Raw genomic sequence first — 72,089 nt, 5'->3', positions numbered from 1 at the left:
TGAACAGTGTCTGGGAGGCTGTGGTTGCTGCTGCACGCAATGTTGATGGTGAACAGATCAAAACACTGATAGAATCCATGGATGGCAGGCTTTTGAGTGTCCTTGCAAAGAAAGGTGGCTATATTGGTCGCTGATTTGTTTTTGAATGTCAGAAATGTATATTTGTGAATGTGGAGATGTTATATTGGTTTCACTGGTAAAAATAAATAATTGAAATGGGTATATATTTGTTTTTTGTTAAGTTGCCAGCACAGTAATAGTCACCTGCAAACACAGATATCCCCCTAAAATAGCTAAAACTAAAAACAAACTGAAAACTACTTCCAAAAACATTCAGCTTTGATATTAATGAGTTTTTTGGGTTCATTGAGAACATGGTTGTTGTTCAATAATAAAATTATTCTTCAAAAATACAACTTGCCTAATAATTCTGCACTTCCTGTACATCAAACAAATCAAAGCCAATATGATCCAATATTTTCAGCTGGAGAAAATCATTTGAAACATTTTCAAATGATTAGCTTCCAAAAATGAGTGAAACAGTAAGAACGTGATAAAATCACATTAAGAAAGAGAAATCAAACATTTAGATTCATTTTAATGAGCTCAGACTTGCTTAAAATGCAGAGGAGCTGGTTGTGAACTGAGCTTCAGAGAAACACAACATACTGTTATTCACTGAATTCAATGAATTGGTGGCGGCGGTGTCGGGCAGGACCGGATCAGCGCTGCCAGATCTTTCATTCTCTGCAGGTGGTGCTCTGTCTGGTCCTGCAGCTCTTTCTGCTGGCGGTGCCACACTGCCACCTGCTCCCGCTGCATGGTTGCCACCTCAGCTATCATTTGCCCCAGCTCCTCTCTCTTGTGGCCCAGTCCGGGGTCTGCTGTGCCTCCCGTCCTGGGTTTCGGCACCACTGTGAATGACCACGGCAGACCCGGTGACACATTTATGCTTTTCAGCATTCTTTATTAATACTCAGGGTTGATGTGCATACACACAGAGAGCTGCGGATCTCAAACTCAACAAAACCAACAACAACAATCACAGGACCCAGTGTAAAACTTAAGTCGGTGGGGCATGTCTGCGGATGCCGTGTAGATGTGTCCGCCTTCCCTGCATGGCGCCGCAGGCCATGCCCCACCACAGAGTCATTTATTATTTTTAATCATCATGTATGTGTGAAAAGGCATTTGACCAACCAGATCACTCCATTTGGCAACAAGTGTGCTATAGGTAAAAATGTGCACCAGTAATAAATATGCAGATAATAAAATAATCCTATTTTACTACAGGCACACATCTATGTGTTGCTCTGGGTCAATCATCTCTCCGAAATTAGCGGGTCAAAAATCAGCTGTTGCACCCTAATATGACATTAATCTAGTCAGTAATTAGTCTGCCACAGCATCAGTCTATTTCTCTGTGGAAAGAGAAATAGATGACAGAAACAATTGTCTCTCATCTTCTGTGAGATGCAGGACAATAAAGTCTAAATGCCCTCGATATTCTTTCCAAGAGAGGCATCTTCTTCCTACCTCCTTACACCTTTACTTTTCTCTTTCCTTTACTCCTTTGTTGTCTCCTTTGTCCCCCCCCCCCCCTTTCTCCTTTTTTACTTCCTATTCTTGCCTATCCTCCCTCCCTGGTCAACCACTGATCAGAGCTCATTGATCAAAGACCACTAATCAATGGCTATGAGTACCATTGACAGATAGTTGGGGAATGGCTGCAATCACAGCATTGTAAGATGGTGAAACATGTACCCATAGGCCCCCTCCCTGATTCAGAGATGGTCTTACCCTTCCTTTCGTTTTGACTCCCCGCTTAAACCAGCATTTCTCCCAGGATGTGTACTCAATGATATACTCATCACTGAAAGAGTGTCCACTGGCCTGTAGGTGTAAGTTTAGTGGTTGTTGATCAATGGTCATGAGAATTTGTATATTAATGATCAAGGAACTGACCTCCCAGCCCATTGTTCCTTCATTGGTGCGAGTTTCAGTCATTATTAAAATATACTGTTTATAAGATTGGGGAAACCTGCAGTCAGCCGAGACTGAAGAACTCACTTGGATGAGTGACAAAATGTTTCTCCCACTGAAAACGCTATGTTGTATTTGCCCAGTCTAGTTTAGTAATGTATCATTTCCTTGAGTCAGCAAATAAAGCTGCATTTTGAGTTCATTCCCGTGTGTTGTGAGTCTTGCATTTAGATTAAGTCATCGGATTCAACCTATACCAACTCTATACTGCCTCGCACAGTGGCTCTCAAACTTTTCAGTGAGTACCACCTCATAAAATGTGTGGCTTTTGAAGTATCACCCTTATGACCGACTATTAAGTACAGTAGTATACGCCTATTTAACACCATATTCAGTTTACACAAGACCATTTCATTTCTTATATGAATGTTATTTATTTTAACTGTCATAATAGTGGTAAATAGTCTGTATTTGTATAGCGCTTTACTTGGTCCTAAGGACCCCAAAGCGCTTTACACTATACACAATCATTTACCCATTCATACACACAGTCACACACTGGTGATGGCAAGCTACAGTGCATTGACAGAGGCCTATGACCACCACCAGTAAGCAACAGGTGCCCAAGGACACAACGACCGAGACTGTCGGAGCCGGGACTCGAACCGGCAACCTTCCGATTGCAAGATGAACGCCCAACTCTTGAGCCACGATCGCCCCAAGTGATAATAATAACAACTGTGCTGCATTAAAACATTCACTAGGCCGGATATCCGACCTTTAAGTGATGACCCAGACCCTGCTTCAGGGTCAAAACTGCTTTTATTAAGGCTGTTGTGTTTTTAACATGGTTTAATGCTTTGTATCTTGTGCTAATTAATCTGAACAAGCCCCTAAAAAAGTCAGTGATCACTGTCGGCCTCTCTCAGGTCTGGTCTGAGAGTGTTACAAGCTACATGCGTATATATCTCTGATATATGTCACACACACAGTTTCAATCAAAACACTCTGCTTAGTTTCACTTTCTGTCTGCACACTTCCCGTTCTCTGCAAAAGCATGCAGTTTCCTGTCAGTACTTCTGGCGTAGAAACAATAAGCACTAAATAAGCACTAACAATATATTAATTTCTTGACAAGTGGAAAAAAGTTAGCGTTCATCCTCCAGCTTCACTGCGTTGATATTATGCTAACATAGCTGTGTAGTTAGCCACCACGTAGGGTTTTTTTTCCTATGGATGTTTACTATTTTTATTATGTACAGCACATTGGTTCAACCTTTGTTGTTTTTAAATGGGCTTATAAATAAATTTGATTTTTTTGACATCATTATATACTAGAGGTGGGAATCACCATACATTCCACGATACGATATTATCACAATACTTAACACACGATACGATATTATTGCAATTTTTAAAAATATTTTGCGATATTCAGATTCTGTACATAAAGGTAAACTTTATCAATATTCATTTTATCTAATATCAAAGTCTCGCACTCAGTCTTTCTCTCATTTCAGTCAGTTTTATTGTTGACAAACTGAACGGTTTGTATTACAGTCTAGTCCAACTTAACTGAATGCAACCATCTGGTACAATTATAGCTATTCTGAACTATGCAATTTGTAAAAACTATGCAGCCCCTTCAGCAACAGAAGAGCTTGAAAGTAAATTAAAACAAAATATAATTTTACATTAAATAAAAAAGTTTTAAACTTAATTAAAATAAAACATGTCTTAAATTAAAATAATTAAACTGTCATGTTTATTGCTGGCCAAAAAAAAAGTTAAACACATTTGGACAGTGAAGCAATGTCAGGATTCTTGCTCAGAAAAAGGAGCTGATCAACATGCTCTGAAGTCAGAGCACAAAAACTTTTTTTGTAACAAAATATCGATTTCTGCTGTCCCTGTATCGATACATTATTAGCAAACAAAATATCACAATACTACACAGTATCGATTTTTTCCCCCACCCCTATTATATACCAGCCAGCCCAACTTCAGTAACCCTACAAACGTCACTGCTGTCTAGTTTTCTGTCTTCATTTATGTTGGAAGTGATAGCAGAGCTGTGCATTTTAATTTTTCAGAAATATCTCAATCAGAACATGGTATACTATTTAATCTTAAAAGTTTTTTTTGAGACTTCCCGTGTACCACTAGAGGTAGGCCACAAACCACCAAGGAGCATGTACCACAGTTTGAAAGCCACTGGTCTAGTATAAAGATAATAGTATACTGTCAGTATAAGGGTTGGAAATCAGCCAAGGCAGCTCTTGAAAAATCTGTTTACATCTTGTTGAAATCAGTTGTGTAATTCCACACAAAGAGCAGTAAACCTCAGAGCACAAGTAACAGGTCAGTTGATCACATCATGTACACTATGAAACTGTACTGTAGCTCACCTTAGAAATTATTGAACAGGAAGTTTTACTCACATCTGTAAATCTAAAATTTTCCATCAAAACAGGATTTGGTCCTGAAATCAAACAATTAAACATGTTCTAATGTCAAATTCCACAAAATTCTTCACCAGGGCCCTTTGTGATGATTTAAACTAAAAACTAAAACACTACCATGTACAGGCATTTATGAGAACATTATAACCAAACTGTTATAATAATGGATTGCATTTATATAGCGCTTTTCGAGACCCTCAAAGTGCTTTAAAATTCCACTATTCATTCACTCTCACATTCACACACTGGTGAAGGCAGCTACAGTTGTAGCCACAGCTGCCCTGGGGCAGACTGACAGAAGCGAGGCTGCCATATCACCATCGGCCCCTCTGGCCATCACCAGTAGGCGGTAGGTGAAGTGTCTTGCCCAAGGACACAACGACCATACCATATCTCTCTGTGAAAAACACAAGACTAGTTAATTTTTTTAATGCAGCCTCTTGTATTTATTAGATAAATCACATACATTGTGATGTCTTAATACAATCATTAGAATAGTATTAAAACTCCATTCAGACTGTTATCAACTAGTAACACAATATTAGTGTTTATCCTGTCTTCAGGTGCGTCTCTGATAATATTTGAGAATTTCATGTTATATAATGGCAGCAGGTCACAAGGAGGGAGAAGATGCACCAAGAGCTGAAAAGGATTTGTTTGAGCAGCAAGTTATTCAGTTGAAAAAAGGAAGGAAGAAGCATAAGCTTATTTAATCCTAGGCCACCAGTGTTGGGCAAGTTACTTTGAAAAAGTAATTAATTAGAGTTACTAGTTACTTCTTCAAAAAAGTAACTGAGTTAGTAACTGAATTACAATATTCTAAAAGTAACTAATTACTTGAAAAGTAACTATTGCGTTACTTTAAAAAAATGTTTAACCCTCTGGGGTCCAGGGTATAATTGGCCTTTTTTTAAAATTTATTTATTTATTTATTTTGTGTCCCGTTTGGATCTTTAGCCATCAGAATTGTTGTCTTAAGGCCAAGAAAGATGCCAAGCGGATTTATTTTACCAAGTGGATCATCATGGCCTTGCCATATTGGTCCATTTGATTGACCTTTATTATAATTATGAATTTATTTTATTTTCGGTTGCTACAAACGGGACAGACATGACTGGGGGATAGGACAGGGAGAAAGAATGAAAGAAAGAGAGGGAGAGAAAGAAAACCAAAGGGGAGAAGAGACGGTGAGAAAGGGGGGAAGAAAAACAAACAAACAAACAAACAAAACACTTGGACCACCTGTTTGGAGAAAAAAAACAGAAGAGAAAGGTATGAGCAACATAATAAAAAAAAACAGCACCATCACAATAAACTAGCTAGCAGTAGATAACAGTAGATACTAAATATTAAATGCTATTGTGCAGCACGCAAGATAGACAGCGCACAATGTGCTTTGAGCCAGCAGCCAAGAAAGGTGTAGTCCGCGTCTGTGAACACCTCTGTGTACGCCTTTGTGCATACCTGTGTGGATCAGCATGCTTGTATTCCAAAGGTTTCTCCATGTAACGATCTGCTAGGGAGTGTGGGGAGCCATAGCCTCGTCCCCCAGGGCATGAAGCAGGTATGGAGGAGATCCAGGCCCCAGATATCCAGAGGCCCCAGAGTACATGGACCCGAGGAAGACCACCAAAGGGGGGGGAACCGTGCCACCCTCCTGGGAAGAGCTGAGTAGAGCCCCAAAGGAGAGGTCACCCTGCAGCTACGGAGCAGAGACCAGAGGGGGTTGCAGTGGCGTGCCCGCGGGCTCTGCCGGCAGCCAGTTGTGCCAGAGAGGACCGAGCTTCAGGCCCAGAGGCCAGAGGCCTGAGGGCATCCCACCCCCTGGAAGGAGCCCAGCCGGGCTACAGGCGCCTGGCCCCGCCAATCGGCCACCAGGGGTGAGCCGGTACATACATGAGCGCCCAGCCCCAGACGACAAGGACCACCAACACACCAACGTCTGAGGGCATCAACCACCGGCAGGGAGTGTGGTGAGGGGAGATAGGCCTCCGTACTTTAGAGGGCCTGAGGTGTACCCAGAGAGGTTGAGTCTAAGACCCAACCTGACATATAGACACAGACGAACAGGCACACGCGGACACAAACGTGCATTCCCAGCCCATATGCACAACCAAATACTCGGCACTCACCCAACGTGTAGACAGACACAAATAGACACTGCACAGACAGTTATACTCCCCAACCATACTCTATATCCCAGGTCCAGGTACCCCTGCCCTCAGAGGGGCAAGCTGCACCTAGACCCAGGAGATGTAACCCTTCTCTCTGGGGTGGAGGCAAGCGGACCACCTCCTTATCTGCAGTAGCAGGGAGGCCCCGCATCCCAGACCCCAGTCTGACGGCGAGCACCTCCTCCCAGCCCCCCAGCCCTGACGGCTAACAGAACCAGGTTGAGTGAAGACCTCAAACCTCCCTACGCCCGCTCATATGTAGTGTTGCTGTGTGCTGTTCTAAAGTGCATTTAAAACTCAGGAGAGCATGGTACTTGCTTCCTCTCAGAGAGCAGCACGGCTCCTCCCGAAAACCCTTAGTGTCTAAATGCATTTAAAATTGAGGGTAGGGCACCAGCGCCAGAGGTGGGTTGGAGTACATCCCCCACACTCTGGAACCCTCCAGGACCAGGGGGCCCAGGCCCATCCAGACCGGGGCCCAAAGCAGACTACTTTTGATTTTCCCTCCACATTTTACCTTTAAAAACTATTTACTTTGCTTGTTTGGTATCATCCTTTTCAGCACAACCTCACGTGTCTGAATTTACAGTTATGTTTTCATTTTGACATACTGTATTAACACAATTGATCTAAAATCAGACAAAAAACATAAAATCAGAGTAGAAAAAGTTATATTTTTTTACTGTAACAACCACAAACATGTTTAATGAAACATATTTCATAACTTTAAATGCAAATATAAATTGTCAATTTTAAAATCCTATGCACAAGTTTTGCAAACAACAAAGTTATTTGCATTCATTTACCTTTTATCTTGATTTTTTAAATAACCATTTCAAACTATTTACAGAACAATCAGCTGTTCTGCATTCAATAAGATGCCACACAAATTATTTGTGCCACTCCAAAAAAATTATCTCTGTCCACTATAAAGGAGAGCATCACAGCCTGATACCTGCAGGTCTGACAGCAGCAGGTGTATTACTCCTTTTTCTACCTTTTTCTACTTGGAGACAGCAGACGCCTCATTGTTCTGACACACAACACAAAACTATCCACAACACTACACACTAACTACACAAGACAAAACATTAACTACACACTCCAAACACGCTAAATGTCACAAATCTATCACATCTCAAAACTCGCTCTCTCTCTTTTTCTGCTGTGTTTCTTTCTCTCTCTCTCTCTCTCTCTCTCTCTCTCTCTCTCTCTCTCTCGCCGTCACTCCTAAAACGTCCTCTGTTTTGTTTTGTTTTTTGGGGGGGGGGGTTGCTCATAAGCAGAGAGTGCTTGCTAGCACTGTCCTTAGACAGTAAACATAAGGAAACTATTGAGGAAAAAACGCCACGTATATATTGTTTATCATGATTCTGGTTTTACGTGGCCTATCAACACAATTTATAAACTGGTATATATCACCTTGCTGCTTTGTCTTGAAGTGGTCATGTGACTGGCTTACCACGACTACTTTATTGTTCCTCAGTCAAACAGCAGCACTCATGCGATTGTTTTGCCCCCTTAGCTCCAGGTGTTGTGCTCGACAGTGATCGTGATTACCGTCCGCGGGAGCGCACGCAGCTGCTTAAAGCTGTAGCGTCCAGATTACTTACGTAGTCAGCTACTTCCATGCAACTGATATAAGATGCATGCATCTGTTTGTTGAAAAAGAGTAATGGACCGCTTTTTCTTGTTAGTAACTGTAACGGCGTTGTAACGATAGGAATAGTAATTAGTTAGATTACTCGTTACTGAAAAAGTAACGCCATTAGTAATTTTTTATTAATCCTTTATTTATCCAGGTAAAAAAAGCTCATTTCCAAGAGAGACCTGGCGTTACTAATGCTGTTAGTAACGCTGTTACTTGTAATGCTGTTATTCCCATCACTGCAGGCCACACATCAAATCTGTTATATGTTTGAAATCTGCTTTTATATTTGATCTTTACTCTCAAATCCTTAAACAGCAGTGAGTCTGCAGCTGAGAGAATAAAAAGTCAAACTATCAGGAGCAAGTTATGTTCAGAGTTTCAGTTTTAAATCAGCTTGAAGTGCCACCTTTTTACTGATTCTTTGATTTCCAGGATGTTTTCAGTGTGATATCGATTAGCAATTCTCTGCTGGGGCAATACGTTTGATATGTGCAGCTTGTTACTAAACCACTGAATAAAGCTCAAATTTAACATTTTTCTCTCCCTGTTTTATAGGGATTTATCCAAAATATGTGCTGGTCATAGTTATTGATATTCTCGTTGTCACAGTAGACACAGGATAATTGTGTTTTCAGCATCAGTTTTGTTCCTCTCACAGGTCTAGGTTGGGTAAGTAAAAACTGGGCTCTGCTTTTGGGAAAAACCTTCACCGTTTCTCCATTGGCCTACATACCTGTGGCTAATTCTTCTGACTTACCCTGCCAGTAATTAAGAGCCAACTCAGGAGTGCATTCTTTGTCAGATCTCTGCTTAGCAAAGATCTCTCCACAAGTTATCTAGTGTAGAGTTTTCTTGTGTGCCAAACGCTGTTTCTCCTCTTCTTCCAGTCTGTTGCCCAGTTACAAATCACTGTCATTATTATTGTCAAAGCTGGTTCATTCTCGGAAATCTTCCCCCAAAACTGCTTCCGCTCCACCAACTGCCTGGTCTCCCTCCTATGATGTGCAGGAAGCAAACCAGTTTACCTCTTCTGGATATCAGGTGGAATATTATTCTACTGTCTCTGTGTTACTATTCACACTCAGTATTATTGCTTTTGCATCACTTATGGTTTATCATTTATCATTTATGGTTACAGAAGAATCCTGCATTCCAGGCTTAATCATATTCATGTTAAACTGAGCAATAATAAGAGGTCTGCAGATACATGCACTACACACTCCCCACACATTCCACTGTAATGCTGTCAAAGCTGAGGCCGACTAAAGACAACCCCATATTTGGTTTTGGACAACAATTGAATACACTTACACAGAGTACACACATTCAAGTCCACACTACACGCACCTACATAGTCATGTAGAACACGCATACACTTATGGAGAACTGTGAGGGCGTCTCAGGACATGCTCTCTGTTTGACATACACACACTCACAATAGACACGAATAGATATACACACCACACACACTGGTTTTCTCTAAGTGCTGGACTGAGTGGAAACATCTGGAGGCCATATAAGGGGAACTTCCTGAGTTCTGAGAACTGACTGATACTTATCATGTGACTTGACGGCATCATTGCAATAAAAGCCTTGTGACATGGGTTTTCGGGGGAGATCAGCTCTGAAAGGTTTATGATGCTCATCTTCCCCACATATATATGTGTATAATAAAAACCACTATTTTGACATCTACTGAGGACCATGCAGTCGTTTGTTTCCTCCTCAAAAACTCGAACCTTGACATGGACAAGATAACCTTCCAACGGCAAGTAAGCCCGAGATACAACTGAAACACAACAATCAGTTTCACTCATGTTTTCTCTCTCTCAGTGGACCACCCTCCTGGGGCTCAGTTTCCACTCTCACAAACGGCCATTTCTGCAGCAAATAGCAGACTGCTTCTGGAAGAGACTGCTGCACTGTGAGACTGCTTCTGGAAGTCTCACAGTGCCAATTCCCTGTGTTTTGAAATCTGAGCATTGTACAATAAAGTTATTGAAAGAAATCTCCGTCTGTGGATCGGGTTTCCTTCGAGGCGTGAGCACCTATCAGCAGAGATTGTCCATAACCTATAGAACTCAAAGAAATATTCTCAAGTAACAGTCAAATATGCCATTCAGCGTGTTAGTTACGACGTCGGGAGCAGCTGGGAGAACAAAACGACACAGAAACTGTATGGGATGCTTTCCCAAAATCAACTCAAAGGTTTATTCATCTTACAACAGTATATATAGAGGAAAAAGGTTCATGTGTCAACAGATTCTCAGTTCAAACCGGTACAGACCAAATAAGGGAACGTCTTCCTGCCTTGTGAGCAAAGAAGTATCCTTTGTGTAGTTTATCAGTTCAGCTACAATTTATGATCATCCCAGCAAAATACACTCCTAGACATAGAATACAGAGTTCTTTCATTAGTGAATTCTGAAACGAACCACCTGGCCTTTAACAAGCTCCTTTCTAAGAGATAAGGAAGGGAGGATGGGAGTAAGGAAGTGGTCTCTGTGGTATTTTCGACCTTGAGGTACCAACCTGTGATTCTTACACATTAATTCTTAGGTTACAGAGAAAGAGAAAAACAACTAGTAAATGGGCCTTATTGAGTAACAGTTTTCCTGTATAATATCACTATAAAACAATATCCTGTAAATGCTAACCGTAGTGCTAAAATATCACAACAGTTCCCTCCTTTTATCATGAAATGATAACATAATATAAAGACAAATCATAAATGTGAAATAACCTAAATATATAAAAAAATATATAAGGAAAAACACAGTTCTTCAGTCGTCTCCTGGCCTGGTCCCAGGTTCGAGAGACATTGAATAAGCGTCGTATGATGACAATGGGCATTTCATTTTCTCCATTATCAGGATGGAATGAGTCTAGCTTTATCAGATTAGACATCATGTGGTACTCTCGGCTTTCTGTTCCTGCTGGATGTTCGAGTACCTTGTTGTGGCTCTTTCAGGCGTTGTGTGTTAATCAGTGATTGCGTGTGTGTAGGTGTATTAGATCCAGGCGCTGGCTGGATCTAATACTTGATCGTCTGCTTGATCCGGCACCTGAGATGGTCTGGTTGGGCTGGTCTTAACCCTGCTGGCATGAATCCACTGAGGTTGTCCGTCTGTGAGGATGCTGGTTCTCGTCACTGCCAGTACAGTCTGGGGGCTGGAAAACGCGGCCTCCCCGAGTGTCCTTGGTTTTAGCGACTTCACCAACACCGCGTCTCCTGGTCTCCACTGATGAGTTGGAGCTGTGGAGGGGAGAGGCTGGGAGAGACAAACTTTCTGATAGTTATTATTCAGTGTTTCTACCAGATTGTGAACATAGTCGGACAATGCAGTGTCTATGTCCCCTTCCAATAGCGGTGCCCCTCTGGAAGCTGACCATGGTGTTGGAAATGGTCTTCCCATGATTATTTCAAATGGAGATAATTTGGTTGCTGCGGATGGAGTCATTCTAATTTCACAGAGGACTTGAGGAAGTAATTTGACCCAGGTCATTCCTGTTTCTATCATTGCTTTAGTCAGGCGATTTTTTTATGGTCCTATTCATTCTTTCTACAACTCCTGAACTCTGAGGGTGGTATGGCACATGATATTTCCAGTCTATTCCTAGAGTTTTAGCACACTTTTGAATTACTTCTGATGTGAATGAAGGTCCTCTATCACTGTTAATTTGGTGAGGTATCCCGAATCTGGGTATTATTTCATTGCTCAACTTTTGACAGACTACTTCTGCAGTTTCTTTTGATGTTGGATAAGCTTCTACCCATTTACTAAATTGATCCACTATTACCAGTAAGTACTTGATGCTTCCTTGTGCTGGCATGTGTGTAAAATCAATTTGTAATGTATGAAATGGAAAATCTGGTTGTGGTAAATGCTGATGTTTTGCTTTTGGTCTCCCTACATTAGTTCGTGCACATGTTAGGCAGGTTGCTAATATGCTTTTTACTGCATGCAATGTTTTTTCAATTACAAATCTTGATTTTATTGCATCTATTACCCCTCTTTGTCCGACATGACTCACACCGTGAAAATGTCGGACAAGGACTGGCAGCAGGGAAGATGGGAGGGCAATCAAACCTTCAAGATTTTTGTATAAGCCATCTCTGTCATCTAAGGTACAGTCATTATTCTCCCAATAGGTGTAATCAGATGCAGAGGCCTGCTCTTGTATGAATTTTAAATCAACATTTGTGTCTAAATAGTCTGGGAGTGTAACAAGTGGCAGCTGTAGGGGCACAGATAATACTTCCTGTGGAGGTGGGAGCTGTGACGCAGCTGCAGCCTTGGCTGTCACGTCTGCCAGGGCATTACCTGTTGCTTCGTCTGTGTCAGCTGTACTGTGTCCTCTCGTTTTCACAACTGCAACGGCCGATGGTAGCTGTATAGCCTGCAAAAGTCTTTGCACAAGATCAGAATTAGCGATCGGTTTTCCGTCAGCCGATCTAAATCCTCTTTGTCTCCACAATGTGCCAAAGTCGTGTACGACGCCAAACGCATAGCGGCTGTCCGTGTAAATTGTCACACGCTTATCCACATGTAGCTCACAGGCGCGTATTAAAGCCATGAGCTCTGCTTTTTGTGCTGAGTGAAATGGTAATGAGTGAGCCTCTAGTATGATGTCAGGCAAGGTCACCACTGAATAGCCACAAAGAAATGAGTTGTCATTCGGCCTTGAACAGGACCCGTCCACATAAACCGTGGCTGAGTCTGGGATAGGTGTTTGCTCTAGATCTGGACGTGGTGCTGTGGATTCCTGTATGCGTGTCATGCAGTCATGAACGTCAAGCCCGTCTGAGCCATCCTGTCGGTCAGAAGAACACAGCATACGGATCAATAAATGTGCTGGCGAATTGGGTGTGCTGTTTGCTTTTATAGTGAGATTTGCTGTTGAAGTCAGTGTAGCTTCATAACCTGAGCGACGTTGTGCGGTCATATGTTGTGTAGTTATGTTTGCTAGAATGGTCGTGACCTGGTAATTGGTGTGTAGAATAGTGTCATGTGAGAGTGTGAACTTCTCGCAGTCCCTTATCATGATAGAGCAAGCTGCTACTGCCCTCAGGCAGGCCGGCATCCCCTGAACAACCACAGGCAGCACCTTTGAATAGAAGGCTACTGGGCGGTAGCCACTGCCATGCTCTTGGGCCAGTACACCTGTGCAGGTTGTGCCGTTCTCTGTGACGTACAGATGGAATGGTAAGTGGTAGTCAGGCAGACCCAAACAAGGAGCGGAAGTCAGCGCTCCCTTTAATGCATTGAAAGAGGCAGTCATTTCTGTGGACCACAGTATTCGAGGAGGCTTGTCTTTTTTACAACAGTCACACAGAATGTGGTCATGAAAAGAACAGTCTGGTATCCACTGTCTGCAATAGTTCACCATGCCTAGGAAAGACAGCATTTCCTTCTGTGTAGTGGGCTTAGGGACGGAGGTCACAGCTTTGACCCTGTCTGCAGTCATGAAACGTTTTCCGTGAGACAGTGTAAATCCCAAATATTGAACAGAAGTCTGACAGTACTGCATTTTCTTTGCTGATGCTTTGTGGCCAGTCTGTTGGAGGTGCTGGAGAAGCATGTGTGTAGCAGTTTGACATAGTTCCTCACTCGGAGCACAGAGGAGGAGGTCATCCAGTACAGCCCTCCGGAGGAGTGAAGCTGTCCAGGGTAGCACGGACCACCATTGAGAAAGCAGCAGGGCTGTCTACCATGCCTTGGGGCAGGCGAGTCCAAGTGTACTGCTTATGTCTATGTGTGAATGCAAATATCGGCTGTGTGTCTTCATGCACAGGCACTGAGAAAAAAAGCGGAACACAGGTCCACCACGGTAAAATGTGTAGCTGTGGATGGAATGGATGTCAATATGCTGGGAACGTCTGAGAGGTGGCAGAGGCATAATGACTGCATTAATTTGCCTTAAGTCTTGTATGAAACGCCATACGCCAGGTTTGTTAGGCTTTGGCACAGGATTGACAGGAGTGTTATATGGAGATACTGTGGGCTTTATTACTCCTGTAATCAATAAATCTCCTATGATGACATCAAGGGCTGCGGCTTTTTCGGCGGAAATGGGATATTGCTTGACATATACTGGCTTGTTGTTTTTCAGCTGTGCGTGATAAGGTGTACAGTCAATAAATCCTACATCATTCTAACCCTTTGACCATAATGTCATATTCTGGTATTCAGCTGGCAACGTAACTGCAGAAATAGTACAGTGGATAGGGTAGGTTAGATCAATGTGTTGACATGGTGTAGTTATGTCATAACCTATGTCTGAGTTATGTGACAAAACCACTGTTTGACCTTCACTGGTGTGAGCAGTTATCATGTTGTTGAACAGTTTGAGAGAGACAAAAGTGTGGCTCCCAGTCATGGGATTACCTGGTAGTGGCGTCTGTACACGTGTTTGACACAGTGTGTGACGTGGAGTACCGGACAAAAAGATGTTGATTTCATTCTCTGCTGAGGCGTCCAGCTGACACAGAGGCTGTTCCTTCTCCATGATGTCGGTGCATAAGGCAGAGAACACATAACTGTTATCAGTATCAGCAAACATTTCACCCTTTGTGTTAAATGAAATACACAAATTCATTTTTGCCATTAAATCTCTGCCTAATAAATTCACAGGCGAGTTTGGAATAATTACAAATGGATGATATGTGATTTCATCTGGTTTTGGGCCCCAACGTGTCTTTAGAGAATGAGTTTTAGGGCATTGCACTATAGTTCCATTAATTCCCATAGTGTTGATACACACAGAGGAAACAGGCCCATTATAGAATTTTCCAGACAGTGAACTTTTAGTGGCTCCACTATCCACTAAAAATGGGTATTTCTTACCATCTATTTCTACTTCTAATATGGGCAAGTGCTCTGTGTTATGGGACAGTTGCAAATGCAACATTGTGTGTAGTGCTTCACACTGCTGTCCCTTATCCTCACCTGGGCCTCCCTACTGGCGGTCCAGCCGGGGATTATCAGATGATGGGAAAAGATCATGGTGAGAATTGTAACGCACCCTTTCCCATTCTGATTCATGCTCTGGGTGTCTGCGGCTGCTGGAAAACTGAGCTAAATTTGCACCTCTAGCTTGTCTACCTTGTGGGTTATAATGCGGATTGTAAGGTTGCCTAGATGTGGGGCCATTATTGCGTGCTCCCTTTAGTTGCCAGTTACCTTGACTGGAAGAGCTCTGCTGAGGCCTAGTGGCAGGAGCTTGTCCTGCATTCTGTGGTTGAGACGCGCGTGCTCTATTGGAAGCTGCAAATTGACACTCCACAGACCAATGCCCTATCCTTCCACAGCAAAAACACACATCTCTACTCTTATCTTTCTGTCCTCTGAAACTTCCCTGCTGTGCTGGAGCGGGTGATCCTGCATACATTAGTTTCTCACTTTCTTCTGGATCTATGACATCAAAATTCAACATCATTTTAACAGTTTTAGCTTTCGTGGTAGTAGGGAAAAGATCTGCACTGGCCTTCAGTTTTACAAGCTTTAAGAAAGCATCTTTACTCAGTTCGTAGAGATTATCAGTAGCTGTCACTTTTAGCAACTGAGAGCATTCAGGGTGGATATTGTTCAAAAAGGTAGTAATGAAAATCTGATCATTTCCATCCTCTGGCATGCATGCCTCATTAGCCCAACAGTGCATAAAGCGTTTTATGAATACTAGGATAGATTCATCAGGCTTCTGTTTACACATTGTTACTGCATTTAAGTCAATTTTGTCTCTGGACATTGTTAACAGGAATCTCTTTAGATTCCTGAAGAAACCGGTGATTTTGTCATCATCTACCCACAAGAACTCTGCAGTTGTGGATGCTTTATCATGCTTTGGATCTAATTCACCTATCTCTCCTATGAGTTGTGACTCGGTTATTCCAGGAATGCATTGACACAATATGTACCTGTAATCCGGACCACCCAAGTGGTGATACCTGGTACTTCTCTGTAATGCAAAGACAAAGGCTGTAGGATTTTTAAGAGGATCAGGAAGCTCTTTAATAGTTACCACTAATTCTGAGATTTTAGGGGGCTGAATACAACACTGATCTCCTATTATCATAAAGGGGTAAGTGTCATTGACGTCACTAGATTTTAATTCTGATTGTTTGCGAGTGTTGGTGTAAGGACCTTTGTCATTCTGGCTTTGTTTTTCCTTTTTTCCTTTTAGATAAGTCTTTATTAAAGTTCTGGTAATAGGTATTTCTTTAGCTACCTCTAAACCTCTAGCCACGATATCGTGGCGTTTCATGTGGGTGTCTATTATGGACACTGCCTGATGCAAAAGTTTTTCTTCACAGTCGTCTAAATTGCTTTTCATAAGTTCCTCACATTCTTCTTTCAAAAGTTTTTCTCTTTTTCTATGTTCTGCTAATTCTTCCTCGCGGCGTATATATTGATTTTCCTGGTCTTGTTCAAGGAGATGGCTAAGATTCATTGCATCTGATTCAGGTTTTTTGTCACTTTCTTTTAAGCTGGTTAGATCAGAATGTTGACGTTGTGTGCGTGCAGCTGCTACAGCGACTATTAATTCGGTCTCATCTTCGTAAGGGGGTGGGGCCGTAGGCAGAACGGCTGGACATGCAAGACTAGCTTTTCCTGTGGTAGATTTATTTTCTATGCTAGAGCCTGCACTAGTTTTATTTGATGTTAAAGCATCTATACCTGGTTCCGGTCCCTTTTTCCATAGTGATAATATTCGATGTATCACGTCACGACATTCTATCATATATTTTCTACAGGATTTTTTAAGCAGACTACTTTTCTTATCGCAAATGATATTCAACATTTCTACTGACCTGTTTTCTGGCGATAATCGTTCGGGATAGGGCTCCGGAAATAAATTAGAATGCATTGAACTTACAGTTCTTAAGTTGTAGACAAAGTCAGTCATGTAAGCACTTCCACATGTTCTGGATACGTAATCATGAAAGTCTTCACCGATTCGCGGACGTGGATTACACGTGACCGGAAGTGGGAGTCGTACTGAGCCGTTATTTGTGACTTTATATTTTATTTTATTTTGTTTTGCAGTTAATTTCGATTTTTTTTGGACCTGTCTGAGGTCTTTTAATTATTCTGACCCATGTTCAGTGATTTCCAGAGGGGTTTACACGCTTGAAGGATTTATGTTAGTATTTTTGCTGAGGCAAAGTTGAGGTTACTTTCGATTTTATTGCTAGCAATTTTCGTTTTCAAAACAACAGGCAACCTCCTGTATCTCTCTGCTTTTAATTTACTTTAATCGGGGCTAAGGAAGTCGTCAGTGTACCCCATTTATCTGGGCCACTAAGGAAAGCTTCGTCAGTATATCCCGTTTCTTTATTCGGGGCTAAGGAAGACTCGTCAGTGTCCCATTTATCTGGGCCACTAAGGAAAACTTCGTCAGTATATCCCGTTTCTCTATGAATCACTGAGAAAGGTATAATACAGTCTTATAAATAAAAAAAGACACGTATTTACCTTCGTCAGCAAATCCCACTTCTGACACCAAATTGAAAGAAATCTCCGTCTGTGGATCGGGTTTCCTTCGAGGCGTGAGCACCTATCAGCAGAGATTGTCCATAACCTATAGAACTCAAAGAAATATTCTCAAGTAACAGTCAAATATGCCATTCAGCGTGTTAGTTACGACGTCGGGAGCAGCTGGGAGAACAAAACGACACAGAAACTATACGGGTTGCTTTCCCAAAATCAACTCAAAGGTTTATTCATCTTACAACAGTATATATAGAGGAAAAAGGTTCGTGTGTCAACAGATTCTCAGTTCAAACCGGTACAGACCAAATAAGGGAACGTCTTCCTGCCTTGTGAGCAAAGAAGTATCCTTTGTGTAGTTTATCAGTTCAGCTACAATTTATGATCATCCCAGCAAAATACACTCCTAGACATAGAATACAGAGTTCTTTCATTAGTGAATTCTGAAACGAACCACCTGGCCTTTAACAAGCTCCTTTCTAAGAGATAAGGAAGGGAGGATGGGAGTAAGGAAGTGGTCTCTGTGGTATTTTCGACCTTGAGGTACCAACCTGTGATTCTTACACATTAATTCTTAGGTTACAGAGAAAGAGAAAAACAACTAGTAAATGGGCCTTATTGAGTAACAGTTTTCCTGTATAATATCACTATAAAACAATATCCTGTAAATGCTAACCGTAGTGCTAAAATATCACAACAGTTATGAATTGTACACCATCCATTCTCAGCTTGGTCATGGAAAAGGGTTCAAAGAGGCCTTGACACTGACATAATAACCAGAGTCGTTTGAGCTGAACATTTCTGCTGCTATTGACAGCCATTTGAAGCATCAGAATCAGAATCAGAATACTTTATTGATCCCTGGAGGAAATTATTTTTTGTTACAGTGCTCCATTATAAACCAACATTAAGACAAGACTTCCTGAAGTCCACGATCAGTTCCTTGGTCTTTGCCACGTTGAGCTGCAGATGATTCTGCTCACACCACGTGACAAAGGAGTCGATCACAGCCCGGTACTCTGTCTCATCATTCCTGCTGATGCATCCAACCACCGCAGAGTCATCAGAAAACTTCTGAAGATGGCAGGTCCCTGTGCAGTGGCTGAAGTCTGTGGTGTAGAGGGTGAAGAGGAAGGGGGAGAGGACAGTCCCCTGTGGTGCCCCTGTGTTGCTGATTACCTTGTCAGACACACACTGTGGGAGACGTACATATTGTGGTCTTCCTGTCAGGTAATCAACAATCCAGGACACCAGAGAAGCATCCACCTGCATCGCTGCTAACTTATCACCCAGGAGGGTCGGCCTGATGGTACTGAAAGCACTAGAAAAGTCAAAAAACATGACCCTCACAGTGCTCGCCGGCTGGTCCAGATGGGTGTAGACACGATTGAGCAGGTAGATGATGGCATCCTCAGTTCCGAGACGAGGCTGATAAGCGAACTGAAGGGGATCCAGATGTGGTCTTACTATGGGTCGCAGCTGGTCCAGGATGAGCCTTTCCAGGGTCTTCATGATGTGGGAGGTCAGTGCCACGGGCCTGTAATCCTGGGGGCCACTGGGACGTGGCGTCTTCGGTACAGGGACAAGGCATGATGTCTTCCACATCACTGGGACCCTCTGCAGACTCAGACTCAGCATAAATAGTTTATGAAAGACTCCACACAGCTGGGGGGCACAGGTCTTGAGGACAAGGGGACTCACTCCATCTGGTCCAGCAGACTTGCGTGAGTGAAGTCTCCTCATTTGCATCTCAACCTGGTATTGAGTGAAGGTGGGGGAGGGGTGTCAGGAATCTCACAGGAGGCAACAGCGCCATGTGAAGAGAGAGGCTGGCAAAGTGGTGTGGCTCTGGATTCCAGGCTGACTACAGGTGAGGTTGTGGGGGTGGGAGCAGACACTGTGGTGTCGAATCTATTGAAAAACAGATTCAACTTGTTGGCTCTATTCTCACCTCCCTCAGGTCCCCTGCTGTTGGTTGGCCTGAATCCAGTGATGGTCTTCATGCCCCTCCACACCTCTCTCATGCTGTTCTGCTGGAGTTTCCACTCCAGCTTCCTCTTGTAATTGTCCTTAGCCTCTCTGATCTTGTCCTTTAGTAACACCTGGACCTTCCTCACCTCCTCTTTGTTGCCCCCTCTGAAAGCCCTCTTCTTGTTGTTGAGGAGGGCTTTGATGTCCTTAGTCACCCAGGGCTTGTTATTTGGGTAACAATGAACAGTCTGAGCTGGAACAATGGAGTCGGTGCAGAAAGTTATGTAGTCTGTGATACACTCAGTAAGCCCATTGATGTCCTCGGCGTGAGGCTCACAGAGTGTTTCCCAGTTGGTCACCTCGAAACAGCCTTGTATTTCCGCTATTGCCTCCTCTGACCACCTCCTAACAGTCCTGGTGGTCACAGGTTCCCTCCTCACAATTGGCACATAGCGGGGGGTGAGGTGAATCAGGTTATGATCTGACCTACCAAGTGGGGGGAGGGAGGAGGAGCTGTATGCATCCTTGACGTTAGCATAAAGTCTAAAAGTAAGTCTAAAATTTTCTCTCCCCTGGTGGAACAGTCCACATATTGTTTGAATGTTGTTAGTGTATTGTCCAGTGATACATGGTTGAAGTCACCCGAGATCACAATAAAGGCACTCGGGTGCTGAGTCTGTAACCGAGCTATGGCAGAGTGGATAGTGTCACATGCAGCTGTGGGGTTAGCAGAGGGAGGAACATAAACAGCCACCAAGATGACGTGAGAGAATTCCCTGGGTAAATAATACGGCCTGAGTCCAACAGCACACAGTTCAATGTCTGGGCAACAAATCCTTTCTTTGATTGTTATGTTGGCAGGGTTACACCACCGCTTGTTAACTAAAACAGCAAGCCCACCTCCTTTCCGCTTACCGCTAGCGATGCTGTCCTTGTCCGCCCGAACAGTGTGGAAACCTTCCACGGAAGCATTCTCATCGGGAATGTCCTGGTGCATCCATGATTCGGTGAAACACATCAGGGTACACTCTCGGTATTCCCTCTGACTCCGTACCAGTGCTGAGAGCTCATCGATTTTATTTGCCAATGATCGCACATTTCCCATCACGATAGATGGCAGACACGGTTTATACCTCCTCCTCGCTTCGAGCCTCCGCTGTCTCACCATCTCCTTTTTTCTTCTCTTCTGTCCTTGACCTCTGCATCCCCCATGTGTTTTCCTCCAAATTTCAGCTGGTACTTCTGCGGGCCTGGCCAGCGAGCCGGCCGGCATCAGGGCGATCAGCTGATCTCTGGAGTAAACAGTCCGTGCGTGTAGGAGATGTGCCGCGGTCCCATTCCTTGATAAAAGTAACAGTTCCACGGCCACCAGAAGAACAAAAACTCTCTCAATCCACATGATTGAGTAAGAGATAATAAACGGATGTAAATACAAGTCAGAAAAAAAAGAATACGTAACAAAAAAGAGCTAAACCAAGAGAAAAGCAGGAGCGACTGTAACAGGCTGCACGCTGGTTGGCGCATGCGCACTGTATTTACATCACTGTAAATTTATTCTTATCACTGCTCAGATTCTGTGTCTGACCATTTTTTAATTTTGCACATTTCTGAAGTACCGTATTTTCACAACCATAAGGCGCACTTAAAAGTCTTAGATTTTCTTCAAAAAGTGCGGCGCGCCCTATAGCGCAGTGCGCCCTGTGTGTTGTAAGGAGGACGTAGTAGAGAACACCATGAGAACGCTAAAGGGTGAAGTGTGTGCGTTGACTTTATTGCACATACCTGTATAAAAGAACAGGTATGTGCGTTATGCAGGACATCGTTGTTTTAACAACCCTGAAAATGGCAAAGAGACACGCTTACGAAGCACAGTTTAAACTGAAGGCCATCAGCTACGCGGAGGAACATGGAAATCGAGCAGCGGCGAGAGAATTTAAGATTAATGAATCGATGGTTCGCAAGTGGAGGAAGCTGGAAAACAAGCTCCGGCAGGTCAAGAAAACGCAGCTGAGTTTCCGCGGACATAAGGCGATCATCGAGCAAAGAACGAGCGGGAGAAGCGTTTCGACGGTCACCATTCGGCTAAAAGCAGTTTCACTTTCACTTTTTATGAAACGGTGCCATTTTTCCCTCCGGACCAGGACTACGGTAGCGCAGCAACTTCCAGCGGATTATAAGGAAAAGCTGGCCATCTTCCGCTCCTACTGCAGCAAACACATCGGCGACAAACACATCCAGCGATGGATGACCGATGGAGACCACAGTTTAACCAAGAGTGGAAACCAGCGCCGGGCGAGTTACGCCACAATTTGCCAATGGATTGTAGATGCTTGGGCTAACATGTCTGCTGGCACTGTTGTTCGAGCTTTCGCAAAAGCCGGCATCATTTCCGAGGAGCCGCACGGCACGGAAAGTGACTCTGACAGTGAAGAAAGTGAACCTGGCATGTTTGATGAAGATTTAGCGCAGCTGTTCAATTCAGACACAGAGGATGAGGACTTCGATGGGTTTGATTGATGATAAAAATGTCAGTACCAAACTTTGTTTTGCTCCTGCTTTATTTTTAAATACGCACACTTGTATGCTTGTGTGTTGTTGATGATGACGATTACTGGTAATAAAAATGTGAGTAAGGTACCGAACTCAGGTTTGCTCCCGCTTTATTTTTAAATACGCATACGGTACTTGTATGCGCCCTATGATCCAGTGCGCCTTATGTGTGTGTTAAATACAGTAATGGCACACATAACTGAGACTGCGCCTTTTAGCACAGTGCGTCTTATGGTCGTGAAAATACTTGGATGTTTCATTTGATCTTGGATGTAGTAAGCGACGTACGAAGCACAGGGCCCAGCTCTTCTCTGACAGCATGGTGGGAGTTTCTAAAATTGATGGCGTCTTCATTAATCCCATGCAAACGTACACCTATCTGGAACAACCCTGACATATTACAAAACAATAATATGATAAACTTTTCAGATTGGAGTGGTAAAGGAATCAAATATTTAGAACATATACTAGAAGGAACAGAATTTATTTCATTTGACGGACTAGTTACACAATATGGGATCAACAAGAAAAGATTTTTAGAATATCAACAAATTAAATCCATAGTAAAAAAAGAAATTTAAACGGGGTCAAGTTGAACTACAAACACCACCAAGTGTGGTTCAATTTCTTACTCTTAAAACCCCCCAAATTACTATCCAAAATATACAGAATCCTTTCTAAAACAGATGAATAAATATCACTTCCCACCACATCAGATCAATTGCTCTGGGCTCCTTTGATGAGCTCCCTCACCTAGTGGGGGTGGGGGCTCATAGTTTGCTCCCGCCTTCACTGTTGTGATTGGTGTGGGGGTAGGGACAGGCTTAGGGCGTCGGGGGGTTCCTCGGAGGCATCTTCCTTGGGGGGCTCAACCTGGGGTAGTGATCATGGCCAATTAGGGGCTCTGTTGGCTCTTAGGTGACGGTTTCCTCGTGGCTGCGTGCAGCGGGGCTAGGAGAGGGTCTGTGCTGGCTGACGGACGTGGGTTACTGACCTGGTAGCCTGGCTGCCCCTGGGTGGGTCCGGGATGGGCGTGAGGTTCTGGGGGCGCTCCGTCTCTGGGCTGGGGCCCTGGCCTGGCCTCGGGGGCTTGGGTCCTGGTTGGTGTGTTGCCGGGGTTGTTGGCGGGTGCGTGCATGGGGGGGCAGCCATGGCGCAGGGTGCCGCCGGTGCATCGAGCCACCTGGGGGGCTCTTCAACTGGTGGGGGAGATTGCCACATCTTGCAGGAGCTTTCCTCTCTTCAGGAACTCTCTCTGCAGGAGGGGGAGATACAGGAGAGGTGGAGGAAGATCTCAGCCTGGGCATCTATTGTCTTATGTAGTCTGGAAGATGAGTGAATGATGGGGTGGGTGCAGTTTTCTCTGTGGTGGGGTTGGGTGGACTGTCCCGGGCTCTGTGGGGCCGGGCGGTGCTGCTGCACTGGGCCCCTGTCTGGATGGGCCCGGGCCCCCTTTCCCTGGCGGGTCGCGGAGTATGGGGGTGCCTACTGGGGCGAGCGGGGGAGCTGGCCCCAGTAGGCGGTCTGCCTCTCCCCACCGCACCCACTGCGGTGGGGAGAGGCAGCGGTGGGGCGAGGCACCCCACCCACCTGGGTCTGGGTGCAGTTCCCCCCTCCAGGGGCAAGGGTACCTAGACCCGGTTCGTAGAGTACGTTTGGGGAGTGTGATCGTGTGTACAGCATCTCTTTATGTTTGTCTCCACGTTGGTTGAGTGTGGAGTAAGTGCATATGAGAGCATGAGGGTGGGAATGGATGTTTGTATCTGTGTGTGCCTGTATGTCTGTGTCTATATGTCAGGTTGGGTATCAGATGCCACCTCTCTGGGGACATCTCAGGCCCTCCAAGGTTTGGAGGCCTATCTCCCCCCACCACCACTTCCCCTGCCGGTGGCGGACTCCCTCAGACATCGGTGCGTTGGTGGTTCTTTGTGTCTGGTGATGGGCGTCCGGGTACACACCGGCTCACTCCTTGGCGGCCGCTTATCGGGGCCTGGAGCCTGGGGCTCGCTCGGGCCACTTCGGAGGTGGGGTGCCCCCGGCCTCTTGGCCTGGGGCTCGGTCACTCAGGCACAGCTGGCAGCCGGTGGAGCTCACGGGCGCATCACTGCAACCCCCCCTGGCTTCTGCTCCGCGGCTGCTGAGTGACCCCTCATCTGGGACTCTCCTCAGCTCTTTCTGGGACAGTGGCGCGGCTGCCCCTCTGTTGGTCTTCCTTGGTCTCTTGTCTTGGTCTGGAGTTTTGATCTCCTCCATACCTGCTTCATGCCCTGGAGGACGGGGCAGTGGCTCCCCACACCCTCTAGCAGATCATTACATGAAGGAACCGTTTAAAAAAAACAAGCGCGTCCATGCTCACAGGTGTACACACGGGTGATCACACCCACAAACTACACCCTTTTTGGCTCCTACCTCAAAGCCCACTGTGTTCTGTTGATCTTATGTGCTGCACAATAATGTTTAATATTTAGTATTTACTGTCATATTCCCATATATCATTGTGATGTTGTTTATTCTATTACTCTTGTTTTCCTCTGCTTGTTTTTTTTTTTCTTTCTCAACAGGTCAGGGCCGTGCAGAGAGGTTTAAAGGGGCGGGTGCTCAAAGTTAAAAAGGGGCACATTGAACCAGGCTGAATAACAACAACACACATTCATCAAGAATCTAATATGGGAAGGGCAGGGCTGTGTTGATCTGAGACTGTAGACATTAAAAAGTCCATAGGAGAGATGGTAGCTGATTAAACAAGTGTCATGAGATAATAACAAAATGCAAAGATTGGTGACAGCGCTTGGAACCATAAGGCAACAAAAAACTGTGAGAAATAATTTAGGCTCTGCCTGTGAATCACTCTTTGCTTCTCTTCTTCCTTCCATCCCATCATTTCATATGTCACTCTCCACTTGCTATGTGAGAACAAGGTACAACTTTCTATTGCAATAAACTATAATCTAATTATCCACACCTAACAACTCTTGCACTTAATCTATAATAAAATGATGACAGAAAAATGTTATAGCCCTGCCTTTAGTAGCCTCACACAGCTCCTGCTGTTTCCTCCTCATGTCCTTACCAGGCATTTCTGGACAATGTTATATCATGAGTAATATTTTTTTTAAAAATCCATCTAAATAAAACACACACATGCACGCACACACAGTGACATTTTAGACCTTCTTCAGAATACTGTATATACTATGGGCATCATGGTGCTGATCCAGAATCCTTACATTATTATTTATTACTAGAGCTACAATAATAAAGCAATGAGGAGGGGGAAGTAATAAATATGAAATAATGTATTTATGATGATTCCATTTGTTTCACTATCCACTCTGTGCAGGGGCAAAGCTTATTACATTTTTTGACTGTAGAGATACAATAATTTTACTGCTGTAAAATCCAAATTTTGTCTTATTTAAAATATAAATCTAATATAATCTGCTTCTTAATGTATGTCCTTTAAAATACAGCTTGTGTTTTTTAATATATTATAATTATAATAATTATTATGTGGACATGCATATTAGATCATTTTTTAGTGAAATATAATCCCTCCAGAAAGGCAGGAAAAGCCCGGAAACTTACTTTAAAACTAAATATGTTTCTAAATACTTTAAAACTAAATATGTTCCCTAAAACGGTGACAGAGCTACAGGCCCATGACAGCCTTACACAGGTAGCCAGCAGCTATGACCAGCACTACTTGTGCAGTTAATAAAAGGACAGGTAATGTTTGTCGCGCTGCTGCACACACAGCACACTCGTTTGTTTCAGTTTGTCAGTTGCCACAAGACAACTTACCAACGTGTACGTAATAAGCTGATACTCCTGGGTGCTATACACTACAGTTTACGCTGTACACCTACTTACTGGTTTTGTCGCATCAGTCTGTGTCTCTGAGTTAACTTGTGTTTCTCCTACAGCTCCGGACCGCTAAAAATGCGCGTGCTCTTTGTGAGCTCGTTCCCGGCTCGTAACCAGCGCATTCTGCCGTCAAGGGCGATCATTGGTTAAATGTGATCATGTGACTGATGCAAGCCAGATCCTTTTATTTAGCAAAACTGTGATTAATAGTTAAATATTATTGTTGAGGGGCACAGACAGGACTCCGCACGCACACACACATAAAAAAAAAAAGAATATTTTTTTTAAAAAAGTTGCCTCAACAAAAGGGCACTTTGGGCACCCATCAGGAAAGGGGCGGGTGCTCAAGCCCCTCTAGCCCCCCCCTCTGCACGTGCCTGCAACAGGTGATCCTGGTGATCGATATATGCATTTTTTTTCTTTTTCTGCTCATTCTGTTTGTTTTTGTTTTTTGCCCTTCTCCCCCGTCCCTCTTCTCAGCTGTTTTTCTTTCCCTCTTTCTTTCTCCCCTTCTTTCCCCCAGTCAAGTCTGTCCCGTATTCAGCAAGTGAAAATAAAATAAACAATAAAAGGTGAATCAAATGGACCATTACGGCAAGGCTGGGATGGTCAATTTGGTAAAGTAAATCCATTGGCCATCTTTCCTTGCCTTTAGACAATAATTCTGATGGCAAAAGAGCCAAACGGGACAGGCAAAAAACAAAACAAAACAAAAAAAATAATCTAATGAGTGAAAATGAATCAAATTGAATGTTCCTTGTGTAAACCTTTCTCACAGAAGATGGTGCCCCAGTTAGAAATACTTAGCTGCTGATTTACAAACAAAACCAAGTATCCTTTTTTTTAGAATCTATAGAGCACCAAAGAAGAACACTGATTTCCTTCAAGATCAAAATGATATATTTGATATCAAACTTGATTCTGTCTATGATGATGACAGAGTGGTTAAACTGATTCAAATGACTCATTTCTCCAACTCACATCAACTGATTTCATTGTGAAACTCAGACTTGTGGAGCAGAACCCCAAACAATAAAAAGCAGATTTAAAAACACTTAAGCCATCGGTGTTCATTAAACTGACATCATGCAGTTCAACTTCTGACCAGCCGAGGGCGATAAATCACCATCAATGAAGAGTTCATCATCAACGACAGAAGCGTGATAGATGCTGAATGTCTTTAATATTTTTACACTGACTACATTCCAACATATATATCCAACTGTGATCCAACATATTGCAGACAATTATACTTTTTTATGCATTTATTAACAATTAAACTTGAAAGTCTGATTTCCAAAAATGTAACTTTGTTGATGTTTAATGGCACAGAAAGCCAAATGAAAATGTGCTAAGCTATATTTTTACGCTTGACTGGATCCCTTGTGCCTAAAGAGGAAAACATCATGCTAAGAATATTGCTCATAATAACATTTAAAGAATTAATAAAAATCAATTTTTTAAAAAAAGTTATCAATTCATTGTATACTAAATAGGTAACCAAACTCATGAATTACAGAGTTGACCTCTGCATGATAACCAATTCAACAGTACGCGCTACTCTACTAATATGTGTGGTACACTTGAACAGCCCATGATATTTAATAGACAGCGTGAGAGTCTGTCTCGTTGGAGCAGATTTCCTAAAAGGCTGGTATCTTTCGAATTCTTTTGCTTGCCGTAGTGAGCTGAGCTTGAGCTACACAACATACTGATATTCACTATGAAACTTTATGTGGGAAATGACAGAAAAACAACACATTGATTCTGGAACAAACGTATCATCCATTTTTAATGATGTAAAATATCATCTGGTTGATCAACAAGAATCAATCAGCATGAATCTGAAAACATGTTGAGCGGAAGAGACAGACATGTAAAGACTGAACTATCTGTTCAACAGTGTTGTTCTAACTAAACTTGGCATAGACTCACTGAGGAACCAGGAAAGACTGTAAACCCAGGATAAAGAGTTTCAGTGAATGTGGTTTTGAAGGTGTGGAGGTGGATCAGAGTATCAGAGGAGACTCTGTAGAAGGACAGAGTGCCAACAGGACAGTCCACATATACTGCTACTCTGTTAGAGACAGAGGAGGAGGAGATGAGTGTTTTAATCTTGTTGTGCCTGACAAACTGACAACCATCCTCAGAGCAGCTCAGACTCCATGACTGATAATTAAATCCAAAAACAGAGACAATCCCACCTCTTCTCCCCCTGATGCCTCTGTAACTCACTGATATCTCAACATTTCCTCTCCACTCGACTTCCCAGTAACAGCGACCAGTGAGACCATCTTTGCACAGCAGCTGAGGCCAACCATCAAATCTGTCTGGATGATCAGGATATGACTGAACCTCCTCGACATGTGTCACCTTCCTGTTGTTGTCAGACAGTTGGAGTTTTCTGTTTACGGTGTTCGTGTCGATTGTGAGTTGACAGGAATCTGATGGAGAGAACAAACACAATCCAGCTGCAGTTATTGATCCATCATCTGTTCATTGATTGACACTTTGATGATGACACCTGACATCCCAGATGTGAATAAGTGATGTGAAGATCGTTGAATGTGTGCTGCTTTGTTTTCATAAATCACATTAAAAACACACTTACACTTCTTCAGACCTGGTGTCAACCAACGGACTCCAGCAGGCTCCACCCTGAAAGGAACAGAGGGGTCAGATCAGGAGACTCTCTATCAGCATGCACACATGGACATTATATCGCTCTCATACACATACTGTTAGGCACTGATAAAGGAACAGTCCAACATTTTCACCAATACACTTCAATCTATAGGGTCAAAGTGTACCCTTTGGCCTTTTCTACCTTTTCTGTTCCATTGTGGGATTGTCGTCACACAAGATTCTAAATATATATATATATATATATATATATATATGGTGTGACGATACGAGATGTGCAGCACCTGAAACTATGGATCCTGGATGCCTGTACTGCCATTTCTCCTGCGGTGTTGCTATCAGTGTTTGAAGAGTGGGAGAAGAGGGTTGCATTGACAATCCAACACAATGGGCAGCACATTGAACACATTTTATAAGTGGTCAGAAACTTGTAAATAACTCATGAAAGAATAAAGTTACGTTGAACCGAGCACACCATTGTTTTTCTTGTGATATTACCAATACGTTTGATGTGTGACATGGCCCTCTTCCTATTGAAAAAAACAAAAGTAGTATCCAAGATGGCTGACTTCTGATTGGCCACCTTGGCCACCACCCATCTTGAGGAGTTTGCCCACTCACATATACTAACGTGCCACAAACAGGATTTTAATATCACCAACCATTCCCATTTTATTAAGGTGTATCCATATAAATGGCCCAACCTGTATAGAAGCAGCAGGTATGCCACATGTAAAGCTGCCACTTTGTATTTTTGGTCAGCCATGCTAGGAGGTATGCTGTAAAAATGCGTTGTAGGGTTCAGAATGCATCATAAATGGTTTTTATTAAACAGTTAATTTTTAAAAAAAAAATCTCCTATAGGGAGACTATTAATAATAAATTAATTAATTTTAAAGAAGTTTAAAAATGAACTAAATGTCATGACTGGGCAGCCAAGCACAGGTAAGTGGACCAAAATGCAGACACCACACGGAGGCTCGGAGGTATAGTGCAAACGAACAATTTATTTGGCACTCAAAACTGGCACACAATGAAAGAGGTGAATGAAACAAAACACTACACGTGAACTAAGGGCGAGAGGGAAAACACGTGACCTCTGAATATAAACTACCTACTAAACTAATGCAAAGCTTCATGTTAAGGTACTAAGAATCTATAACGAAATACACACTGTGACTGGCAAGAACTAGAAGACAAACTATTACTAGGGATGCTGTGAATTTAAACAAAGCTATGAAACACGAGGCTTGGCTAGAACAATCTCCACAATAATTGTCGAAACAAGAAAACAAGAATCACACCGCGTGTGCCGCAGCAAAGTCCAAAGGCAATAGTCTCTTTAGCTGGCTGGGAAAAAAACAGCCTGGGCACAATACTTGGGTATTTTCCGGAGCAGGCACACAATGTACAGGATTACAGCGTTTCTCTCTGAGTCATTGTCTGGGTAGAAGGTGAGGCTTGGAGGGGTATAGAGGTCCGGGTGAGGCTAAACCAGTTCGTCTACTCTCACTGTGAAGTGTTGGGCAGGGAGGCAGGCAGGTGAGTAGCGCCGAGAATAGAAAACAAGCCAGCGACGGGAAGAAGAGAGTTTGCTGACAACAAGATCCAATCCTCTGAGAAGGTGGGTTAGCTGACATTCCGGCAAAGAATGTTTGAGAACGCTGGTCTTAAGAGCCTGCCAGCTAATTACACACAGGTGCCATAAACTAGGGGTGTGGTGACTCTGCCCAGTGATGGATTTACTGGCACGCAGGAAAACCCAGCACTCACCTGGACGATGACACTAAATTTGTATAATCATCCATTAGCTATAGCAAGTCAGATTTTATGATACGAAGAATGATCTTTTTCTTCTTAAATCATTTCACCTGCCTCAAGACTTTGTGCTAATCTAGAATAATATATTAAAGGTCCTCTTCTATAGAGAGATTAATCTAATATTAGTTAGGGTCAGAGGGAGATACATACAGAGGTCTGTCTAAAAAGAGTTTTAAGCACTTCCTTCTTTATCAGATATTCTCACCATACCTGAGAGTGTCCAGATCTTTTTGTCCATCTGAAAGAATTCCCAAGTCACCTGGATGATTGTGGCTCACATCCACTTCTCTCAGAGTGGAGGAGTTGGAGCTGAGAGCTGAAACCAGAGAATTACCGCCTTCCCCTGTGATCAAACAACCTGACAGACTGCAGACAAACACACACACACACAAACACACACACATATATATATTTAGTAGTTTTCTTTTGTTTGTTTGTTTTTTTCCTGAAAGAATGCCATTCATCTATAGACTCTTTCAAGAAGAAGGCCCAGCAGTGGTTGTACTTCTGGCTAATCTAAAATCTCTTTAAATGGAAATTCTGTTGTTTCTATTTATTCTGTTTTCTAGTGTCAGGAAAAACCTGAAGATAAAGTTAGAAAATTCTAAATACTAGCCTAATAATTTCCAGTGTACAATGTGGACTCTGCAATCCAACAGACAATAGCTTTACTCCTGAATCCTGCAGGTTATTGTTACTCAAGTCAAGCTCTCTCAGGCGAGGGGCCTCTGAGCTGAGAAGTGAAGACAGAGCTTCACAGCTTTTCTCTGACAGGTTGCAGATGCTCAGTCTAGAAAAAAATGTACAAAAGCACACTGCTTTAAAAAGGCATACATGGTGCAGTGAAGTGATCAGCAAATTAGCAGTATTTATGCAATTTATGTAGAAGCAAGGCAGTTCACTATCATTTAGACTATAACGAAAAGATAAAACAACACATGGACATATTGTCACAGAGTTATGTACTCTCCATGTTACCTATGCTAATGCTACTTATTACTTATTATGACCTCAAAGTTTCCAGTTTCCAGTGTGGACTCTCCACTTCAGCACACATAAGCGTTACTCCGGAGTCCCGCAGATTGTTATTACTCAGGTCCAGCTCTGTCAGACTAGAGGACTGTGAGCTGAGAACTTCAGACAGAGCTTCACAGCACCTCAGTGAGAGGTTACAGCCACTCAGACTAAAAAAAAAAGATACATGCTGCATTTATAAAAGACAACATTAGGCAGTATTTACATGCTGTTCAAGAAGTTAAAGTTAAAGTTGTAGCAGACTATTGTGACTTAAGGTGAAATACTGAAACTACAAAGATGCAAAAACATGAAAATGACGCTGACTTAATTTTTTTTTCAGTTCTTATTGATTACATTTATCAGTTAAGGAAATGAGAATGTTGATTGATCTGACCTGAAAGTTTCCACTTTACACTGTGGGCATTTCATTCCAATAGAGAGAAGCTTTACACCTGAATCCTGCAAGTTGTTGTTACTCAGGTCTAGCTCTCTCAGACTAGAATGTACTGAGCTGAGAATTGAGGACACAGTTTCACAGCTTCTCTCTGTAAGGTTACAGCCGCTTAGTCTGTGGAAAAAATCATAATAAGGAATATATGAACAGAAAGTCAAAACTTTATTAATTTTACAGCAGATTATTGATTATTTCTGTAAACTTATAAACTGGAATCGCATCTGTAACCGGAAGGTCGCCGGTTTGATCTCTGGGCTCTCTGTCCTGGTCGTTGTGTCCCTGGGCAAGACACTTTACTCTACTTGCCTACTGGTGTTGGCCAGAGGGGCCGATGGCGCGATATGGCAGCCTCGCTTCTGTCAGTCTGCCCCAGGGCAGCTGTGGCTACAACTGTAGCTTGCCTCCACCAGTGTATGAATGTGAGAGTGAATGAATAGTAGTATTGTGAAGCGCTTTGGGTGCCTTGAAAAGCACTATATAAATCCAATCCATTACTATTATTATTATTAAATATCAAAATATTGTCTTTCTGACCTGAGAGTTACCACTTTACAATGTGGGGAAATCATTCCAACAGACAGCACCCTCATTCCTGAATCTTGCAGGCTGTTATAACTCACGTCCAACTCTCTCAGATTAGAGGACTGCGAGCTGAGAACTGAGGACAGAACTTCACAGCTTCCTTCTGATATGTTACAGACCCTTAGTCTGAAAAATTATGAAGATGAAAACAAGATGAAAAAAAAGTAATATTGGTGTTCAAGTGTATTCATGTTGCAGTAAGATTTAACAGATTTAACAATATTTTACACTGGCATTCTTATTGATTTGTGTTAACAACACAAAAATGTGTTAGCACACTATGATTTAGATTGAAATACTACAAATGCAAAGCTAAAATGACACATAGATGAAATTAACTCAATTCATTATTTATGTCAGCTGGTGAATAAGAGACTATCACTTGATATGACCTGAGAGTTTCCAGTTTCCAGTACTGACTTTCAGCACACAGAATTTTCATTCCTGAATCTTGCAGGCTGTTATTACTCAAGTCAATCTCTCTCAGACTAGACAGCTGTGAACTGAGAAATGAGGACACAGCTTCACAGCTTCTTTCTGAGATGTTACATCCACTTAGTCTGAAAAAATTTAAACACAGGAAAAACTTACTGGTTATCTTTGTCAACTGATTAAAAAACACAGACACAAAAAATAAACAAACAAAAAAACAAAAAACGAGAATGTGACCTGAGAGTTTCCAGTTTCAAGTTTGGACTATTCACTCCAGCAGATAGAAGCTTTACTCCTGAATCCTGTAGGTCATTGTTACTCAGATCCAACTCTCTCAGATTGGAGGACTTTGAACTGAAAACTGAGGACAGAGCTTCACAGCTTCTCTCTGAGAGGTTACAGCCACTCAGTCTGGAAATAAAAAAAAACAAGTAAAAGCATAGTACGCACTAGCTGACAGTTCTTGCAAGCAAGAAACAAAACAAACAAACAAAAATACCCATGATAACCACTTTCCTGTTGGTGTAAAAACAAATCACATAGACCAAACAAAACCTTATATGGCAACCCTGGGCATTTGGTTACTTAGGAAGAGAGGAAAGTTGTGGGAGTGACAACAGTGAGTTTTGGGATGTGAGAGATCACGTTTAGCATATTTTGAGTGCATAGTTAGTTTGTAGTGTAGTTGGTAAGTGTTATAGTCATGTTCTTTCCTTTGTTTTGTTTGACAAAACAATAAGGGGACTACTGAATGTCACAGTTGCTGCCAAAAGCCGCAAAAGGCAGATTTAAATGCAAATGCTGTCTCCAGCTGGAAACACGAGGAGTGATATACCTCTTGTGTACATTCCCCCTCTGTCTTCTGCTAGACAGGAAATTTTTCTTCTACTGCCATTTTATGGGGGTTTTTGTGTGTTAATACAGTAAGTCAACAAAAGATATGTGAGGTTGTGCCGAAAATAAGAATACCAAATAAGTCAAGGTAAACAGTTTTTAAAGGAGAAATTCAAAAATAGTGAAAGATGGGCAATTCTACCATCTATTTCAGAGGGCTGATTACATATTTACTTACAAAGCTTTTTTGGAGGTTTTGACCACTGGCAGCAGTCTCAAAAGAGCCTCTTCTGAAGCAGAATATTTCTTTAGGTCAAACACATCCACATCTTCTTCTGATGACAGTAAGATGAAGACCAGAGCTGACCACTGAGCAGGAGAAAGTTTATCTGTAGAGAGACTTCCTGAACTCAGGGACTGTTGGATCTCCTCCACTAGAGAACAATCATTCAGTTCATTCAGACAGTGGAACAGATTGATGCTTTTCTCAGCAGACAGATCCTTTCTAATTTTCTTCTTGATATACTGTACTGTTTCCTGATTGGTCTGTGAGCTACTTCGTTTCTGTGTCCACAGGCCTTGTAGCAGACGCTGATTAGTCTGCAGTGAAAGACCCAAGAGGAAACGGAGGAACAAGTCCAGGTGTCCATTTGGACTCTGTAAGGCCTTGTTCACAGCACTCTGGTGGAGATATTTTAAATTCTTTTTCCCGAGTGACAATCTAGACCATTTTGAGGTTGCTTTTTGTTCTTCCAGCAGGTTGACACAAGAGCTGATAAAGGTTAGATGGACATGAAGAGCAGCCAGAAACTCCTGAATGCTCAGATGGACAAAGCAGAACACCTTGTCCTGGTACAGTCCTCTTTCCTCTTTAAAGATCTGTGTGAACACTCCTGAGCACACTGAGGCTGCTCTGATATCAGTGTCACATTCTGCCAGGTCTGACTCATAGAAGATCAGGTCACTTTTCTGTAGCTGCTCAAAAGCCAGTTTTCCCAGTAACTCAACCATCGTCCTGCTCTCTGGACTCCAGTGTGGATCCATCTCAGCTCCTCCATCATATTTGACATTCTTCACTTTTGCTTGGACCACCAGGAAGTGGATGTACATCTCAGTCAGGGTCACAGGAATCTGTCCTCCCTCCCTGGTTTTCAGCATGTCCTCCAGAACTGTAGCAGTGATCCAGCAGAACACTGGGATGTGGCACATGATGTAGAGACTTCGTGATGTCTTGATGTGGGAAATGATCCTGCTGGTCTGCTCCTCATCAGTGAATCTCTTCCTGAAGTACTCCTCCTTCTGTGTGTCAGTGAACCCTCGGACCTCTGTCACCCTTTCAACACAATTAGAAGGGATCTGATAGGCTGCTGCAGGTCTTGTGGTTATCCAGACATGAGCAGAGGGAAGCAGGATCCCTCTGATGAGGTTTGTCAGGAGCACATCCACTGAGGTGGACTGTGTGACATCAGTCACAGTCTCAGTTTTTTGAAAGTTCAGAGGAAGTCGACACTCATCCAGCCCATCAAAGATGAACACAACCTGGAAGTCATCAAAGATTCCTGCTTCTTTGGTTTCAGTAAAGAAGTGATGAACAAGTTCCACCAAGCTGAACTTTTTCTTTTTCAGCAAATTCAGCTCTCTGAATGTGAAAGGAAACATGAAGTGGATATCTTGGTTGACTTTGTCTTCAGCCCAGTCTAGAGTGAATTTCTGTGTTAAAACAGTTTTTCCAATGCCAGACACTCCCATTGTCAGCACTGTTCTGATTGGTTTATCTCTTCCAGGTGATGCTTTAAATATGTTTTCTTGTCTGATTGTTGTTTCTGGTCTGTCTGGTTTCCTGGATGCCGTTTCAATCTGTCTGACCTCATGTTCATCATTGACTTCTGCAGTCCCCCCCTCTATGATGTAGAGCTCTGTGTAGATCTGACTCAGAAGGGTTGGGTTTCCTGCTTTAGCAATCCCCTCAAATACAGACTGGAATTTCTCCTTTAGCCTAGCCTTCAGTTTGGGCTGACATTTTTGAAGAACTTCTAAATGAATAAACAGCAGATAACAACACTGTCTGTTATGGAGCACTTTACATAAATAATTCAACAATTCAAAACAACACAAAACCCCCCAGACTATGACACTATAAGTTTCTGGACACATTGTCAGTTGGATTGCTGACTGTGAGTGCTCCTGGTTTCATCTTGTTTCTGAATTATTACTGGCCAGTTATTTGCAGATGAGTAGCTGAAACATTCTGAGATTTAGAAATAGTTTGTATCCTCAGCCTAATTTTTGCCTCAGTAGTTTCATAACAAAATTCAGTGAATCACTTTTTCCTTTTTTTCCTGTTTGTTTGTTTGTTTTGGTAAGGGGCTTAACACTTTTGTAAGCAATATCATTTGGTTATAACAAATATCCCACAAAAATGACATAAGGAGTTTCCTCCTCTCCTCAGAAAACCATGAAACTGATCAACTTGTGTTGCAGAGGAATATCTTTCCAAAACCCTGGCCTTAACACAATTGAAAATCTGTTATGGTCAGGCCAGTATCAGGAAACCAAATAATTTATTTAAACTTTACCTAGCCAAAAGCGTGTTGATACCAACCACAAGTGTCTGGTTAAGGTACAACATGCTTATGGATATTTAACCAAATATCAGTGGGAATTATTGGATATTTTGATCCTGTATGTATACTTTCAGCTTGTGTGGATCAGAGGCAATCCAAATTAAATTCAAACTTGTCCACTCAATTCTTGTTTTATAAATTAATTAAATTGTATAGTATGCAATTATTCCACCCTGGAAAAGAACACCTCAAATAACTCATTTGAAAGCTCAACATTTCCATGCTATCCATTACCAATGATCAGCGCACGTAAAGTTTTGACCACAACTGTAGTTTGTCTATGTTTAATTATCATGTTGTTGTAATTTTTTATGCCATCATCCAAGGAAATTCAGAAACAAATAAGAAACAAAGTACTTAAGATCTCTCATTCTAGAAATGGTTATAAAATCATTTCTACAGCTGTAGGACCCCAGCAAATGACAGTGACAGCTATTATCCACAAATGGCCGGCTGACCAAAATAACCCAAAGAGCGCAGCAATAACTCATCCAACAGGTCACACAATATCCAAAGAATGCAAGCCTCTCTTAACATTAAAAAATGGCCTGCATGGCAAGATGAAAAAACTTTGTTTTTTCTCATTTTTTCCAGAAGACTTTTGGGTAAATACTCTGGGGGACTGACAAGACAAAAGTTTAATTTTTGGAAGGAATGTCATCAAAATCTGGTATAAAAGTAACACAGAATATCAGAAAAGGAACATCATACCAACAGTAAAATATGGTGGTGATAGTGTGACTCTCTGGAGCAGTTTTGCTGGCTCAGGAACTGGAAGGTTTGCTGTCATAAATGGAACCATGAATGATTTTCATCTGTTCTTGACCTCAAGTTGATGCACACTTGGGTTCTGCAGCAGGACAATGGTCCAAAACATACCACCAAGTCTACCTCTGAATGGCTTAAGAAAAACAAAATGAAGACTTTGAAGTGGCCTAGTTGAAGTCCTGACCTTCAACCAACGATCTGAAACTTGGACCCATCAGATCAAAAGCACAGATTTAGAGTTGTGTCTGCTACTGAAACTCTGTGTGGGATCTATTTCTGAGGCTGGTGACTCAGATGAATTTATCCTCAGCAGCACAGGTGACTCTTGGTCTCCCTTTCCTGGAGCGGTCCTCATTTGAGCCAGTCTTGTCGTAGCCCTTGACAGTTTTTGCGACTGTACTCAGGACACATTCAATGTTATATCAATTCTCTGAACTGACTGACCTTCACTTCTTAATGTAATGATGGACTGTCATTTCTCTTCACTTAGCTGATTGGTTCTTGCCAAAGTATGAATTCTAACAGTTGTCAGCTGTGTACCAACCTGACCTCTGCAACACCACAATTGACAGTCCCAACCCCATTAAGAAGGCAAGAAATACTGACTACATCATAAAACTGAGGCCAAGAGTTTGTAGCGCTGTCAACAAAGCAAGGGGTGGCTACTTTGAGGAATCTAAAACATAAGACATAGAATTCTTTATCAATTTTTTCTTTTCTATATAATTCCAGATATCTTGTTTCATGTATTTGATGTCTTCAGTATGTATGTACAATGTAGAAAATAGTAAAAAAAAAAAAAAAAGACAAACATTGAACGAGAAGGTGTATCTAACCTTTGATGATGTTTTGGAGTTGTAGGCGCAGCTTAACTATAGCTGATGTTGACCTTCTAAATTAATGCACACTGAGGCTACAACGTCCCCTCGCTTACCACTGATCCCTTACACAAACCACTGAATGCTTACCTTGTGATGAAAGTGATAAATATGCCTGGGCTGAGGAATTTCCTGTTGGAGGATAGTATACATTGAGAGGAAATCTATACTTTAAGACAATATAAACAGGTTATTTTTCCTCAAACATAATTTGCAGAGGAAAGATATAAAGTCACACTAACAGTGTGAACTAAGGAGTTTTCACATCTCTTTTTAAACTTACCTTTATTCATGTTCTTTAAAGTTGTCCTTGCTACTTCAATGACATGGTCAGTAGTATATGTCTGCACCATTAAATCTACAGTTTTCAGTCTGTCTGCGTTCTCCAGATGGCACTTTTTGATGGATGGAAAATCACCTTTTGTTGCATTCTGAAGGTACCAGTGGAAATGCTTTAGCTCCACCTCTCCCAGATTCTCCAGAATGTGCAGTAGCTGCTCCTTAACAGGTATTTCCATCTTTGAGATATAAGAATACAAAAAGAGAAATACACAGAATTGTTGATATTACAAAGCAGCTGCAAGTGTCTTTTGACTTAAATATGATGTATGGTCAGTTACATTAATCATAAATGGCCTGCATTTGTATAGTGCTTTACTAGTCCCTAAGGACTCCAAAGCGCTTTACACATTCAGTCATCCACCCATTCACACACACATTCACACACTGGTGATGGCAAGCTACATTGTAGCCACAGCCGCCCTGGGGCGCACTGACAGAGGCGAGGCTGCCGGACATTGGCGCCACCGGGCCCTCTGACCACCACCAGTAGGCACCGGGGGAAGTGTCTTGCCCAAGGACACAACGTGTCTTGCCCAAGGACACAACGACAGTTCGTCTTGTAACCTTCCAATTACAAGACGAACTGCTAACTCTTGAGCCACAATCGCCCCCAATAAGACCAATCTTGAAAAACCTGTTGAATTTAACGTAGCCATTAGAGAACTTTCATTTAATATATCCATTCTTGAGTTAAGTACACCATCTTTTTCAGATGAAAATCAAATATGTGGAAAAAAAAATTACCAAGTAATAAACTAGAAATGCAAGTGATAGCATGAATTTTAGGAAAGGAACAGTTGGTCTTCTAAACGATTTGTATAAAAAAATGTTAAAGGAAATTGTTAGCTGTTAACTGACAGAGACATTGCAAGAAGTATTTTGCAATTATTACTCAAATAACTTGTAAATTCAGTGAAACCTTACAACATGTGTGGAGCAGTTTGCAGGGACGGTACCTTGCTTAGAGTTACCGCAGGGTAGCCGTTCAGTGGATTCGAACCCCCGAACTTCCAATCATGGGGCGACCACTCTACCTACTGAGCTATCCCTGCACCTAAAGAAGGGTTACCCTGTGTCACCACTGCTGATTACACGGCAATCAAAGCTGGACAACAGCTGTACAGTCACATGGATAAATCTGTGAAGTGAGACAAGAGTGGGACAGGCTAAGCATAAGATATTTATGTACACAGTTCCAAAAATCATTCTAGTTCTGTTACATCAGTGGTCCCCAACCATGGACCGGTACCGGTCCATGAGTCGTTTGGTACCGGACCACAAGGGTGTGAAATTCATGGTTTTCATGGTTTTTCTCATTTTTTCTCGTTATTTTTTTGATTGTTTTTATCGTTAACTCGGTCTCCCTGGGTCTGGGTGTGTTATGATTAAATCTTTTTTTTTTGGTATCGGTACTGCTTTTATTTTGTTGTATTCATCTGCGACACCTTAATTAAGTTAGTTAATACTTTTTTTTCTAGATAGATTTCAATATACACTGTCAAACCAAAAAAATATCTCTCAAGTTGCATTAAGTGGGCAAATATTAGGTAGATTATTAATATACTGAGCATCATTTTAATTTAAGATTTTAAACTGGAGGTATTCCAAACCTATTGTTAATAAATCATAACTATAATAATGTAATTACTAGAATGCCTATGTAGTTTCAAATCTATAGAATGAGATATTTGTTATGGATTAGTCAAAAAGCTGGCTGCAGAATGACTGGCCTTTGCAGTAATAAGGATAACCTATAAGTTAACAAATATATAATAATAGATTCACTTATCCTGCATTAAGTGAGCAGTGAAGCTGGGGAACTATGGTGCAGTTTTAGCTCATTTCCTATTTGTTATCTATTTGCTATGTCACAAGTAAAAAAAAAATCTGTCTTGCAAATTTTGTCATTTATACTAAAGTGGCATTAGGAAATATAACACTTTTGAAAACTGAATTGAATTTATTTGTTATACTAAAAAATAAAGGCTAAGTGGATAGCATTTTCGATTACATCTCAGTAATAATAATCAGTAATATGAGCTATGTTCCCTCCTGGGGGACGTAGTTACCTTACTGGTAACACTTAAGGGCATGTTAGAAAGAGGTCACTTACCTTTTCTCTTAAGATGTGTCATGGCCAAAATAATATCAAGATATGAAAGGATGAAGAGACTCTGTATTTTCAGGAGCTCAGAAGAAACTCAAGTTATCTCTGTGACCACTTGTTTTATACCCTACTCCTCAATAGTCTGTGTGACATCAGAGCACATAGCAACAGCTTAGCAACCACCTTTCCTGTTTTCACCACATATATGGGACAAACACTGAACCACTAATAGACATGTGACTGTGACAACAGGAAGTGCACTAGTTTGATGAAACTGTTTCTTCTCCTAAATTAAGCAGATATATAGAGAGAAATGTTCTCACTGTTATTTGGTCTACTTATTTAGATGTGAATGATCTGATTCTAACCAAGAAAGCATCCTGTCTTTCTCCACAAGATGTTCAAGTTCAAGTTCAAGTTCAAGGTTCAAGTTCAAGGTTCTTTATTTGTCACATGCATAGTTATAGAAGTATAACACACAGTGAAATGTAGCCTGACACGCTCCTCGACATGTGCAAAAAAATTGGGGGGGGGGGGGGGGGGGGGGTGTAGAGGATATATATATATATATATATATATATATATATATATATATATATATATATATATATATATATATATATATATATATATATATGTAGTATATACACTGGGTGAATGTGCAGTAGTAGCAGCAAGCAGGTGAATTCTGTACATTAATATGAATAGACATCTGACTGTTTTACAGGATAGACAATATAAACATATTTAAAATTAAAGGAATTGAAATGTACATTGTGCCTTGGTTTAGTGTCTGGAAGAGTCCTGACTCAATCAATTATAGATGATGTGAGAGGGCGGGTGTGTGTGTTTAGGGCACGGATGGCTTGGGGATAGAGGCTCCTCTTGAGTCTCTCTGTCCTTGCCCGGATGATGCAGAACCTTCTACCAGATTGCAGAAGTTGGAACAGTTTGTTGCCAGGATGGGATGGGTCCTTCAGTATCTGCGCTGCTCTAGTCCGGCATCTCCTGGTGTAGGTGTCCTGAAGCGGGGGGAGAGCAATCCTGCAGCAGCGTTCTGCTGTACGGATCACTCTCTGGAGAGCTTTTTGGTCCTTCACACAGCTGTTCCCAAACCACGATGTCATGTTCTGTGTGAGGATGCTCTCCACAGCGCCTGTATAGAAAATCCTGAGGATCTTTGGAGAGACCCTGAACTTCCTCAGTTGTCGTAGGTGATACAGGCGCTGCCAAGCCTTTTTGGTCTGGACCTGAATGTGGGCAGCCCATGTCAGGTCTGAGGAGATGTGGACACCAAGATACTTGAAGGACTGCACCCTCTCCACTGGAGCTCCATTGATGATAATGGGCTTGTAGTCTCTGTGCTGACCCCTTCTGAAGTCCACCACCAGCTCCTTGGTCTTGCTGACGTTCAGCTGGAGGTGGTTGTCCTGGCACCACGATGCCAGATTCTTCACTTCATCCATGTAGGCCGTCTCATCGTTGTTGGAGATGGCACCCAACACCACTGTGTCGTCAGAAAACTTCACAATGGTGTTGGAGCCATGGGTGGCCACACAGTCTGAAGTGTAGAGGGAGTAGAGCAGTGGCGAGAGGACACATCCCTGAGGTGCTCCTGTGTTGATGGTGATGCTGTTGGAGAAGCACCTGCCCACCCTCACCACCTGAGTTCTGCCAGTGAGGAAGTCCAACACCCATGCACACAGACGGCTGTTAAGTCCCAGATCCCTCAGCTTTGTGAACAGTCTGCAGGGCACTATTGTGTTAAAAGCTGAACTGTAATCAACAAACAGCATTCGCACATAGTTACCCTGTTTCTTGTCCACGTGGCTGAGAGTGGTGTTTAGGACGTGGGCGATGGCATCCTCTGTGGATCTGTTGGATCTGTAGGCGAACTGCAGCGGATCTGTGGTGTCTGGGATGGAGGAGGAGATGATGTTCTTCAGCAGCCTCTCAAACACCTTCATTACTACCGAGGTCAGTGCAACTGGCCGGTAATCATTCAGGGATGAGGGTTTGCTGTTCTTGGGCACAGGGATGATGGTGGATCTTTTGAAGCATGTGGGGACCACAGACTTCGCCAGGGACTCGTTGAAGATGTAAGTGAACACACCTGCTAGCTGGTCAGCACAGCAGCGCAGCAGACGGCCGGTGATGCCGTCTGGCCCCGCCGCTTTCCTTGTGTTCACTCTCCTCAGTGCCGCTCGGACGTCATGCTCCGCGATGCTGGTCACCGGTCTCTCGCTGATGACGTCACTGTCCTCGGTAGTCAGGCGGTAGATAGCATTAGCCGCCTGGCTAACCTCGAAACGGGCGTAGAACTGATTCAGCTCGTTGGTGAATGCAGAGTCAGCGTTGATCAGCGCAGTGTCCCTGGCTTTGTAGTCCGTAATGGTGCGTAGTCCGTGCCACATACTCCGTGTGTCGCCCTGGTGGAAGTGGGACTCCACACGTTCCCGGTACCGGCGTTTGGCATCTCTCACTGTGCGCCGCACGCCGTATGAGGCCGCTTTGTAGGCGCTCATATCGCCAGTGGCGAGACCCGCGTTGTAGGAGGCGGTCCTGGCGTTTACTGCAGTGCGGATCGATCTGTCCATCCACGGTTTCTGGTTTGGGAATGTGGTGACTCTCGCAGTGGGGATAATCTTCTCCGCAGTGGGGATAATCTCTTCCGCTAGCATATTGACGAAGCATACTGCTATGTCACAACATGTCACAACACGAACAATAAAGAAAACGTCAATAATCACTGACACTTATTATTCCCAAATATACTTGAAAATTCAAAAAGTACCAAGTGAATAAGAGTTATGATCACACACTCAAATAAGAATTATAGATGACTAAGAAGTCTTTTTTAAATATATAAGTTAAAAAATATTGTTTAAACTCTTAACACTGTTTAACAGGAAATGTGGTCAGTGATACGAAGACCATGTCACATGTGCATATCTGTTTATGGTTGGTGAAATGAGTGTATTAATGGGACCTTGAAAAAACATGGCATGGGAACATGGCAGAAAAAGCTGTTTCTCAGACTGTTTCTGTGAGTTTTGATGATGATCCACCTCCTAAGAACCGAACTCTGCCATGGCATGCATTTTTAATTTCTCTTTGTTATTTAGGCTGATTGGGACCCAATGAATGTAAAAACAAAGAATTACCGGGGTTTTTTTTAACCTGATTTTTGTTTCTAAGAAAAATGAGAGCCACTTACGAGGATATTCGTTTAAAATTCTGATAGAACAGTGGCAGTATAATGTCCTCGTAAGTGGATATCAGGCCCTTGTAGAGCAAAATTTTGTATTTTGGTCTAAATAACCCAAAATGTGATGTCCACATATATGGACGCAAGGTCCTAGGAGGTTAAAATTATTGCTGACCTAGTAATCCACTGAGTCACATTTAACATGCATTGCATGTTGTTCCTCTCACAGCTGTGCAGCAGGTGTACCAAAGGGTAGCACAGGCGGTGAGGTTGCTCTCAATTTCTTAACAGACTATGTGATCTTGATTCTTGTTCAGCTTTTTTCCATGTGGCGGGGTGTGGTTGGTTTCACAGCTGCAGCAAGGCAGACACACCTGAGTGATCACACCACACCTGCAGCCTGTGACTTCAAGATGTTAACAGCTGCCTTACGATTTAAGTTAATGTTGTTGATACTCTGAAGTTGGTGTCAAAATAATCCACCAAGAGTACCTTTCTCTATCTGTCTCTCTGTCTCTCCCTCTCTCTCAGGAATTTGATCAACTCTATGTTATTCATAACCTGAAATTCAAACTCACATCTGACCTTTGTCATTGCTTAAGCATTTTATGTTGCTTTGCCTGTGTTGCTCTTTTTTAGCTCCAATATTTTTCTGCTCATTAATCCTGGCCCTGTTAACATCTGATACTATATCCATTCATTTTGTGTTTTGCTTAATGCAGAGGAGCAGAAATTGGGTTTATAAACACTCATCTCTCTTTTTTCTGTGTGTGTGTGTGCGCGCACGTGTGTGTGTGTGTGTGCAATGCTGCGTGTGCTACTATGTGAGCGTGTGTTTGTGCATGTGTGCTCGCAGAAGGAAGGTCATGGCAGGAGCTTTTTTTTTAAATGCATTTCCAATCAGCTTTTTTACAACAAGTGTAGTTCATACAGTGGAATAAATGTATTCTTTCCGATACTTTACAAATATGAAACTAAAGGTTTTGCGTTCATGCACATTGTGAAACAAGAATCTCAATATTTGTGTCACAATGATTTCTATAAAAACATGTTGTTTACGGGGATAATGTGACAAATCTTTTGTGGGTCCTATTAACCCTTTAAGACCTACCATAGAACCAAGTCCGCCAGAGCTTATATTATATTTTTACATGCTGTAGTGCCATTTTTGGGAGCATTTCAAGTTGCTATATATCAATACAACCATTACAGCCTAAATTTTAATAATATGCATGCATTAAGTGCATAGTAATTACATAAATTACAAAAAAGTGCAATAAACTAAAAAAAAATTTAAATCTTTTTTGTTTTTTAACATATATTTCTAGTTAGAGAAATTTAAGAGGCTTATCCCGCAAAACTGTAAATACAAAAAAGTTGCACAAACTAGTTTCCCACCACAGGAAATTTATTTTGAGTGTCTTCATAGTTTTATTTTTGAAATACACCAATTTTTATATACTGCAGGAAAATAAATATTATAGTGCAAATTTTCAAAAAAGCAGCATATGCATCAAAATAAACTATTTCCAGCAGTGCAATATGAGTCCTCAGCATCCCAGAAACGACACAGAAAGTCATAAAGTCAAACATAACTTTTAAAAACACCAGTATAGGCTCATGAGGCCCTGATGGTAAAAAACTACATTTCCGCGAAAATGACGTCACTTCCGGTTTCGGGCAGGTCATGGCGGACATGTGATAGTTCACGCTGATGGACGTAGGAAGTGTTATGAACAGCTGATCGGATCGGCAAAGCGAGTTTCTGGAATAGTATGTTTTTGTTGCTGCAAGTGCTTTTTATGCAGTTTTTGCAAAGCTATATGTGGAAGGAAACTGTGACCTAGGACAAGCTGATGGCATAAGATGTAAGTACAACTCCTCCGGTTTCATATGCAAAAAAAATTTTTGCGCTAGCTCACGTGGTTGCAGTGCTACCGGGATTTAAAAATAGTTACGCAAAATGGAGCATGCCCGCTCTGACCGGTTTTAAAGGGTTAATGATCAATGGTGATTGAAGCGGAAGCTTGAACCCTGGCTCTGGACATTTTCATGACAACTGACAGCGCAGACATCTACTAATGGGAGAACATGTTTTATCATCATAAAGTCTGTGATATGAAGGATTGTTAAAGTGTCACTTCAGTAATGCTGCTGAGAGAAAGAAGTGTTGACTCATGTTTTTAATAGATGACTTAAAACACTAAACTCTAATTTCAGGGGTTTATTTTAAGTTTACAGAATAAAACATCTGGTAAGACGATGGTTTTTACTTCTCACTGTTCGTTTTATGTGTATCTATTTACCATGTACTGTATGCTACTTTGCTCTGTGGACTGTAAAATGTTTCATTGTATTCATGAAATAAACCAGAATTTCACTGTCTGCATCTTTTACTGTTTTTCTGCTTTTGTTCACTCCAAGTTTGACAAAACCCACAGACATCCAGAGTTAACTCACTAAAACCGTGGAGCAATCTCAGTGTATTTTAGCTGCTTTTTCAAAATTTGAAACAGGATGAACATTGCTGTTGTTTAATGTTTTTTTAGCTGCTCAAAAAAGTAATTTCATGGCTTGAATATTTTCAGCTGATAAGGAGACTTACAGCAATGCAAGACTTTTAAATGCACATCCAAAGGCTTTAAACATCCACTTTGTCTGTAACAACAATATCAAGCTACAGAGCATTGTTTTTACTAAAATTCAACATTTTCAATGAAAACTTGGCTGCTTTTTTATTTTATTGTAAAAAAAAAAAAAAAAAAACCCTGAATGCCATTTTTAGGATGATATCCTTTGAGATTCCATTTTTATTTTTTAATATTTTTCAATATTTATGCTTTTGGAGTGATGTTGGGATGTTGGGTGTTGTTGGGATTGAAAATGTTTGATTTCTTTTACCGAAATAAGTCTTGAAGATATGTTTAGCCTATTTTAGAGTTCAGAAATGTAGAATTATTGTAGAGACACTGACACTGCCCTCGATGTATTAAAGGCCTGAGTGTCATAAACTTAGGAGTAGATTTCTAAGAGACCTTCCCCCACTTGAGCTGTGAAAGTAAGACAAAGAGAAGTTAATGCTGAGTGGAAATTCCCCAGGGCATACCTGGGTGGGGGTCTCAACATTTGTAACTGGATAACTGTGGTCTGGAACGGGGATGGACTTTTATGACCCCCCAGGAAGTCACGTACGCAGAGGTACAAACACATATATACAGATGCACTTACACACAGGCACACAGTCACTCACGCGCACTCACATAGACACACGGTCCTTTAAGAACCTGCAGTTCAAAAAAGTGCCCCTCCGACAGCCAAACCCATCTGTTCTCTGATTGGATTGTTAGATTTGTGATTGACATGACATTGACCAATCAGATGAAAGGAAGAAAAATAGGGTCAAAATTCGTACTTGTAACTTGCAGGGTTTTTTTTTGGCTAAGTCCACACACAAATCTTTTTTACGCACATACAAATTCTTTTTACACATACAAATCTTTTTTACACACACACAAATCTGTAGCTGTATATTACACTATCAGTGCTTGTTTACTCTTGTCAATAATTATATTTCTAAATTCTCTTTGTGCAGTTACAGGTAAATAATATCCAATATTTTATCTAAATGACTGCTTTGTCTTCGAAAAGGTGAAGAGCCTGAGGCCAGTGATGGTCCAGTTCTACTCTAAGTACATCCTTACAGTGGCTCACAGGACAAGGCCACATTCCTGTCCTGCCAGAAGAGAGTCTTCATGCAGTTCAACCACACCTGTCATAGTCCATATAGTGTTCATGCAGTTTTCTACCCAGCAGTTACAGCATGTCCAACTGCCTGTTCAGCATATGCAAAAAACATATGATGAGTTCAAGCATGTGATGATAAAGGCCTTCAATTGTGGTTTTTGTCATCACAAGTCTGGCTGGCTGATCATGTTTAGAAGCATGATCAGCAGTGTTGGGTGTAATGCGTTACTAGTAAGTAAAAAAGTAAAATTTATTTATATAGCACTTTTTAAGACAAAAACACTGTTACAAAGTGCTTCACATGAAGACATGTCAAACAAACAATATAGCAACATAGAGGAAATATAAAAGCATATCAAACAAGCAATAGTACAATATAAATATAAAATAAAACAACATATTACGCATTAACATTACCCAAATGCCTGTCTAAACAGATGAGTTTTAAGCTGTTTTTAAAAAGAGGCCACCGTGTTGATGGTGCGTAGTGAGGAGGGTAAACCGTTCCACAGTATTGGAGCCAGGGTTTGAAAAGCGTGATCCCCCTAAGTAAAGTGTTACTGTAATTAAATTACTTTTCCACTAATTGACTAATTACTGTTTATTTTTAGGTATTTTAATTACAGTTACTTACAATTTACTTGCTTTACATTGTAAAATAATTAAACTCGCTGAATATCATTATTTCATTTCAATAATTTATCTTCTAAACGTAGAAGTAAACTCTGCCGCTTTAACATCGTAGTGCAGGTGCACGTCATTTCGCGCCAGTTTGCTGCATAGTCGTATTCTAAAGCGGAAGATGTCGGACTCGGCTGAAGCGTGTGGCTGTTTTTTGAAATGGACATATTCCCGTCTTTTCACTTTTCTGAAACAAGCAGACAAGAATACTACAGTAATATGTAAGCTATGTCCTGGGGAGAAAAAACTATCGGCTGCTGTTAATAGCAGGAGTAATCTACTGAAGCGCCTGACACGAGAGTATAGACGAACACTTCTGAGTGATTCTTGTTTTTATTTTAAAGTAACTTACCCAACACTGATGATCAGCCAGCCAGACATCTGGATGATTATATAGAATAAACAAAAAACTAAAGAAGACATGCGTTATCTTTATTATTATTTTACATTTTTCATTGTTAGGCATTAGGTTCATTGCCATTGAAATCCTTAAAAGAGTTTTAGTAGTCCTTGCCAACTTCTTTCTCTCCTCCATGTTACTGTGCCAGCTTGTCAGCATCTATTTGGGATTGGGAGTGCAACAGAAAGTAAGGAACTCCAAAGTACCATTAAAACCAGGAGAGGTTCTTATTTTTCAGAAGAAAGGATTATTTAAAAGAATTCAAAAGAAATGATCTCAATGTCATATGTGATTTAAGAACCCTAGAGAGTACTTTGCAAAATAACACGTTTTGCACGCTTATAATTTCACATTCTGATGGGCCAAGCTATGACTGTCAGGGATGGTGATGTAGGTACAGAGCATGTGAGAGTGTGGTTAAGTAAATGTCTCTTCCAAAACTAGATGAAGGCACAAGGAGATCAATGGCAAGGCGTAGAGATTCAGAAATTCACCATCTTCAGTCTTCAGTGGACATTCCAATTTCTGGCACATAAAAACCTGTAAAAGTTGATTGTAGAGTAGATCTAGGAGGTGTTTTGGTGATCTGAAAACATCTGCATGTCAAACATAACAATGTATGTATGTCTTAAAAAAAACTTTAATTAATCATACACTCAGTAACCCAAGAATTATTAATAATTATTATGGTAGTTAAACACAGTGTGAGTCATATATCATATCATGTCAAACAGGGGCGATCCAGTAATGCTGCACTAATTAATTAGACTAACTATTCACTTTAGCTAAAGTTATTAAGTTAGCTAAAGAGCTGGGATGCTGTGTAAGACATAAATAAACCTAAAATACAATGGTTTCTACAGTCTTTTTACACATTTCCCTACTGTAGGGGTCTCTGCAAGCATACGGGGCTCTGAGAGGGTACAAGATGGCAACTGTGGAATTCTACTGGAAACATTCAATCATATTTGTTTGTCAAAGATGAACCCAGGGCAAACTAAGCTAAATTAGCATTTTTAGCTACCAGCATAACAGTTACTGTTAGGCTCTCGTTTGTTTACATGATGCTTTTTCTTATACAGGTAATACATTTATTACCAACCTGAGAGTTTATCCGCCTGTCATTTGACATGACGAATGACTTCTGAATAGTGTACTTAATCTGTGCCCCGCTCCAGCTCAAGATGCTTTAGGTCCGCTCAGTAACACTCCGCAGGTACAACGTAGCTCTATTAACCAGCGCTCAATTACTAATCTGACTGAGTCAAAATCATTTAATGTAAGTGATGAATTTTCTAATGTGACTTTGTTAAAGTGAATTGTTAAATGTTGTCATTTTTATGCTTACCATCTCTACATTGTTTTAACTCTGTGATGAAAGGAATTCTTTGTCCATCTCCCCAGATTCTCGAGGTTCTGGGTAGGGGCTGTAGTGTTTTATCACAGGCACATCCTATCTGGAAGATCTGTTTCTTGTGATGTTGCTTCCTGCTTTTATGACCCTTGGTCAGCAGGAGGTCATACACACACATTCTTACACACCCACACACATCTACATACAGTGCCAAGGGGGGTTACGAGGGGAGGTACATGTAAACTACTGTGTATTGTGTGAACTGTTTTCCCAATAAAAGGCAGCAAGCGGAGGCCGTCGGGGTCATTTCGTGGTAAATGACCCCGATGTCGTGGTAGACACCGACGAGGCCTCCCTTGCAAGTAAATCGATCGATCGCTGACTGTCTTGTTTTCTTCATGATGAATATGTCTCTAAACCAGCGGGGCTTGTGGAAACACAGACCCAACAACTTGTTTTAGTTGCACTTGCAGCAGCAAAAAAGAGACCTGGCCATTAAGACCAAGCATAAGTTTGTAAAATCAGGCCTGTACAGTGGCCTTAACTTCCATTTCTTTGCAATAGCTCGTATCTTGTATTAGTGGCCTTCTTTATGGACAGTGAAATTGTGTAGTTTTCCAAAAAATAAATAAATAAATCAAAGGACATGCATGCATCAGAACTACTAATCATCGCTCATATTGAGCCTACTAAAATTAAAGTCAGAGAGTCAAAGCAGAGCACAGCACTTTATTCCCAACACACCAACAGGACACAGACCATAGAAAAATACCCACAAATTAGTCATTAAAGTCTGAGGGCTGCAAACAAACAAGCAAAATCTGATTTCTACCGAGCCTCTGATTTCAACGGTTGAATCCGACAACAGGATTTAACTCTTCTGTTAGATTAGTTTAGCTCACATTATTAAATCAATAATTACAGCAGCTGAATACGGTTGGCATCTAGGGTATGACCTCATCGTTTCCCAAAAAAAATGAAACACATACAAACTGAGAAGTGATGAGTATGGGTGTGAGTATGAGCTGAGATGTTGGTGGTTGAAGGGTTCAAAAAACAGACATTTGCTGGCCCCACTTTTCAGTGAACAGTCAGTGCTTAGGGCTGTCAGGAGGAGGAGATTTCAGGCAGTGGCAGGGGTGGCAGCGGCAGCTCTACGGGGTCGGTTTTGTCAGATTCTGCAGCGCTGATTCCTTCCACCTCCTGCACAATGGGTTTGGTACCAGATGGCCCGGCGGGGCTGCCATCCAACACGCGCCGGTTCAGCTGGACCATGGTGGTCTTGGAGGGCATGGAGGACTGTACATCCTCCGTCAGTGGGTGTTTACAGTGGAACAGGATCAGGAAGCAGCGGTAGAACTGACAAAGAGATTTGTTTTTGTTTTTGTTAGTGGTTTTAATATAATATATGTCAATGCCAGTGTTGGCAGCTATTCTGTCTTAAGCTCCATCCTCACTTACCCAATAACCTCATCTGAAGTTTGTTGATTAGCCAAATGATATGCCATGAAAGTATATTTTTTACGATGTAAATGGGAGTTTGTGAGCTCTCCAGTCCAAACTCGCTCTGTATGATAATACCTGCTTCATTAACAGACAGATGTTGATGTTATCTCCAGGCAGATAGTCTCTTACTGAGCAAACATGCTATTCACAAAATAAACCAAATGTTTCTTTGCTTATCAGTGTAATTAAATTTAATTTGTTTTCTAAAACAACTTGTAGCACCATCACCAGCCTCAACCGCTGAGACATGGCTGAATGCATTCAAAGATGCTCTTCTGCATACCTTAGTAGTAACAAGCGGTAATTTGAGCTCGTTTCCTTTCTAATTGCTCTAAGCAGTCTGGACATTCTCCTCTGAACTCTGGCATCAACAAGGGATTTTCTCCCAGAGAACTGCCACTCACTGGATTTTTAAAAATTTTTTTTAAAGACTACTCTCTGTAAACTGTAGAGATGATTATGTGGGAAAGTCGCAGCAGTATCTGGATCTGGCTCCCACAATGTCTTTCTCCTTCATTCTAATGCTTAGTTTAAATTTCAGCAGGCCGTCTTCACCATGTTTACATGCCTTAATGCACTGAGTTGCTGCCATGTGACTCGCTGATACTTATGTTAACAAAGAGTTGAATAGATGTTCTTAATTAAAAAACAAGCAAAAAAAGCAACATCGTTTTTTTTTTTATTTCAATTGTCTTACTTTTTGATCTTCCATTAAAACTTTAAGGTGTAACTGTATATCTTTGTACATGTAGAATCAATTAAAATATTTAAAATATTTACAACCAATATATTTTTTTTCAGTTTTTTAGATATGTTAAGAATTTATTTTCTATTTTTCCTTCTTATTCCTTTAGAGCAGGGATGCCAAACTCCAGTCCTCGAGGAAATTTTTCCATGTGTCCCACCTGCAACACACCTGAATACAAATAGTAGGTCATTAGCAAGATTCTATAGAACTTGACTGCATGCTGAGGTGGCAATTCAGCCATTTGATTCAGTAGAGTTGAGTAGAGTAGAGTTAGGGGTTGCCACTTCAGCATGCAGCCAAGTTCTATAGTCTGGCTAAAGACCTACTAATTTTATTCAGGTGTGTTGCAGCAGAGACACATGTAAAAGTTTCAGGACACCGGCCCTCCAGGGCTGGAGTTTGACACCCCTGCTTTAGAGAGCTAGGTTGTTCAAAGTATGGAATATTTATTTGCTATTTAAAGTTCATTTTTTAAATACAGTTTTAAATAAATATACGATTTTGAAAAAAAAAAGAAAACATTGTGATGTACTTTGTTAATGACATCATGTGTGTTTCTGTCTGTGTGTAGGCATCATACTGATGTAGTTTGCACTGAGATTAAATTAAAAAACAATCCTGCCACACCTCTCTGTCTCACTTAAATTAAATATTCAAAAAGAAAAAAAACATGAACATAAAAATGTTCATTTACTCATTATATTTATATATATGTTTAGTTTTTCCTACACATTTTTTTAATATGTATATAATGAAAGTTGGAAAAAAAATCACAAAATCTACATTAAAAATTAGAAAATATTATTTATTCATCTTACTTTTTTGGTGCATGTTTTAATTTATTAGCATTTTTATTTTCTTCCTCATCAGTGTGTCAGTGCTCCTACCTACCGTACTGACAAATCGTATTTTAAGCCCTGTTTCTACCTGATAACAGCTCAGTCCAGCACTCACCTGTTTGTTCATGAGGATGTAGATCACAGGGTTGATGACGGTGCTGGTCTTGGCAAGGATTGAAGGGATGACGCTGGCAACGGGGCTGATGAGTCCTGGCTGGCCAAAGGTGGCCATCATGGCAACAATGCCGTATGGCATCCAGCAGATCAGGTAACACACCACCGTGGTGATGACCATGAACAGAATGTGAAACTCTCGCCGACGAGCTGCTGTCCGCCTGATACGACCCACCTGACAGACAAGACGAAGGGACTTTATCATTAAAACATTTTCAAAATTGTCCCATCAAAATCTCATGACACGAAAATAGAACATAAATAAGTATACAGAAATAATAAAAGATAAAGACAGAAAAACCCCTGTCAGAAGCAACAAAGCACAAATATTGTAATATTTAGGTAGTAAAAATATCTTTAAAAGTGTAAATACCTAAAATAGCAAATTATAAATTAATAAACTGAATAATGTAAATAAATATGCAAATTTAATTAAAGGAAAAAAATATATGTAACATATATAAAATATATAATATATACACACATGTCTACTAAAAACTCTTTTAGTTGACGTTATTGTATTGAAAATATAAATTATAAATTAAGTTGCCAGATGTTCAGCATCTGTGAACGTGAACCACCTGTTTGACGGCATAGAACAGGCGGCTGTAGCAATACACCATGATCAGGACGGGGAGCCCAAGGCAGAACACAAACAGACAGATAATGTATGAATGTGAGCGAGATGACTCCTCAGTCCACGACACCGAGCAGCTCATCCCCGCCCCCTCCAGGCCATAACTACTCCAGCCCAATAAGGGGGGCACTGTCCATATCACCGAATACAGCCACGACCCCCCCACTGCCAGCAGGGGTTTTCTGTAGTCCGCCGACCGCTTGTTGTACACCATCAGAGTGCTGTAGCGGTCGTAGGACAGGATGGACAAAGAGATCAGGGAGACGATGCCTAAGAACAAAGACAGGATGTGATCAGGTTAACTTAAAAAAAGGACTCATCTACAATTTGGAAATAAAGAAAATACATCCGTTAACATGCAGAAAAATGAATGGACTCCAGCTCAAGTTTAATCCAGCAGCCATGAGCAGATTAAAAAACAGAATAACTACAGGGCTACAGTAACCTTAGTAAAAACAAAGAATAAGAATGATAATTCCACAGAGAGCAGCATTTCAAAAACATATACTGCATAAAAACTGTGATCTTCAGCAGTAAGCAGATTGGTATGTTGCCTTGGAACTGGGAATGACCGACTCTTGACAGAAATTTAAAGGCAACATAAATAAAGGAATTACCCTGGAAGTCCACTTACTGTACCTGCCGCTCAGTCTAGAGGGGCAGATAAGTGCAAATCATGATAGTGTGGAGGGGTCACCACTACTTCAGCTTTCACATCTTCAGTACTGACTCCATTTGAGCTCTGTGCAGTAACTAAATCATGTTTAGCATCAAAAATTGTAATTTGAATAGATTTGCCTTAATTCTGCTGAGACTATTTACAGTGAACAATGGTCAATGTTAAAAAAAACAGTCATAAAATTTGATATTTATTTTTCTTTCTTTCTTTGTAGTAAAAATCTGTAATGTGAGACATAATATTTGGCATCTTCCTGTTTGGTGCCTGTTCCTACCCCAGGTCAGCCTGTTATTTTTTACCTCCTTTACCTGAGCTGGTAAAATTAGTTGTCTCAGTGAAAATAGGCTCCTGCTCTCTTAACATTATACCAGCATACTTGTTCAAAAAATGTCTTTCAGCCTAACAGCCACTGTGGTCACTAAAATCAACACGTCACTGGTCTTTGGTCAAGTTCCTGTTTATTTTAAGAATGTTCTTATCCACCCACTTAAAAAATAAGCTGACCCTTCTTTTCTTAGCAGCTACATACTCTTCTCTAAATTACTGTTTACTGCTAAGATTTTGGAAAAGGTTCAGGCTGAGCAGCTTACAGCTGTTCTGGACAAATACAGCATTCTGGATAGTTTTCAATCCAGCTGTTGAAGAGCTCATTCCACTGCAACATGTTTTCATAGAGTGTGCTGCGATGCATGAGAATGTTCTGGTCTGTTGATTTTGGACGTGACCTCTGCCTGTTATACTGTTGACATCATGTTAGATTTGTATTGTTGATTGTCATTTATGCTTAGAAATATTTACTCATATATGCTTAGAAGTGTATATAATCATTGGTGGATTGAAAGGATGTTTCATCCTAAAGTAACAGCTCTGTGTGTTAGGGAGTGCATCCGTTCTTCTAGAGTGTCCTTGGTATAAATCACATACTCCCTAGGAGAGTTTATCTTTTCTTGTTGATTTATGGTATAGCAAGCACATGTATATCTGTTTAAGTATAAGAGCCTTTTGTTAGATGGACTCAGACATCCTGGCACTAGCTTTAGGGAGGCTTCACAGGGTCACATCTTGACCTACATACACACACACACACCTACATACACACACACACACACACACACACACACAGTATTCTTTGTTCACATGTATACCTATGTAAGACGTCATATGTTAATGAACCTATGCATATTCATGTAACCACAATAAAAGGAGTGCTATGGGGAGCCTGGCTGAGAGTCTCTGACGGAGGTCAAGTGGTGGGACGACACTTGGCTCCAGCCAGACACCTCCCTCATGCATGAGTAAACCAGAACCTTGTGTCTTGCTTTGCAGTGTAATTATATTGTCTTCAACGTTCCAGCGAATAGGGTTTATGCTACAAACCTATCATTAATTGGTCCTTCGATGCCGGCTCCCTGGGATCGCATTCACCGAGGGGGGGGGAGAGGCACGCTGAAAGACTGACGTCAGCCAGGAAGTTCCTGTGGATTCGCTGTCTGTCCTTCTCCTCGATAAATGGCGATCGGCAGGATTCAGGCTGATATTACACGCTAAGCAACGCCAAGTAAGTTTAAAGAGGCCGACTCTATAACCGTGTCGTTGTGCAGTCTCTGCCATTTTGTGAGGCGTTGAGAAGTTCGCTGCTTTGTGGAGCGATAACTGGGTTAGTGTCCCGAAAAAGAAGTTTTGGTTAAATCGCCCAAGGGTCCCAAGCGTCCGGTGTGTGTCCGGTTTTGAAATCGCCCTGGGTGTGTGTCCCGAGCGTCCCTTCATTGGGTTTTGTCGCGCGAGTGGGTGAGCGTCCCACAGCTGGGTCAGGGTCCCGAGCGGTCCGGTGTGAGTCCGGAGTAGGCCTATTTTGTGTTATTGTCATTTTCGTCGTCGTCTCGTTGTTGTTGTTGTGTGTGAGTGTGTGCGGAGCAGAACGCGTGGTGTGTGACGTCAGCAGTTGTTGTTGTTATTATGGTTTCTAAGCAACCAAGAGTGAGTTAGAGGGAGAAAGACGTTTGTGCTGGACTTTGCTCCTGGCAGCACAAAGTATTTATGTATAAAAGAGAGAGAGCGAAGGCTCCACAGCTGCGTGGGTGCACGCGAATGCGGTCGCGCGGGTTTCACGCGGACCTGAGCCGTGCGGTTAATCGCAGGCTTATAAATGGAAGAGATTCAAATGTTAGAAGTTTTCAGAAAACACACCAGCCTTGAAGAGTGTGTGGAAAAGGCCAGCCCACATCAGCAGCTGTGCTCTGGTGGGTGGCTTTCCCCCCACCCCTTCCTGACACAAAATGTTAACAGCCTGTGTGCCAGACCATGGACGTAATTGAGGTGGATAGTTGTTAAAAGTAATCTACATTAAGCTTGTGGTTGCTTAAATTCAGTACAATGACATGTGAGGTGAAGTGATATAGGTAAATATTTAAACTAATGAAGTGCATAGAGGCACTTGACCTGTGTGAAAGACTGTCGTCTTATTATGAGCCATTGTTGAGATATACAGCACGCCTGTGAAAACAACTAATATGCTGCAACTACTGTGTGATGTCGCGTTGCAGTTTTGTTTTTGTTTTTTGAGCTGATGAGCAAGCTACACATTATCAGATCAAGAGCTGTCTGAGAGCTGCTCAAAGAGAGGGAAACAGAGAGTGTGCAGCGTTTCCATGAGCAGTTTTTCTGCACCTTGACTCGTGTGTGTGTAGCATCAGTTTTTGTTTATTTGTTTTGTTGGATTAAAAATAATTAAATAAAACTGGTGATCATGCCTATGGATCACCATGGCGCATATCTCCAGCCATATGGTTTATTTATGTAGATGAAAAAGTGAGTGTGAATGTGTCTGACATCACAGTGTTTTTGTGCACTGTGCAAAAGTAATTGCCTTTGATTGTGAGTGAGAGCAGTGATTTTGCAGATCACAAGCTATTGTGAAGGGAAAAAAAAAAGAGTGAAAAAGAGACAAATTACATTGTAGACGAAGAAAAATAATCATAGGAAAAAGGTTTTGTGTTGATCAGCCGAAAAACAACTACAATGTCATTTTCTGCTTTTAAGAAAGGATTGTTCACACAAACACAGACAGAGAGATGTGTGATGATTAAGCAGTGATGATAATAATGAAAGTCTCTCAGTCTGTCGTTTACAGGTGGGGAACGGACCTGGATCAATCCTACACGGGCAGCAGTCGTAAGAAAATTATAGGTTGAAATCATTAGAAAAATTAGAAACACTCAGCCAGAATTTTTGGCTGAATTGTTTTGCAGCTTCCCGTCCTCATCCTGAACAAGCAAGATCCAAGGAAACGAATCTCTCCCTGAAGACACCGAGTGCAGTTTCAGAAGCACGAGCATGAACATTTAACAGTGGACAGGAGTCCAAGAGACAATCTGAGCAGAGAGGTCCAGCAGCGCTGTGGGCAAACGGCATCAGAAAGAGAAGAACCATCATCTAGATTGGATGGATGGAGATGCGTTTCCAGCCAGCTGCAACCTCACTGTGTGTGAAGGACTTTTGAGAAGACTGTCTGAGTTTGACATTTGCCATGTTTGGAGTGAGATGGCAATGAAAGAGACAGTGGGACAAAGAGAGACACGGGACAAAGCTGGAAAAAAAGCTGACTGCCATTGGACTGAAAAGTGGGAGAGAAGGAGAGGAGCAGAGGAGGACTGAGGCTGCTGTTTTAGTGTGGCCAATCAAATTAGGTTAAGGAATTCGGGGAGACAAGCGACTGCCTGGAAGTGGAGGACTGACACAGTGTCCAGACCACCACAAAAGGGGGAAGGGGACAAGCACTGAGGTATGCAAGTGTGCTGTTAGAAAATGGAAAGGTGACACCACACATGCAGCTAATATCCACCAGAGATAACACAAGACCATACACAAAGTGTTACACATTAAAAGAGGGTATTTGTAGAAGGGGTTAACAACACACAGTGTGGTTGCCGATGGTAACCTGTTTCAGAAGATACATAAAAACAGAACATATATTAACCCTACTAACAATTCCAAACACAAAATAGCTTATGAAGATTAGACAACATTTTAAGTGTGTGAGTCTGTTTATTATCTTGTCCAAGTCACCTCGTGTGATGTAAAGACCAGTGAAACTCATAGCACATTGCATGCTCTGCTGGATATACAGCTCCACACACATGCAATGAAAATTAGCTTGTTATCTTTCATCAGTGTAAAATAGTGTCAATTTAGCAGACACTTGTTATCAAATACTGAATTTATCCTAAAAAAAATTGACTGTCCAAGTTGCAGGACAACAATTTAACTTTTGTGGAAAACAATCCTGGTTTGACTAACCAGCGATCAGACAATAAATTTAGTGTTAAAATGGTAAATTGGGAGAAGCTTCCTGCTTGATTGATGCAGCAAGTAATTTACTGTATGAGGGAAATTGTCTTTTGTGATAATATTTTGAACATGCATTTCTGTCGTCCTGTCAACTTAGTGGGTTAATAACTGATATGCAAATTAGTTGATCGGTTCTTAGATTAATGAAAGGTGACTGAATTTTAGCACGAGTGAATGAGATGTGTTGGAGTTTGTTGTGTTGAGTGGAGACCCTATAACATTGAGTTTCCTGTTTGATGTGCGAGTGAATTCTGTATCTAGATATACAACTCTGAATACGTCAGAACAAACGTTTTTTGTGAAGTGCATGACAACATGTTACATGTTTTATGATGAAGGAAAAAGGAAAATTGAATAGAATAGATCTGTGGCCTAAATGAGTGACGAGCACAGACTTGGTGATTAAACTCATAGCTAATATGACATTAGGGTTATGTTGTGTTTTGTGCAGCTGATGATTGATTTGGAGTGAATCTAGCTGATGATTTTTCTTCTGTTGTGAAGTCGAGCCTGCCGATTAGTATGATGGTATGATGCCATGAACCATGCTAATGGTATGATTTACCTGAGGTGAGGAGTTTGTGTCATGACTTAACAAGGCCTTTTTATTTTGATACTTTTACAGTGCACTGAAAGTTTGGTTTGATAATTTGTTATTTTTCATTTTTATCTTTTGAACAGGCACTGATTTTGTTTGTTTATTTCTTTTCTTTAAAGCAGATCTGCACGTCGGGAATTGAAAGTGCTATGCGACCGATCGAGAAAGCCACTCATTTGGGACAATTATTAAATGAAAGTCCCTGTCCAAAACCGGATTCAGCGATATAATCCTATCAAAAGTTCTTTTTCTTTTTGAAATGACGTCATTTTGCTGAGAGTGGAAACTAAATGCGACAATCGATTCCACTATCAGCAAAGAAAGCATGAATGAATGGAAATAAAAAGGGAAGCTGACTGATTGGTAAAAGAAACTGTGAGAAATTGTATACATCTGCGCAGCGCTAACATTGCATTTTTTTTTTCTACAGCATTACAGTTTTTCATGTGGTTTGATCACATGATTTATACCAGGACAACTGGTTGATGTTTTTCTACTATAGGATTTCTGGGTTTACATGTGACTGACATTCTTTCCACAGCTAGGGTTGATTTTATGGTCTTTTTTTTATGGCACCTCTGGAACCTGTTGACCTGTGTCTGACCTCCGTCTGCCCACAGTCAATGTGTATTGCTAATGTTTGTTTCTTTGAGAATGCTGTGGAGGATTCAGCTGAAACGGACAAGTGACATGAGTAAAACAAATAAGAGATTGCGGTATTTATGGAATAGTTTATTATGGGCTCTTTGCTGGCCACTTTGAGCCCATAATAATAATATGTGAGTGGAGTGACTTTGCTTAAGAGAAGTCACCGATTACGTTAATGTTAACTGAGCACATGGGATGATCCATGTTTGGGGCGAATTATGGTAATGATAGTGATTTAATGATTTGAGAAAACATGCACATGACACTTGTCTTGCCCGTGCTGAATGCTTACTACTCTTTTGATATAATTGTTTATACGTGTGAAGGTTGATTTTATTTCCAGATCTTGTGTATGCAGGCTCCTGGTGGAGCCAGTTTTTAAGACAGGGATCCAGGTTTGGTGAGTTGACGCATGAGCGTGTCCATGCGTCAAGAGGTGGGGTCCAGAATTAATATTAAACAATGTTTACTATTATTGTTGCAGTGATTTGTGTGATTAGCTGTTTATTTACAAGTATTAAATCTATGCAAGTGGTGCATCCATGTTCAGATGAGGCTTCGATGGCCTATAAGTGAAGTTCACTGAACTAAAGAATGTGGTTTGATGATTGTTGACATGCTCTCCAAATAGAAGTTTTTTTGAAATATAGTGGTGCAGCAGTGAGGAGAAACATTCCAGGCATAGCGGACAGCCCAGGCAGTGGTTGAGGTCAAAGATCAAGCTGGTTGGGGCCCATCATGAAATCAGACCTTGGAGCCACAGCAAGGACCATGAAACTGCCTGCAAAATAGAGGAGAGGATCGTCCACAAGATGGGAGAGAGACTTCAGGAGGATCAGAGATCATCTTCAGCACAGCAGACAGGACACAGAGAGCTGTGCTACTAAGCTTCCAGGAGATCAAGAGGAGACTTCCCACAGCAAGATTTTAAATAAAATGAAAGATTCAATATTGATGCTGAGGAAGACAACTAAGGTGTACGACGTGCTCTGCCTTAAACCTTCAGCAGCGTTGGAACACGAAAACTCGAGGGATGAGGAGCGTGCCAAGCTCCACCGACAGCGCAGAAGGAGTTCGAGGATGACATCATGATTCTGTGAAAGCACAGGAACCAGAAACTATGGTGGTGATGACAGCAGTTTACTATGAACATCACCTAATGTGCCACTGTACTGTGCATACGATGACACTCTGAAGGCTGCTGGGATCATAACAGCAGTAAGACAACCCTGCACCCTTTCCACAGAGGTGTTTCTCTGCAGAGCGTGGACAATTAAGGAGTCATAAATATCCCCCTCGCAGGACGAAGGCTTGAATGGGGTAATGAGAGGCCATAAAACTAGAGTGCTGAGAGGTCTGCAGCTTTGGAAATAGCTGAGACCCATGTTGACAAACAACAAAACCAACTGGTATGTTTGAATGTTTATTCTACATACGTTTGGACTCTGGTCCTATGGACAATGATGGAAACATCTGGAAGAGACATTCATGACGCCCTGCAGAGCTCAAACCACCCTGCAGAGAGACATGTGATTTGCACACCCAGAGGAAGCATCACCAAGCTGAGATGTTTTTGAAAATGTTACTTTCTTATTTTCACTATTAAATTAACAATTTCTTTGTTTGCTTGTAGGATGCAGTTTGCCATGAGATGAGATCAATGAGGAATGAGATAACTGCTAATACATTTGTTAAACTGTGTATTTTTTCAGTAATTTAGGGTGATTTGACATATGCTGAATATAACAATGTTTGCATTGAAACTGTCAGACATGAGGTATTCATAACTGGGAACTTTTCAAGCATAAAGGTCAAAAAGGGGGGAAATGTTAGATTTGTATTGTTGATTGTCATTTATGCTTAGAAATATTTACTCATATATGCTTAGAAGTGTATATAATCATTGGTGGATTGAAAGGATGTTTCATCCTAAAGTAACAGCTCTGTGTGTTAGGGAGTGCATCCGTTCTTCTAGAGTGTCCTTGGTATAAATCACATACTCCCTAGGAGAGTTTATCTTTTCTTGTTGATTTATGGTATAGCAAGCACATGTATATCTGTTTAAGTATAAGAGCCTTTTGTTAGATGGACTCAGACATCCTGGCACTAGCTTTAGGGAGGCTTCACAGGGTCACATCTTGACCTACATACACACACACACACCTACATACACACACACACACACACACACACACAGTATTCTTTGTTCACATGTATACCTATGTAAGACGTCATATGTTAATGAACCTATGCATATTCATGTAACCACAATAAAAGGAGTGCTATGGGGAGCCTGGCTGAGAGTCTCTGACGGAGGTCAAGTGGTGGGACGACACTTGGCTCCAGCCAGACACCTCCCTCATGCATGAGTAAACCAGAACCTTGTGTCTTGCTTTGCAGTGTAATTATATTGTCTTCAACGTTCCAGCGAATAGGGTTTATGCTACAAACCTATCACATCACATTATGCACAAAAACCTAAGAAGCTGGGTGGGTGGATCAGGATCTGTTTTGAAATGGTTTTCTTCATATCTGTCTGAATGAAGCTTTTCTGTGGCTGCTTGTAGGTTAGGGTCCTCTCCATCCACGTTTTATGTCCTTACTTGACTTGATGCACCTGATCTGCTGTTTGGTAAACAACCTGTCACTTTTTTTTTTACTGTAACCCTCAGCATCATTTGAAACTATATCGATCAACTGGAAGTATAAACTGAGCCTCCAGCTGCTATATTGTCCAGGCTCTTTAGAGGGGATGTCACCATGGCGACAGGTAAATTGGCGCTTCATCAAAAGAAAAGTTGGAAATAATCATAATCTTTTTCTCACTATACCCAAGAAGTCTTTAATACCTCAACAGTTTATCAGTAATTAATAATTTATTTAAAAGAAAAAGTGGCTGCTGTTGTGATTTGGTGCCATATAAAAAAAATGAATTGGATTGAGCTGCAAAATTGCCATCAGGCAAAAGGCACAGACAAATCCAGTACTGCTTAAACTGACCCCCCCCCACTTCCCGCATTGCACTGATAACAACTTTCAGGACTGTCATTGCACTCTGCACAATCATTCCCTCAGGTGTGTATTTATTATTGTTGTTATTGTCTGTTTGCTGTTTTTAACTATTTCTTTTTTTCTGATGCCAATCTAAATTTGTTGTACTTGTTAACAACAACCAAGGTTACTAATAGGGGTGGGTTTTGATAATCGATTTATCGATTAAAATCGATTCTGGCTTGGATAACGTGATATCGATTCATTAAAATCCTGAATTGATTTTTTTAAAATGCCCGAAACGCCAGAATCTCAGGTTAAACCTCACAAAATTTCAAGAACCACCGAAAAGCTAAAACAGTAAATGAGAGCAGGTACACAGATTCTGCACAAAGATGTAAACGCAAAGCTCGGACCCGCCGACGGATCAGAATCAGTGAGATGTCGCCTTTCTCACCCGACGGCACGGACACGGTCGGGGTTGAAAGCCAACAGCTCGCTGATTCCAATGTTTCGGCGGGTCCGCGCTTTGTGTTTACGCCCTTTTTACACTGATTCTAAAGCTGTTGGTTTTATCTCTCTCCAAACATTATTGACCGAACCAGCAGCAAAAGAAGATCCAAACTACACTTCACATAAACATCGTCATGAATTCCCTCTGACTTTTGCTGTTTTGCTTGCACCATGATAAAATCACACTTCATTCACAGCTCTCTCTCGCTCTCTCTCGCTTTTTCTATATACTTCAAGAACAGTTTCCCGTCTAAAAATCTGTTTTCTGCATTATTCACTTGCTTGTTACGCACAAGTCTACTGTTGTTTACAGCGCTGTCGGCCGCTGTTTTTTTTTCCCTTTTACTTACTTCTGAAAAGAAAGACTCATTTCTGCTGTTCAATAGGCTTCTGAACAAATGTAAACTTTTTAAAATTATACAAAATGCAAAACGCTTAGCTGTGTCTGTAATAAAACCGCTGTAACTTCAGAGGTAATGTTCATATGTTGATTAATGGTTTTCTTTCGTTTTTGATGTACTGCAGAATATTTTTATAAAATCCCAGGCCAGGAAAATCACCTTCATGTTTTTCTGTGTTTTATCTTCAGCTACTTTGACACAAAGGCATCTACTGTGATGCTCACACTTTTGATAGAGTCTTGCGAGTGTCAGCTTCCTTTTTATAGATACAAAAATATGTAAATGTACTGATCTGAATTATAATATTTCTGACTGTCTGAGGAAAAATTTCTCAGATTTAAATCGAATCGAATCGTGGATCAAATCGGACCTTGTGAATCGGAATCGAATCGATTCTAGAAATCAGTGACGATACCCAGCCCCATAGCTGGACTGGCCATCGGGCATACCGGGCATTTGCCCGGTGGGCCGCTGGTGATTTTTTGTTTTTATGGGCCGATGGATTTTTTTTTTTTTTTTTTTTTTTTAGGAAGGGTATATATAATGAAAGGTGTTGGATTGGCCAGTTTGTCATGATCGACTCTGGGCTGGACCAATTACAGCCGAGGAGGCCGGATGCACCCGCCCCCTTGTTTAGCAATCACGTGATTTTCGCGCATTGCATGCCGGGAACTCGTGGCAAAACAATCAAAGTACCGCATCAAATGCAAGCATTTGCAGCACCGCAAAACGTTCAATCTCCGGTTCCAATACCTTCTTGTTTTTTCTTTGCCGCACAAAAAAGGAATGTACAAAACAAAAGGAGGACAATGCCGGTCCGTACAAAGACAGACTCGATGAAAAGACAAAGAAAAGATACGAGGAAAAAATCAACGGAGTGAAAGGGTCAGACCTTTACGAGCACACAGAGTGGACAAAAGACGTCAGCGTGCTGCCCAACTTTCACCACGCTCAGATTTATAATTATACGGTTCTGGGAGTGAGTGCATACACTCATGAAGTTTTTAGTAACTTCAGGTCACTGCAACAAGCCCAGGTACAGTTTACCGACAGATGGGTGCAGGACCTTGAAACGCACCGTGTAGAACGAAAGACCATCGTACGAACAGAGGTAAGTTTACCAGTCTCACAAATCGTCGTCATAAATACACATTCGTTAACCGTTTATTAATATAACCTTTGAGCTCAACGGTAATTAATTAGTAGTGGAAATAATTTCTGGTAGCATTACAGAAATGTAGCAGTGACAATAATATTGTATGTTGTAATCGCAATGGACAATTAGTGATACAAAACAACTGTTTTACCCTGTGAATAAAAGTATATGTTTTTTGTCAATGTACCATGGTGATAACAGAAGCGAAACGCAATATTGTGTCAGGACAATTCACTATTAATGCACAATAAATAAAGGAGCATAGCGCGACAATTTCTGTTCAGCGCCAGACTTGCTTGTAACCTATATCACCAATTATGTTAAGAAAAACGACGTATTAACTACTACAAAACTCTGACCTTTGTGGGAATGCTTGGAGCAGACTAACATGTGAGCTGGAGTGTTCTGAGACGTTATATTTGGTATATCCAGACCATCCGTCGGCTCTTACTTCGGAAACATGGCTTAAAAAATTTCTCTTCAACGACGTAATCCGATAAAAAAAAAAAATGATCTGTTTACCCGTCGGCTTTCCGTGGCTGTCATGCGACCGGCTATTGCAGTTAATAATACAACAGCTTCTTGACATTTTTTGGGTTTCTTTTTATCGCTGTGTAACTGAGTTCAATTGAAAGCCTGCGTGCGCTAGTACCTCTTGCCACAAGTTCCCAGAATCCTTTGCGGTTTTACCCCTGAATGACGTCACATTTTCAATCTTTATCCTGGTGGGCCGGTCTCTAGTCAAAATGCCCGGGCCGATTTTTTGTCCCAGTCCAGCCTTGCCCAGCCCTAGTTACTAACCAGCCAGACTGGCCTTGATCCATGTCTGTGAAACTGAGCCTATACAAGTCTTGAAGCTGCAGCTCCATGTAGCTCAAACTGAGCCCAGGTGAGAACAGAGCAGGTAACAGTCCACTTCCTGTGGTCTGATTATTTTCTGTTGTGTGCTACATTTAATAAAACCACCCAGAGCTGATTCTGATCACATTACCAGAGCTCATGTGTGGGTCCCCTGAGGTCCCGTGTTCGGACAGAGGTTTGTTATCTGCAGCAGGCAGCTGCACTTTATCTGCATCTCCACCCACTTCACGAAACATGGCCCACATGACCCCTGAGAACTCAACAGGTGGGAGAAGAAAACATCAGGATCAAACCTGTGCACTGCTCAAATGTAAAGCGAATAAAGTGCAGCTGGATCCACAGAAAATATGGAATAAATAAAGCTGTAAAGTAAGTAAACACTGAATAAAATCGGCAGCATGAAAAAATAGAGGACCGCTTCTTAAACCTCTGAAAGCTGCAGGGAGTCTGGTTGGAGACTTTTCAAAATAAAGCGCAGAAACGTTGACATAATCTTTTCACTTTTGCTGTTTATAAATAAAGTTTAAAATTAAGTTTAACTGTTTGTTTCAACAGAAAAACTTTTTTTTAAGTTGCTCTTAAATGAAGCCAGTGATTGGTCAGCTCAGACCGGTAACCTGACAGAGCCTCTCGGGCTCTGAGGCTCCAGGGGTACATACACTTACCGAAGCACGAGTTGACGAAGCCGTACCACATGCAGCCGCGGCGGCCGTACAGCCAGCGGCGCTGCAGGCTGGAGGCGAAGCTGAGGGTGGTGCCGCACGCGCACACCAGCATGTCGCTGACGCTGATGTTGAGCAGCATCATGTTGACGGGCGTCCGCAGGCTCTTGAAGCGGCAGAACAGCACCAGCACCAGCAGGTTGTTGAGGAAGCCGAACACCATGATGGAGCCGAGGCACACCGACACCACCACGTGACCTCCGCGCGACAGCCGCTCCAGCGGTGCGTCTCTCCACTCCTCGTCCCCTTCCTGACCCGGAACGGTGGAAGGCTCGCTGAGGTTAGAGGTCAGGTTGAAGCCGCTCAGCTCCGAGAACATGTCCTTGTGCTCCTCCTGCTCTCCTCTGAGTGGATCCAAGTCAGCTCAGCTTCTCATGGCGCCTCCGCGCTGCGCTCTGCGCCATCCTCCTGCTGAAGACCCCCGCTCGGATCAGGCTGTTTGATAATCCCCGGGCAGGGAGGAGTCCGAGGACCCGCTGAGGAAGAGCAGAAATACTCCTCACAGCTCCGAGCACAGCGAAACACACTTTAAATACAGAGGGGAGAGAGAGGAGTGACGACACACAGAGAGAGAGTGAGGAAACTGTGTTTCAAATGACAGGAGGCAGAACACCTGAGAACAGCTGCCTCAGAGCAGGCGTTGTGCCAAAAATTCATTTTTGCCCTTATTTAAACATTGTAAATGACTCGTTGGTCTATAATCTATTAAACACATGTCAAACATTTCTCTCATGAGTGATATCAGCTCATTTTGAGAGAGGACATGTCAGGGTAGAAACTGCGATCTGTTTTTGGCAGAGTGACTGTTGAATATCCTTCATTTATGAAGGATAAAAAGGAAAAAGCAACAAAAACAAAATGTAAGAAAAGTAAAAATGTCTTTATCAAGAGAGAGCTGACCAACAGGAAACACATGTGACATCACAGCTCTAACAGGATCATTTAAGTAACCAAAAAGGACTGGACTGATTATAATGTAGGTACAAAATAGGTTTGAATGACTTTAATTTTTTAGATTCACCGCACAGTTCAACTACCAGGTCAAACATGTAAGGATGTCATGACAGTGCAGTAATGAATACCAAATAAAACTTTATGCTCGGTGTATGTGCCGTGTTACAGGGTCTAAAAATATCAACCAGAACACAAAATTGACAAAAGGAAAAAAATATTAAAGCACAGAATTAAAAATTGACTAAAATAAACTATAAAGTGTTCGCAGGTATAAAGATGCAGCAGTGTTTGCCTGCAAGTATGGCAGGGCCAAAGCTCACTGAGAGTGTCAGACTGAGTCCCAGTCCCAGTGTCATACATGAAAATAAAAACAATACTTAGTTTTACTGATGAAGATTTTATGGTCCGACTAGCGAAGACAGCAGCATTTCATAATCTGCTGCATGATTTAAATGACTTTGATGTTTGTAAGTAACCAGTTTGACATTAGTATTCACCCTGATGTTCGGAAGGTTTGGCTTCCCAACTTCTTTCAGCTTAAATTAAAACTAAAGTTTGTTTTTTGGTGTTACGTGTCAGTTTTTATTTAGCTGTAAATCCCTCCTTTTTTGTCCTGAGAAATAAAAGTTAAGACTGTAAACAGATCTCTCCTCTCTCGCTCTGGAGTTCAGCAGTGTGCTGTCTCTAAAACACTTCTCTTGTAAAATGTGTTAGTTTTCATAGAACAACAGTTAAACTTGCTGTACATTAAACACTTTTTAACTCTCACACTCTGACAGGTGCATCAGCGGCAGTTCCCTTTGAGGTTCTTGTGCTCTTTGACATGCAGACTTGCAGTTAAAAAATAAATCATGTGAAAACCCTTTTCAATCAACTTCTCTACTGTCAGGTATAAAAGTTGACGCTTCAGTCATTTAAAAAGGAATCTTCTGGTTGGTTTTCAGGACGTCTTTCTTTTCTTCAGAATAAACAGCCATTTTGAATTTTCAAATGTCTTATGTGGCTTTATAAAAATAAATAAATAATAATACTAAGGGTGTATGTGCTAGTTTTGGTATTGCAATAAACTGGAGAAACATGTGATTGATGACATTCTTCTGTCCTCTGCCATCACCCAGGATGAAAAGGAAAGCGTGTCAGGTCCCTCAGAACTCACGTGGTCTCTGAAGAAGACAAGCTGATGATGAAGGGGAAATCTCCTTCTTCAGGTTTTATCCTAAAATCTTATTTTCCATGTTTTTAAAATGGTTCAGTTCAGATTTCTGAAATCAGAACTCGTCCACTTTGTGTGATGCGTAGGTATGAGCCGATGTTTAACTCACCTGAAAATTGATAGAGGGTCCAGAGGAGTGTACTATGAAGCCAGGTTCGTGGAGTAGCGAGCCATGTCAGGCTTAAAGTTAAGTTTCTGTGTCACCAAACTGGCTCTCTTTTTACCTGGATAAATCACCATGGTAACCTATATTGGTCACATAACATGGGCAGGAGCAGACCTGACGTCAGTGTGTGCCTGACCTCTGTATCCAAAAGCAAAACTGAACTCTTGTTCATTTTTAAAGATTGGCAGACATGAGTCACTATGTAAAAGCTGCTTATTTAGAAATACAACTGACTGTGTAAAAACTATGACATTGGAATCTTTCACAATAAAAGTAAAATAACAACACAAACTGTAAAATCGTGTTAAAAAAAACTGCTTGTCTTTTAATAAGCATTTCAAAAGATATAAACTGAGATAAACTTGTGAAGCTTGAGATAAACATGCAGTTGCCCCCCCCCCCCCCCAAAAAAAAAAGCTTAAAAAAACCACCTCCAGACTGACTCGGTCTTTAAACACTGTAATGCATTGAACTTGGTTTTTAGTGACTGTCAGTCTAATTTTACTCAGATGAGGTGGATCACAAAAGCAGGAAGTCCAAATACCCATCATTTTCTTTAAAAATATAACCAAGGATGTTGGCCTTGGCAGAGGATGTTTTTGTCAGGTCTGAGGAATCCAGAACTGCGGAGAAGTAACTCAAATGCCCAACTGAGCCTCATTTCCCTGAAGTATCCATCCCGTTTCTGAGAATTCAATGAAGGAGAAAACAACATGGCCGAGCTCCCCAAGCAGTTCCATCTGGGGAGCACAGCTGTCAGCACCTCCAGCATCCAATCTTCTAACCTGATGAAGGCTGATAGCTGGAAGACATTCGGATTGGAAACGCTGATAGAAAGAGGCGGTCCGCTGAGGAGCTGCAGAGCAAGGCATCAAACTCTTAGCTGAATCACGCAGAGAGTGAAAGAGCAGAAATAGATGACGGTCACTGTAGACTCCATTATATTCATCTCTCCTAAATCATGATTCAAACAAGTAGAGAAGGAGAAAGACGAGGCGGGAAGGGAAGAGTCCACAGCTGCCAGCCATCAAACACTGACATTTATTTTCACACCAACTCGACTAATCAGGTTATTTTTATGTTGTGCCTGCAAGTCAGATCAGCTGGAGGAAAAAGGACAGGAACTCTCGTTTGTCTTCATTCTCACCTGAAATCGAGCTGCTGCTGCTTCTTCTGTGTGGCTCCTGATGAAGCTGTCTGATGGCGACATGAGAAAATGTCCGGTGAAGCAACAAGCAGTATCAAACAACATGAAAACACCATCAATAATTAAAAACAAAAGAGCTTTAAAAAAAAACGGCCTTATATTGAACCTTGCGGGACACCACTTGAACTCTCAAGAATTAATGGTTCTCCTTTAAGTCTTGAACAGTATTTTCTTTGCAGTCAGGCTGACTGCATCAAATGTCTTTTTCATGTGTGCAAACACAACTCCTACAACCCCTCATTTACTACTACTGACTTTTTATTTGGTTCTTTTAAAAATTGACCAGAGGCTGAGGAAGAATTAGATTTTTGAACCAGATCCTCCTGCAAACTGACCAACTGTAAAGAAGCTTGAAGTCTTTTTCCATCTCTAAATGCTGATATTAACTATGAAGTAGCTGGGTGAAATGTAAGGTTTTCTGATCAATATGAAGAGAGAAGAAATCGATTCAACCTGCCAATCAACACAGTTTAAACAGTTCCATGTTTCCACTGAGGTGGACTTACCCTGAGAAGACCATTGTTCTGATCCTTTATGAAACACGAAAAGCAGGACACAAGTACTGGTAGCAGGCCAAGTCCAAAGCAGAACCAAACCAGTGGGCACATATTGAACCCATTTTCATGTTTGCAGGGAACATTAAAATCCTGAAGTCAAGTTGAGGAATGTTAGACTCAGTCTCTGGTGGTGCACAGAGATGTATAGGCTAAGTAATCTAAATATCCGAGATGGTGATGAAGGAGGTGGGTAGAGATTCTGTGATGAACGAGTAGAAGTGTAGAAGTGCAGCATCATTGACTTCAGCGGGTTGAATTTCTTCAGCTGCTGCAGAAAGTACATGCTCTGTAGTTGCTTCTTCATGAAGGAGCTCATGTTTAGTTGCTGCTTTAGGTCTCTGGAGATGATGATTACCAGGAATTGGAAAGACTTTACAGAGTCCACTAGGCAAGGCTGCAAAAAGACTGGATCTGGTGGGGCTGGTTTCACCCTGAACTCTACAATTGTTAACACTGTTTTAACAGTCAAAATCACTTTAAAGGTCTGATATGGACCTGTGGATCCAACGTGTCCACCTGCTTGTTTTAAAGAGATGCTCTTTAGTTTTAGTGCTAAGGGTTATGGAGAATTGTCCTTCCAACACAAATGTCCTTCTTGAGTGGGAGTATTCTTCTTCCTGCATGATAATAGCAGAGTGTTGGGTTTCAGGAGGCTACTGAATCTCTCTGTGATATCACAATGACAGAAAAACATCCTGAAGATCAGCTTTCCTTTGATATCGCCTCCTGAAGGTCAAACCACAGGGTCATGTGATCCACAGCGGCATTTCCTTCAGGAAGCTGTCAGCTGAATTCTTAATTTTTCATCTTTTTTCCCTGAAGACAAACTGAGAACATAACGTTTGCAGCTGTGATTTGATCCAGATGTTGGAAAGGACACAAATGTTTGTGCCTTGGGAGATTCAGACATCCAGAGCCACTAGAGCGCTGCAGGGCTACTGTTAATGACATTTAAGAAGCAAAGAGTCACAGAGAGCAGCCATGCAGAAGTTTCTAATCCTGACCTCGTAAAATGTTTGGATAATAAAGTAGGTTTCTAACGTTGCAGAATTATTTTCCAGGCTCAAGGCTGTTTTCTTAAAATCTTCCTAGGATTCAGTCAATAACCGATCCACAACTGTCAGGCTTAAATAAACA

The 72,089-nt window shown here is 41.6% G+C and overlaps 2 protein-coding genes across 2 annotated transcripts; both read right to left on the bottom strand.

Moving 5' to 3' along the window:
- Nucleotides 1-27,370: 27,370 nt before the first annotated feature.
- Nucleotides 27,371-38,717, bottom strand: LOC308393707 (NACHT, LRR and PYD domains-containing protein 3-like; the record flags this gene model as incomplete). The annotated part of the gene is made up of 11 exons (XM_080877665.1): nt 27,371-28,590; nt 28,758-28,804; nt 30,821-30,976; nt 31,227-31,400; nt 31,621-31,794; nt 32,022-32,195; nt 32,616-32,789; nt 33,056-33,223; nt 33,333-33,506; nt 34,168-35,962; nt 38,483-38,717. 11 exons carry the CDS (start codon nt 38,715-38,717, stop codon nt 28,061-28,063), a joined length of 3,801 nt encoding a protein of 1,266 aa, XP_080733791.1. The 3' UTR covers nt 27,371-28,060.
- Nucleotides 38,718-50,767: 12,050 nt separating this feature from the next.
- LOC308394286 (pinopsin-like) lies at nt 50,768-67,291 on the bottom strand. Its single transcript, XM_080878543.1, has 4 exons — nt 66,799-67,291; nt 53,884-54,209; nt 53,244-53,477; nt 50,768-51,394 (listed from the first exon to the last, which is right to left on the bottom strand). Exons 1-4 carry the CDS (start codon nt 67,172-67,174, stop codon nt 51,143-51,145), a joined length of 1,188 nt encoding a protein of 395 aa, XP_080734669.1. The 5' UTR covers nt 67,175-67,291; the 3' UTR covers nt 50,768-51,142.
- Between the last annotated feature and the right edge of the window lie 4,798 nt (nt 67,292-72,089).

The sequence above is a fragment of the Rhamphochromis sp. 'chilingali' genome (assembly GCF_963969265.1).
Source record: "Rhamphochromis sp. 'chilingali' genome assembly, chromosome: 3".
Taxonomy (NCBI): domain Eukaryota; kingdom Metazoa; phylum Chordata; class Actinopteri; order Cichliformes; family Cichlidae; genus Rhamphochromis; species Rhamphochromis sp. 'chilingali'.
The sequence above is the reverse complement of the archived record's forward strand: the minus strand, read 5'-3'. Positions and strand labels throughout refer to the sequence as shown.

What these genes read in the sequence shown, in the direction of transcription:
- LOC308394286 (XM_080878543.1), bottom strand. Translation starts at nt 67,174, where the DNA reads ATGTTCTCGGAGCTGAGCGGCTTCAACCTGACCTCTAACCTCAGCGAG. An exon ending in TGTTCTATGCCGTCAAACAG is followed by an intron (nt 53,478 to 53,883) that starts GTGGTTCACGTT and finishes CTTGTCTGTCAG; the next exon opens with GTGGGTCGTATCAGGCGGAC. An exon ending in ACATCCTCATGAACAAACAG is followed by an intron (nt 51,395 to 53,243) that starts GTGAGTGCTGGA and finishes TCTCTTTGTCAG; the next exon opens with TTCTACCGCTGCTTCCTGAT.